Source organism: Numida meleagris, chromosome 1 (assembly GCF_002078875.1).
Source record: "Numida meleagris isolate 19003 breed g44 Domestic line chromosome 1, NumMel1.0, whole genome shotgun sequence".
Taxonomy (NCBI): Eukaryota; Metazoa; Chordata; class Aves; order Galliformes; family Numididae; genus Numida; species Numida meleagris.
Genome location: NC_034409.1, coordinates 106,749,854 through 106,821,942, shown reverse-complemented (window position 1 = coordinate 106,821,942; position 72,089 = coordinate 106,749,854). Strand labels below are relative to the sequence as shown.

The 72,089-nt window shown below is 40.7% G+C and overlaps 1 long non-coding RNA gene across 1 annotated transcript; it reads left to right on the top strand.

The window, feature by feature from the left end:
* Positions 38,020 to 71,048, top strand: LOC110392653. Its single transcript, XR_002434535.1, has 4 exons — positions 38,020 to 38,129; positions 59,974 to 60,057; positions 64,058 to 64,185; positions 69,165 to 71,048. It is a non-coding gene; the product is annotated as an uncharacterized LOC110392653 (long non-coding RNA).

The following is a 72,089-nucleotide window of genomic DNA, read 5'->3' as shown; positions in this document are numbered from 1 at the left end:
TTTAAAATACGATGGAGAGCGGCTCGGCAACCACATCAGCCGTCTCTCTCAGAACCCGAGGATGGATATCATCCGGCCCCGGGGACTTGCACACAGTCAGCTTCATGAGGAGGTCTCGAACTTGTTCCACTGTCACAGTGGGACAGAATCCGCTCCTCTCACCCACACCTCGAGGTTCAGGGTCCTGGCAGACACGGGGAGCCTGAGCACCAGTGAAGACCGAGGCAAAGCACTTCTTGAGCACCTCAGCTTTTTCCGTGTCTGAGGAAGCCACTTCTCCATCCTCATTTAGCAGAGGGGGCACACTCTCCTTGACCTGTCTCCTCCAGCCTATGTACCTGTAGAACCCCTTCTTGTTATTTTTCACATCCCTAGCCAAGTTTAGCTCTACCTGTGCCTTGGCTTTCCTGATCCTATCTCTACCCATGCGGACTACAGCCCTATATTCCTCCCAGGCTGCACAACCCTGCTTCCACTTCGCATACATTTCTCTCTTTTCCCTCAGTTTAAGCTGCAGGTCCTTGCTCAGCCATGCCGGTCGCCCGCCTCCTCTGCTCGACTTCTTTTGCTGGGGAACGGAGAGCTCTTGCGCTCTCAGGAGGGTGTCCTGAAAGAGCTGCCAGCTCTGCTCTGGTCCTACGCCCTTAAGGACAGTTTCCCAGGGGATCCCACCCAGCAGTCCCTTGAGCAGCCGGAAGTTCGCTCTCCTGAAGTTCAGGGTCCTGACTTCACTCTTTGCCAGGCCTGCATTCCTCCCGATCACAAACTCCATCAGGGCGTGATCACTACAGCCCAGGCTGCCTCCAATCTTAACCCCTCTAATGCTCTCCTCCACGTTGGTGAGCACCGGGTCCAGTAAGGCTTCACCTCGGCTCGGTCCATCTAATGCCTGGCCCAGGAAGTTATCCTCAACAGACTCCAGGAATCTGCTGGACTGTCTGCCGCGCGCCTTGCCGCTATCCCAGCAGATGTCCGGATGGTTGAAATCCCCCATCAGGACAAGAGCCCGCGAACGCGACACCTCCTGCAGCTGGAGCAAGAAGGCCTCGTCAACAGGCTCCCCCTGATCAGCTGGCCTGCAACAGACCCCAACCACTAGATCTCCTTTACTGGACCGATCCCTGACTTTAACCCATAAGCTCTCAACCTGGTCATGGCTGTTACTCAGACACAGCTCTTCACAAGCTATCCACTTCCCAACGTAGAGGGCAACTCCCCCTCCCTTCCTGCCCTGGCTATCCCTTCTGAAGAGGCTGTAGCCCTCAGTCACAGTGTTCCAATCGTGGGATTCGTCCCACCACGTTTCCGTGATAGCAACCAGATCATAATTTTCCGAGCACGCCACGGTTTCCAGTTCCTCCTGCTTATTTCCCATGCTGCGTGCATTAGTGTAAAGGCACTTCAGCTGGGCTTCCCGGCACACTACCTTTCTAGAGGGGCCCTCCCTCAAACTTCCAGAAGAAATCTGAAGTTCTCCCCCACTGCTTCCTAAAGCCCTAACACCCCCTTGTCCATGCTCACGTGTTACCATAGCCACCAACCTCACATCATCCCTTGTGTTCTTCCTACAAAAGGGTGCGTCGTCCTCCTCCTTCCCCCCACAAGACTGTGCGATCTTACTAGCACAAGCGCCTCCCAGAAGCACTGGCTCATTACATACAGGGTCCTTACTAGTGACCCTGGTTTCACCCCCACCCCCCTTCATACCGAGTTTAAAGCCCTTTCAATGAACCTCTTCATCTCGTATGTGCCTTAACGTGGTAACCGGGAGGATCTGCTCCGTGATCTTCCCAGGCACAGAGCGGAGGCTCACCGCCCTGTAGTTCCCCGGGTCGTCCTTTCTCCCGTCCTTAACAATGGGTGCAATGTTTCCCTTTTTCCGGTCGCTGGGGATTTCACCCGACAGCCATGATTTTTCAAATACGATGGAGAGCGGCTCGGCAACCACATCAGCCATCTCTCTCAGAAGCCTGGGATGCATATCATCCGGCCCCAGGGACTCACGTACGCTCAGTTTCATGAGGAATTCTCGGGCTTGTTCCACCGTCACAGTGGGACGGAATCCGCTCCTCTCACCCACACCTCGAGGGTCAGGGTCCTGGCAGACATGGGGAGCCTGACCACCAATGCTCCCTGGTTGTGTGGCTGTGGCGCACTCAGCCCCCTATGCTCCCCCTCCCCTACAGAGTTCAATGCAAACGCTCACAGGCAGAGTGTTTGCTCACACAAACAATTTATTGGCATCTGCGCACTGGTTGGAGTTCAGGCAGATGGCCAGGCTGTCTCTCACAAACTGCGTCTCTGCCACAGCGCAATGCCTGGGCCGCGCTGTGCCGCTGGTGAAGCTGCGTTCGGGCTACTCAAGGTTCAGGAAGGTGCCCGAGTCGTCCAGCTGCAGCCCAAGCAGCATCTCCACGGAGAGGGTTCTCTTGGAGGGGGTGGTCAGCTTGAGCTTGCAGGAGCGCTGGGAGGGCAGCAGCGTCAGGCGGCAGTGGCGAGACAGAGGCAGACGCCTCCAAGCCGCCTTCACCTGGTTCTGGAACCAGAGGGCGGTTTTCTCCACGTGCAGGTAGGAGCCCTCGCAGAAGGTGTCGAGCAGGCTGGGCTCCTGTTTCTCTCTCAGCTGGTCCTGAGCGTGGTGGACAAAGCACAGCATGTCCCCCAGCAGCCGCTCCCTCGCGCAGGTGCACTCCAGCTCCACGCGCACACAGGACGTCTTGGCCCGCGTCTCCTCCTCCTCGTCGCCCAGCTCCACGTGGAAGGCGTGCCCGGGGGGAGGCCTCAGGGGCACGAGCAGGCGGTAGAGGACGTGGTCTTCACGGGCACTGCACCCTTCGTGGACGCAGGCCACCCCGAGAGCCGGCTGCAGCTGTGGCTTGAAGCTGTGGCAAGAGCTTCCCCGGCAGGCCCGAAGAAGATTGTCCACCAGCTCCTCCACCACCTGGCACTTTTCGGCCATGTGCGCTGCCGGCCAGCGGGTGCCATGGGCCCAAACTGTGCCCAGGGGACACTCCTCGTCACACGACTCCCTCTCCTCTTCCACCTCCTTGTCCTCCTCCTTGCCTGCGGCGCTTTCCTCCTCGTTGCCACTGCCCGGCTTGCATCTCTTCTTGCGGAGCCAGAAGCCGAGCCCAACAAGCAGGACGAGCAGCACAGCAAAGGCCCAGAGCTGCCAGTGCTGCAAGGCAGCAAAGAGCGGGGCTCCTCCGCCCACTCCGCTCTGCTCCTGCCTCTTCTGGCTCCCCTGTGCCATACCGCGCAGAAGCTGAGCCACGTAGGAACTCAGCTGCTGCACTCGCGAGTGCACGTACTTGTGCATTCCCACACAAAAGCGAAGAATTCTCAGCCAGAACTGCACGATCACGCGCAGCAAAGCCAGGGCGACAAAGAGCACCCGAGCCATGGCCATTAGGATGTGCACGCTGCACTCACCAAAGGCCTATGCCGCAGTGCAGCAGTGCTGCCTCTTTCACAGCCTCCTGACACGCCCCGCACTGTGACTCGTCCTGCTGATGTCACAGACACCGCAGCGTGTCACACCGCTGCACTCCTCCCCTCTCCTCAGGCGGTGTCTAAACCTAAGTGGAGTGAAGTAGCACAGGAGTGTCCAGATTTCTGCAACGTTACTTTGTTGCGCGAATAAACGCAAAAGAAAAAAGGAATGCAGTCTCCACGGGAACAAATTATTTCACATCTCTTCTTTCCATTCCCGGGTAGCGTTGCAATATTCTCAAGTTGCCGCCATCCCTTCCAATGCATTTCCAACGAGGTCTTCCCCCAGGCCGTATAAACACCTGGGGTTGCCCCGGCCCAAGTGCAACACCTTGCCCTTGGCCTTGTTGAACCTCATTAGGTTCACGTGGGCCCACTTCTCCAGCCTGTCCAGGTCCCTCTGGATGGCTTCCCTTCCCTCCAGTGTATCGACTGCACCGCTCAGCCTGGTGTCGTCCGCAAACGTGCGGAGGGTGCACTCGATGCCATCCTCTGTGTCACTGATGAAGATGTTGAAGAGCACCGGTCCCAAGACCGACCCTTGGGGGACACCACTTGTCACCGGCCTCCACCCAGACACAGAACCGTTGATCACAACCCTTTGGCTGCGACCAGCCAAGAAGTTCTTAACCCACCAAACGGTCTGAGTAGTGGGGGAACCTCTCTCTCTCATTCATATGTGAGAGTGTACAAATCCCCCTTACCTGAGGTGCTGATGAACAAACCCATGTAATGTGGGTATGGTTTCCAGTTCCTCTCTTCTGTGCAGCTCTGGAGCTGGAGATGCAAACACAGATAGCCTTTCTGGTTGAGTCATGCAATATCAAACTGACTGTGTCTTGGCTTACCCTTTAGCTCCCAGTGCATCTACAGGAACTGGAGGAAAGGTCCAGACCCATAGCTCAGAATGGAATTTGAGTACATGACATTTTGGTTCCACTGACAGTGAGGAAGAAATGATTTATTTAGCCATGGTCTCCGGGACTTTTGCCTTTCCTTTAGGGTATGAGTAGAACTATGAGCATGTACGGATTTTTTATATTCATTATGCTTTTTCAGCATTTTGCAGGAATGGGTGGAGATAGAGAGAAAATTAACTTGCTGGATATTTATTTTGGAGAAACTGAGATTACCTTTCTGTCAGCCTGATAAAATATAATGTGAACCAAAACTGGAACTTGAAAAGGAATAAGAAAGCATACCATCCTCCCATATTACAGAGATGCACTAAAATCATAGGAAACTAAGAACTGAGGAGCACAATGTGGAATGAAGCAAATCTTGCAAAGATTGCAGCCTGGGAATTTTCTTTTTGAATGATCAGAGAGGGACAGGACAGAATGGTATGCACACGCTCTCTGAGCCTTAAATCCTCCCTTTTAATCTTTACCAGAGAAAACTATTTCCAGAGAATGAAGGCACTTCATAAAAAGAGAAGGGTTACATGACTCAGAATACCTGTAAGCAGAAGCTGTCATGTGTTTTTGTTCTTTTTTTTTCCTGCTGTAAAAAGCATCCTCATGCATCTTGTCTTTCAAGAAATAACCATAGTTGTGTCTCTCACTCTGTCTGCTTCCTTGTTAATGCTCACTGCTCCAGCTCTTTGAGCTTTCCGTCTGCTACCGATGGGGTGAGCGTTGGTGCCAGGCAGCCCTTCCATGTTCTGAGCTTTCCTATGTGGAAAGAAAGAATTCAGTGGGCCATAAATGGGAACACAGCACAGTGATTTATGGGGCACAATAGGGCAGGATTTTGAGTGTGCTGGAAAACAGATATTTCTCCTCTGAGTTTCAGAAAGTGACATTGCAGAAGCAAGCCATATTGTTGAAGTGCGCTGTTTTTCCAGTTCCTTTCTATAACTTGGTAGCTCCAGAGTCTTTGGGAAAGACAGCAGAAATTTGTGGGTTCAGAAATCCAATAAGCAAAGTTTTTACAAGCATGCCAGACTATAACCAAACTGCAAACAGCTGTGAACGCACCCAAGGAAGGAAGAGCACACCTAGGACAGAAACCACCAGTGCCATCTGTCTTCCGTTAGGAAGTGCTGTCTTCCTCTTTCTTCCCCATCCTATTCCACTCTGCTCTTCAAATGACTTCTGTATAAATCTCCCTGGTTCCTCCAGCAAATTTCAGTACAACAAAAAATGCCTTCTTATTTTTTTCTTCCTAATTATTACTTATGTGAAGTTTTTTTTCCAGCAATTTAAATTAAGTGTCCACAATTCTCATGCTGTTAATTTTCTTTTTTTTTTTTTTCTGATAGGGAAGGGAGACACACATCACAGCCAATACTGCTTAAAACACTTTTTACTCATTAAGCTGTTTTTAGTAATAAAAACAAGCTGTTACTACTAATGGCAAATGACTGTTCACACAGCACATTCACTGTAACAGTTCACTCACATGATCACTTATCACACAGCTCCCATTTGGCACTGTAGCTTTGAGGGCAACCCCAATCCTTTACTCAGGAGAAGAGGTTCATACTGATGCCCTCGTGGCTTTTGCAGTGTTTTGGGAATTCCTTCAGAAGGTCATGTCTGCACGTGAACTTGCATAAATACAGCAGACTCTTGGTCCTGGATTGATCAGTTCTTGCAAGTTCTGCAGGATCGTTAATTATAGAATCATAGAATATCCTGATTTGGAAGGGACCCATAAGGATCATCGAGTCCAACCCTGGGCTCCACACAGCACCACCAAAAGAACAAATCCTATGTCTGAGAGCATTATCCACATGCTTCTTGAACCCCAACAGATTGAGGCTATGACTATTGTCCTGGGCAGCCTGTTCCATGCCCTCAACCCTCTGGTGAAGAACCTTTTCCTAACACCCAGCCTGACCCCCCCCCGACGCAGCTCCATGCTGTTCCCTCTGGTTCTATCATTGATCACCAGTGAGAGTATCTGTAGGGTTTCCCAGATCTTGAGAAACTTTCACTCATTACATTCTCAGCATGTCTTCTTTTCAGCGTGGTGTTTTCTTGCAACATTTTTCCTGTTCAAACTTATAGGTATAGTACCCACTCACAGAGAAGAAGGCTTTATGACACTGAAGTATTACATTATAAAGTTTAGTGCATATTTTATTTCTTTGCCATTAACAGTATGAAGCAACATATTAATGACATGGAAGTAAAAAGAAATAGTGGTAGTTATTACTTTCATCCATCACTTATGCCAAACACTGCTGCAACAAGGAGCATAAGCTGACAAAACATTTCTTCAAGCTGTGCCATGTCAGTTAAGTTTCTGCAGGTTAGTACTGCAGTATCATCCCCCTGACTGCTTTCTGTGAGGGGCTGTAATTAGCCCTGGATGAAACGGTTCAGATCAAACAGATCATCCATTCTCTCAGTCCTTTTCTCCTTCCTCAAAAATGAGTAAAGCCAATACAATTTTTAAAGCTTAAAAGATAAGAATTAATGTGAAACACCAGATGTAACCAACAACATCACCCTCACCTTGATGTGAAAGTGAAAAATTTGAGACTAGATAGAAAAATGCTGTGTTTATTCTCCATGAATTACGAAGTGAGGACTGGTGTTGCATCTCTCCTGCCTCGGAGAAAACAAATGGCTCATTTCACGTGTAAGCACCATCCAACGTGAAACCACTTTTATAAGTAAGCATCTCTGACTTGGTGGGACTTCCTGAGCAAAAAGAGCATGGAATCTAGTATGGTGGTAATATTTAAAACCATGAAGAATAAGAGACCATGTAGGTGAGTTTCCATAGTAGAAACACTACGCAAAGTCACAGAGGATTTGCTGCAGGACATAGTGACCCTCTGATCTAGACAAGTCAGGAAAGGAAGGAGCAATCCCAGATGACGCTAACTGCATCCAAAGAATACCCAAGATTACTAGGGAAAGTGAGGACAGGAAAAGCACAGGGGTGTTTGTCTGGCTTACCTTAGACATATAAAGTAAGATTGTGTCTTACCTAACTTGTGTCTCACTCTCCAGCCAAATCCCACGTGAGGCTTTTGAAGTATTTTGAAGAATATGAAGTTCAGAGTATTTACCATCAGAACCCCAAGAGCACTAGCAGTCCGTATGGAACCGTACCAGCCTCTTTTGGAGTATCCTCTCACTCCTGGCCATGGCCTAGGAGCTCCATTTCAACCTAACTTGGAGCCATCAGTCTCTGCCCCACTAACGCAGAAGGATGCTGATCTCCAGCTCTGCCACAATACTATCCTGCCTGGACATGGGTTATGCTGAAACCTTCTCAGACTTCTTATACATCTAAGGTAAATAGTACTTGTTCTAGAAATTCTTACAACATATATACACAGTGCATTTTCTCTGTGAGGAGGCCTTTGAAAAATCAACTTTCTATCAGTGTTCTTTAGATTGGAGTAGTAGGGAAAGCTGTGCTTATTTACTTGCTGATGAGTTCTGCACACATCTTCATAGATGCCAGTTGTCCTGTTTCTGTAAGTCTTTGTTCGGGAAGAAAATCAGGGAAGCAAAATGAAGACACACTGTTGGAATGTTACCAGAAGAGGAGAAATGGAAGAGTGGGGTTGTCTACTATATAGGGAAGGCTGGTGGGGACTCAGCAGAAGGCTGAAGACAGAGATGGTGGTAGCACCTGGCAGCAGAGAAAAGCCACCTATTCAAGCAAAGGAAAATGTGTCCACGTGGCACAAGATTTACATTGTACATTTTCCTTGAGGTTTGAGCCTCAAGGCTCAAGTTCCTCAGGCTGAGGTACTCAGCATGGGCCACTGAAGGTATTCCTGTGCTTGGGAGTCTGGCCTGGTGATGCAGGCTCCTCTGCCTTGGGGAGTGCAGGCTTCCCAGCGTGGCAGACTGCCATGCTCAGGATGTTAGTCTTACACATGACGCATGGGCTATGGCAACAGATGGCCTTACCAACTACGTCCTCTGTCTGCATTGGCAGAGATGTTTGTACTATCAATAGCTCCTGGGAAATTAAGCTGTTAGCGAGCAAAATGTGGCTTCTCCGTTGTTCTGTGGGTAATACAGTCTATTGATCAGATTTCTTCACTAAATGGTAAAATGTCTAATGGCATGTCCGAAAGCAGTGTTTGGTGTCCGTAGTCCCTCCTACATTGGACTGAAATGCCCTCTGCAGTCAGAAAATCGAAAGTGTCTTTTGATGTCTGCGCACGTTCTGTAGTGTCTTTCAATAAAATTTTTGAGGTGTGTGAATTCTAGTGATTCTACAGAAGGATCATGAGTAGATTTTTAATTAAGACTTTGTTTTGGATACAACATATTGTATAATAAATCTGAAAATAGTATTTTTTTTCTAGGTCAGCTGTCTGTCACTTCAACTGGTTTCCATGTTATTGCTGATTTCTGTGAGAATATTAGAAGTATAGAAGAAGAGATACATGAATAAACACGTCATTCATACTGCTTTTGTTAAAGACTTAAGGGGCTCACCCCTTACCACAAGAACTGTGACTTGTCCTAGCATAGCACTCCGTGCTTTCCTGCCATTGGTCCTTCCTTTTCTTTATTTAGCCAGCCTGTGTGAATGACCCCTTCTATTCCCTTGTCTTCCTCTACTACTGGAAGTCTACTTTCCTACTTCCTCTTCTGATCAATGATCACAGCCATCTAGAAGTCTTCTTCTTGGTTTAAAACCCTCAGTCACTGTCCCAAATCCTTCCTATCCCCAAATCTCTCCCTGTATCTCCACATCCTGCTACATGCTTCTCATATAAACAATGAAATCTGTTTGTTTTTATGTTTTGTGTGTGTGCAGTAGAAGTTGTAAACACCTACAAAATTGGTAGTCTCCATACAAAACTCTGTACAAAGCTTTTATGAAAAAAGCAGAATCAGAAAATAGAAAGTTTTTTTTTCCTATGGGTCAGCCTTCAGAGTGACTAGAAATGAAAGAGTAAACACCAAAGGTAGTAAGTATGAAGCTACATTACTTAAGATACTGTCAAAAAAGTAACCAGCCATGGAGTAAAACATATTTCTCTCTTTTGTAAAAAATTATTCTACATAGAGAAAACTGAAATGCCAGGCAGGAACATCATGGTTCAGTGCAGAATGAAACAGGGATTGTTTCTCACAGTGCTGCCTCATGATCTGTTTCTGATAATGTCAAGATGTCCAAGAAGGTTGCAGAACCACATGGTGATGAACAGTCAGGCAAAACCCTGCTGGTGCTTCTTCTGAAGCAAGAATAGACACAGGTAGGTGCAAATGTTGGAAATATTGCACTCATGTAGTGGCTTTCAAGTTCCTATGCCTTCCTGTTCTAAAACCCCGTCTGAGAAATGGCCTCATGCTGCACTGGGAAGAAATGCAATCTGCTGAAAAAAAGCCATATAATGACAGGGCTTGCTCTTTAAGAACTGCTGCTGATTTTTTCACCAGTAAGAACTAAGTGATCTAGTCTATGATAAAATTGATTTATTTGATTAAGGTGGTTTCGTGAGGAATATGTAGATATCATATAAAAACTTATGCCTGCCATGATTTCTTACATCTTAGCTTTGGGGAAACAAACGCTATAAAAATGAAGATGTAGATATTTGTGAAGGGTTTCTTCAAGTGAAACACAGAATGGAATCTGTATGATTGACTTTGTCGGATATTCAAAGACAAAATACAAAATGGCATATTTTGTTCTAAAAGTGATTTGTTAGTAAAACATAACAGTCAAGTTACAAAGTCTGATTAGGATTTGCATTTTTTTTTTTGTATCTGCCCTTTGCTGTGTCAACTGATTGTTTAAACTGAAATTGCAATCAGATCAGTCTGAAAGCGCTTAAAAAAGATTAATAAGTTCGTATGGTTGTGTCTAAGAAGCAGAGTAAAATTTCTTTGAAATACTTCTGGTATTTAGATGCAGATATCAACAATCTTCTCAAGATTACCAGTTCATAGGAAAACTGATGCTTTAATTCTCTTTCCTTCAGTCAGCTGATGTTGAGAACAAAGTATTTGGGAAATAATTTTTAAAAGCCTGTATTTCGATTATTTCGATTCGCTGTATTTCGATTATAGTAAAGATGGCGTCTCCTTCGCTTTGTTGTCACATCATTACTATTTTGCTCTTCCAACTCAGTAGTACACAAGATTTTTAAAAATCCAAATTAGCACATTTGTCTTTTTTTTTAATGAGCACAAGTTTTTTTCTAATTAACTTTTTTGCACATCGTAGTTCTTAATATTTGACATTGTTTATACCTTATTTTGAAATACTCGAGTTTTCATTACTTAATTCACAGCACTTCTACTACTACATTCAACTTTAAGAATATTCAGTTGGATGCATGCATTCAATTATATAATTGCTATAGCTAATTGAAATTGGTAGTATTTTCTGGTTCACTGTGTGATCCCAAAGTCTGAAATAATAAAAACTCAGACCGTTTTCTATCTTCTGGTGAACATTTTTATCCATTACCCAGTCCCTCTGGGGGATAGGTTTGAATTCCTAACAATTTTCTTTGGGAAATAATTTAAAAAAGAACACAGAAATGAACTTAGGCTGTAGATGGTATTTTAAGTGACAGCTTTTTCTGTCTTTCTAACAATCCTCCTATTTGCAATTCAGTGATGGTACGGATCATCAGCTTTCACTTTTTGCACAGTAGACTGCAAAACAGCTACTCTGTGTATTGAACATTGAAAATTCATGCTGATAATTGGTTTTATAGAGAGCTTCATTTTAAGATGCTGTGCCTACCCACCAGAAATTTCTAGCTCCCCTAATAGTTCACAATTCCACTATTTCCCTATTATATATCCAGTGACGATGAATTGCATTTAGTATTTGCTTCTGCAAATACCAAACCTACATCATCCCCTTCCCCATTCAGGCGCTGCAGGCTTTGTTTTGGTTCTTTTCTTGACTTTCTTAGGAAACACAGCAAGGATCTCAGTGTTCTTTATGATACATTTTAAATTTTAAAATGTAAGTTTCATTCATCAAGTGAAAAAGGTGTAAAGATTTTGGGTTTTTTTGAATATATAGTGAGAGAATTAACTGCATTTCATAGTGACATAGGAATTCAGCAAGATGTGGAGCAACCAATAGTTTAAACTGTTGCAACCTTTATCCCTTCTTAACAATTACAGCTTTTTTTTTTTTTTTTTGTAGTAGTTGTTAAAAGTATAATATGAGGGTTATCCAAAAGTAATGCCTCCCATTTTGTTATGTTGGCCCACGATGTCAGAGGGAGATGCTGGTGGAATGGCAGTAGAGGTTGAACCTTTCTGCCAATATACCATTACATTCTGTTGCCATGTGACAGATGGCAGCAGAGGGACAGACTGACAAGATAGTGTCTGACATGGAAGCATGTATGAAGCAAAGGTGTGCCACTGAATTCCTCCATACAAGACAAATGGCACCCACAGACACTTGCTGAACTTGATGGAGACCAAACAGTGGATGTGAGCATAGTGAGGGGTAGGTGGTGCATTTCAGCAGTGGCAACAGAAACAGTGAGTCTCCTCTGCTGATGTAAATTGTTATGGGTGCTTCATGCAGGCTCTTGTTCATCACTGGCAAAAATGCAGAGCTAATGGTAGTGACTGTGTTGAAAATAGTGTTTTGTAGCTGAGAATTTGCTGTATCAAACAGTTATCTTGTGCTCTTTGTATTTGTGGTAGTTTCTTGGAAATAAATAGGAGGTGTTACTTTTGGAGCAACCTACATATATTTATGACTGTGCACACACACACTCATACACATAAAATTTCAGGGCAGAAGAGGGAAGGGAGTAAATTAATTTTACCTCAGTCCATTGTTACCTCATTGTTACTAAGTTTACCTCCGTTTCATTGAGAGACAGACCTGAATGTTTGCCAGTGGTGGGAACAAAGTCAAGGTCAAAGGCAGTAGCCACCAGATAGACCTGAGATAGGACTCCATCACCATTTTCCACCTGTGCTAGTTTCTAAGTTCTCACACCAGAATTCTTAGAGAAAGTAACAGCTTTATATAAGCAGGGAGTCAGTGATAATTTTATCGCTAAAATCAGAGCTGATGTTTTGTTATCTTCCCATGGCCGGGTAGAAGCTAGAGACAGGAAGTGGCTCTCAGGAGGTGCTGACAAATTAGCAAATTAGGTGATTTCTGGGAGAAGTGTGTGTCTGGCCCCACTCTGCATCCTTCCCGTCATTTCATCCTGCCAATGCTGAGAGCATGGGAAGAGAAGAATGCAAGGTGGACATCATCAGGGTCTACCCTTGCCTAGTGTCCAATATTATGAACAGTGAGGGAAGGCAACCTTTCATTTGTCCCACTCTCCTCCCCATAATCTGTCCCTTATCTCCTGGGCTGAGCTGTATCAAGGAAGCAGCGTTGCAAGCTGATTGAGCACCTCCAGGCTGAAGTGCTTCTGAGGTGCTTGTGGGGAGAGACATAAGAACTTCATGAGAGATGGAAGACAGAATATGACAGGCACAGCCCTTGGAAACATTGATAGCTGCTCCTTGACACCTCCCTTTGACCTTGCTTCTTCCCCACCACCCAAGACCCCTCTTTACCCTTGGATATTTCCCTGCAACTGTTACAAAAATGGAATCCTATCAACATGAGTGAAATGGACAAAATCAGTTGTTTTCTGCCTTATACTCACATCGGTGAGTAACAAATATCAATGTTGCATGTACCACCTACAGGGAAGACTTGAGTTGGGTCTGTCAGCATGATATGGCCTCCATAAATGTTACATGGATGAAAAGCTCAAGGAGCCATTTTGAATGAGCTTTGTCTATAGAGTAGGTTTTTTTTTCAAATGTATATCAACACTTACTACTGTACTAAAATGCTCACGTTATTTCATTCTTGTAACTAAAACTTGTTCTTCAGTACTAACCAAATACATCCTACTAAGCACTCCACACTTTCAAATGGAACAAATGTCTCAAACCTTTATGTCCTTTTTGAAGAAACAAGCAAATTTCAAAGGCCTCAGTTTCCTCTGCTTGCATATTTACAAAATTAAAACAACAGATCCAATCAAATCCTTTGTTTGGTTGTGTAGTATTTTCTTAATCTTCCCTTACACTTGCATTTACTTTTAAATTAAAGAGAAGCACACAGGACAAATACAGGAAGCCTGCCATGTCTTTTCTTTCCCTCAAAATTATAGATAAAGTAGCTTTCTCAACAGTTCTTCTCACTGCAAAAATTGAAATCAGATATCCCTACAACGTGTTTCACTTGATAATGAGTGCGTCCCATCTGAAGGACATTGAGCATTTACAGTTTTCCAGTTTATACTGCTTTATACCTTTTTTTCTTATGCCAGAAATAACACAGAGAACTGGTTTAAAAACCTTTATGTTACAAGAAGACATCTGAGAAGGTGGGGCATAAACATTCAGTGCGTATCAGCTTCTCGTGCTGTATAAATTGATTCCTTCTGTCAAGGGTAGACATCAGGGCCCTGAGGGCACTAATGGGGCTGAATGGTCTCACCTGGGATCCCTATCACCTGCCCACAGGCATGGAAATCAAAACGCAGCCCTACATGGAGGAGAGGTAAAAAAATCTTTCATAGTAAAGAGCAAAGATCTTGTAATTTGATTATAGAGACATACACTAATTTTATAACAGTCATGAATTACAAATTACATTACAGTAATGCAAACTGCTCTAGTTAAAATATTGCCTGTTCTCATTGCTGTAACACACAGAGGTAGGACAGACAGATGTGTGAAATCCTTTCTCAGTCCCAAATGTCTTGCAGCTGGGGAACTTGTCTGCTGGGAGCACAGGAGTGATCTTAGGTCCTAGAGCTTAAAGAAAGTCATTGAGAGAGCACGGGAGATTTGTTGTATTAATTTTTTTTTTCCTACTCTAAGTAGATTAGGGTTAAGACAGCACTTGCTCCTGATTTGCCAGGAAAGCTAGGATGACTCTCAGCTTTTTCATGAACCTGTAAGGCCTGTCTGTGACAGTTTATCAAAACAGAAACTGCAGTAACCTGTGATGGTGGGAGGTATGAAACATTTGCTTTTGTTATATGTTTTTGACTGTAAGGTTTTGGGTAACAATACGCTGCCTTGATTCTACTGTCAGACATATTCCACACAGAAAAATATGTCACTCAGTCTTTACACTTAAAAACCTTCCACAAAACACTCACTGCTGTATGTGTAAATATCTCTAAATGATGCATAACTACCACATTTTAATAAGTTTCACTGACTTACCCATTACTCAAATATTAAATTAGTCTAGGATTTCTTTTAGAGGTTCACTGTTCATTAAGTTTCCACTGAAAAAGTTCCCTTGTTTTTAGATCCCTTCCCTGTATGGCCTGGGAAGGTACAATGGCTGCTTTGAAAGTAGTGCCTCTTGCTTTATTGTGCTGACCCATGATGTCAGAGGTGAATATTGGTGCTATGGCAGTAGAGGTTGAACCTTCCCACCAATATCCCATTACATGTTGTTGCCATGTGACAGATGGCAGCAGAGGGGCAGTCTGACACAATGGTGTCTGACACGGAGGTGTGTATGAAGCAAAATGCTGAATTTCTCCATGCAGAAAAAGTGGCACCCACTGACATTCATTGACACTTGCTGGACTTGATGGAGACCAATCAGTAGATGTGAGTGCAATGAGGCAGTGGGTGGTGCATTTCAGCAGTGCTGACAGCGATGTGAAAGACAACTCATGTTCTGGATGGCCATGCACAGCTGTCACCATGAAATGAAGAGCATCTCCATCAGCTCATCTTTGTGAATCGGCAGATTACAACCGGAGAACTGTGTACCGAGCTGAATGTGAGCTTCAGTGCATTGGAAATGATAGTAGAAATGTTGGAATAGCTCAAAGTTTGCACCAAGTGGGTCTCACAAATGCTCACGCAGGAACAAAAGAACATGATACCTAAGTTTGTCAGGACCTATAGAACCAATACGAGGCTGAAGGTGACAGTTTCCAGGATTACATCATTACTGGTGATGAAATATGGTGTCACCACTACGAGCTGGAGTCAAAATGGCAGTCTATGGAGTGGTGACATGTGAATTCCCTTTCAAAGAAAAAGTTGAAGACACAGACCTCAGCAGGTAAAGTGATATGCACTGTCTCTGGGATAGGAAAGGGGTGATCTTTCTGGATTTCCTGCAACTTGGAAAAAACGTCAACTCTGACTGCTACATCATGACTCTGACTAAGCTGAAAACTTCCAGTCAGGCCAGAGAAGAAGACAACCTTTCCCTTGCAATATGATAATGCCAGGCCCCATACCAGTTTGAAGACCATGGAGAACATTGCCAGTCTTGGCTGAACTGTCCTGCCACACCCAGTGTGTAGTCTGGATCTGGTACCTTCTGACTTCCATCTGTTCACACTGATCAAAGATTGACTACATGGGTGACATTTTTCTAGCAACAATGGTGTCATAGCAGCTGTGAACTAGTGGGTCACCTCTGCTAGTGTGTACTTTTACGAGCATGCCATGCACGCTCTCGTTCATCGCTGGCAAAAATGAATAGCTAATGGCAGTGACTATGTTGACAAACAGTATATTGTAGCTGAGAATTTGCTCTAGCAAATAGTGTTCTGTTCTTTGTATCTGTTGGAGTTTCCATGGGAATAAAGAGGAGGCATTACTTTAAGAGCAACCTACATGCATCCATTACTCCTGTCCTGGCTCAAATCAGGAGACCCCTGCTCACACAAGTCAGTCAATAATTTGCCTTTCCAGGTAGGAGTGGTTGTTAGTGCCAGAGGAGAGGGAATTGGTATTGATAGACATGAGCCTAAAAATTTTCCTGCTACTGCATCAGGATAAAATTTGAGTCAGCTCTGGTGCTTTAATGGTGGTGAACTTAAAATGTTTATGCTGCACATAAAAAGCATGCACTTAAAACATGAAGAAAAGTAGTGCCGAGTGTTGTGATGCTTTCTCATGTTCAGAACATATTTTGACAAAAAGGGGTAGTTCTTGCAGCAGGAAAATAAACAAATAACTTAAGTTGTAACACCCTTCTGGAGATAAAGTTTCTCACCTCAGCAGGATGAGTCAAGCTGAGCCTCACAGGAGGGACAGAGGGATTGGGGCAGACCCAAGGTGACCTTCTGGAGCCTATTACAGTCATGCTGATCCTGTTGGGACTCTGCAAAGCACACCTGATGCCTACTTGGCTGCAAATCCTCCTGCTGCCCCACCTGCTTTCTTGGCATTGAAGGTAACTTCAGTGTCCCAGCTGATGGAGGTAAGGTGAGTCAATAGGCACTGCACAGGAGCTGCTTCCCCTGGCACTGGGGCTGGAGCTTCTGGGGAGGGAAGCGAGATGTGATTCTCTGCTGTTGCTGGTCCTGTGTGGTGGAGTGAAAAGGGAGGAAGGAGTTTGTGTGCTGAGAGCCAGGAAGTGATGGTTTGAAATCGTTGCAGAGGCTGCATTCAGCTTCTGTTCGGCCTCTGGGCAGTGCCCTTGGCTGCCTGCAATCACTCACTGTAGCTTTGGTGTCTGTGTTCAGTAATGTGTCTCCTCCCCTTAAGTCTCTCCTTACCCCACAACCAGTTCACTGCTCCGTCTGTGACCCTCAGGCTTTATGTCTTATTTAAGCATCCTGTGTTTTCTAATGAGAGCAGAAAGCTCTGTTAGCCTGGTAGATTGGTAGCCTCAGTTGCTACCATCACATTGGCTCATGCTTTCTATAAGCACTACATTCACTTTATGAAGAGCCAACAAATGTTATGAGAAAAGCCAATCTTTTCGAAGGTACACTGATATACAGGAATGGTTATTTCACATCTGGGATCTCTCTGCATGGAAAGTACACAAAATTTTATAGCTCATCAACTCTAGGAGATGCCCAAGCATGCTGAAAGTAGGACCATAAATTTCTGGGAGATAAAATGTTTTCGTAGAAAAAGAAAATACCAAGAAAATAAGCAAGGTCTGTGGCATTCTGGAATGCATTAGAAAAAGATATTAAAACAAACAAACAAATAATCCTGCCTTTTAATTTATGACTATGTATAAGAAAACTAAAAGATTCCCAACTTCCAGTAAAAGATAAGAGATTAAAAATATTTCTCCTCATTTCATAGAAAACTGCCCTGTTAAATCTGAAATTTAAATCATAGTGTTTGATTATCAGTGCTCACCAAGAGGATTACAGAACAGTCATTAAATCTTATTACAAAGCAAAGTGCAGAAAGTAATTGCACGTATTTGTAAGTAGCTTAGAATTGATTAAAAATGCATAAAGAAAAACGGCAAAGTTTTCTGCTGGCTCAAGCCTAGTAGCCCCACTGGATAAACTCACACCAGCTCCTTCCTCCAGTAACCTTCTCTGCTTCCTCCCCATGTGGCAGGAGGAGGATTTCTCCCTGCTCTGGGGACAATGACATTACATGTGATGCTTGGACTGCTGTGAGCAGTAGGAGATAGGGAAGGCCCGCATTCATGCTGAGGTTAGGCAGCTTTAGGAGAAGCTCACCAAGTTTAATTTAAGCCATTCCTCGGGCTAAGCCTTTCTTCCCCCACCCCCTTCCTCCACTGAAGGCTGTTCTAAAGCTGCATTTTCAAAGCAATGTATGGGGAATTAAGTGCTCTGGTTCCACAGCTGTTAATGTGATTTTATGAGCAAATACCCTCTACTCTAGCACTGTGCTGAAGCCATAGCCTGCTATGAGGTTTTATACATCCCCTGCACACAAAGCTGTGCCAAATCAAGGTAACTTTGGAAGTGAGTTAGCTCTGAGCAAATTACTGGCACATGGAGATTCTTGCTGTCTGTTTGGGCTGGGCAATGAGGCAGGCCTTCTCTGCAGAGGCTGAGCAAGTTGTGCCCCCCACAACTCAGCTTTGGCTAAGCAGAGACAAATTTGGTGCATAACACATTGCAAGGACTAGTTTGGTCCCAAGCAGTCTAGGGCTCAGCATTTTCAGGCTGGCTATTAGGAAAAACTTCTTCTCAGAGAGAGCAGTGAGGCAGTGGCACAGGCTGCCCAGGGAGGTGGTGGAGTCACGGTCCCTGGAGGTGTTCAAGAGGCGTGTGGATGTGGCACTGAGGGACATGGGCAGTGGGCATGGTGGGGATGGGCTGATGGTTGGGCCACATGATCTTAGCGGTCTTTTCCAATCTCAATGATTCTATGATTTTAAGCCATTTTTAATTTTAACTTTGTGTTCAAGCTGCTCCTGTGTCTCTTCTGGCACTGTTCAGAATATTCCTGTGACGCTGTGTTGCGTCTTGCTTTCCCTTTCCTCTTGGATTCACCTTTTTCTCAGAGCCAGGGCAGTTTGGTTATACTCTACTGTGCCCATTTGTAGGGACTGTGGTAAGGAGGGCATGTGAAGTTTCTAATTAAAAGTTTCACATTGACAAATTTATGACATTTCATTTTATTTTCCTGTCTGAACCAAAGGGATTACAAAAGATTTTGCTCTTCTGTATTCATTTAGAACATCTATAAGAGCTTTTGAATAATCTTTGTTTGTAACTAGGAGAAAAATGCACATTTTGTCAACTTATCTTCAACTCACTTCATGGGGCTAGACCTCAATGGCTGTCCTTCAAATTAATACGAATTTAAGAACCGAAGTGCTATGTAATGAGTTGAGAATATCTGTCTCAGAGTTTACTATTGATTCACTGTCCTAACATTTCTGAGAATTACCCGTTGCATAATCTATAGAACCAAATGATTTCTTTGCAAGGTTGCTGCTATCTCTTAAGGTTTTATCTAAAGCCTTGAGAACTGGAATTTTTTCTCAAAGTCACATAAGAACCTTAGTTTTCTTTCAGTTGTAAAGAAAGTTTCTTGCTGCAAGGATTGTGCAGAAAAGCTTACACATGTGAATGTCAGAGAAAAGTGAGGGGCTGAGGGCCAGGAAGCCAGGCACAGAGGTGACAGGGTCCATCAGCAGCACCTGACAAGGGCAAGCATGTGAGCCAGGACCAGTGTCCATTCAGAGATTCCATCAGGAGCTGAAGGAGATAGGGGCAGGGCTGGAGAGAAGGTCATGGTGTGGGCCCAAGGAATTCATCCAAGGGACAGGGCTAGAGGCAGAGAGAAGGACATGCTATGGTGTCTGAAGGGATCTCCCAGGAGATAAGCTGTTGCAGTGAAGGGCTGAGGTCCATACAGGGGGCAGATCCAGAGGCAGGAATGGGGATCTGCTATAGTACAGCTCAGGCAGCCACTCGCAACCTTTGAATCATAGAATCATTAAGGTCAGAAAGATCAATAAGATCATCTAGTCCAACCATCAACCCATGCCTGTGACCACTCTAGACCATGTCACTCTGTGCAACATTTATCCTTTTGTTGCAGACCTCTGGAGATGGTTCCTCCACTTTGGGCTCAGCTGAACCTGTGTCCGTGGGCAGGGGTGAGGGTTCTCATTCAGCCTGGTCAGGGACATTAAGAACTATTAGTGCTTCTATGTCTCTGACATTGAACCCACCAAAGGCAAAAGAAACCAGACTATAAAATGAATACAAAGGTAATTTTCTGAACTCATGATTTTTAAGCAGATTTCATTTGATAGAGAAAAGATGGGTACTTCCCGAAGCATGTTTCATTGAAGAACTGAGTCTGTGCCAGAAAAGGCTCACTGTATGCTTTGGTTGCCTTTGCTGCTGATCCCTTAGGTACACCGTCTTGCTCATACGAAGCAACCATGTTACAGGTTCCCTTACTCAAACCTGAGAAGCAGATAGGAAAAATAAGTGTTTTCTTGTAGCTCCCACAAGTTTTTGCCACACTGCCTTTCAGTAATCAGAGATGGTATCTTCTGTAGCAGGTGAGTGTGCTTTTAAGTGAATTAGAAAACACCTGCCTATTGGATTCTAAGCTCTTGATCCATTTTTCCATATTCACATATCTATGACTTGACTTAACTCTTCTCATTTTGTAGCAGATCAGAAGTTTCTGTGGTCCTTTGATACTTTCAGATTGTCATATGGCAACATTTCAGAACTGTTTACTCTTTTTCCACTCATATTTCAAAGCCATGAAAGGACTTCCAAGAAACCTCACAACTGTTTGCTTTGACATATAGCTGTAAAAGCCTGAAGCCAGCTGATTACCATTGAAAGGGATATTTTGAAAATGCTTTTGGTCCTGATTTAGGAAACTGTCTCTATCCAGGAATCGCAGCTCAGCATGTGCTTTAAATGTGGTGTCAGGTCATGGAAGTCAAATAGGTTACTATGCATCTGCTTCTGTGTGATCCTGAATCTAGACCTTTGTTGGTAAGAGGTAATCTTTGTTCTTGTTTGCATTCCATTTATACTATCATGTGTTTATCAACAGCCAAGGAGAACGGAGGAGAACTGCAGTTTGTTAATCACTGCCTGGAGAAATCTGTAAGCTGATCCTGGTATAAATAAGCAGGCATGAGAATTTGCTTTAATAGTTTTCAGTTCCTTTGATAATGCAGAAATTTTGTTTGACTTTTGCCAAGTGTTTTTTTTTTTTTAAATTTTTTAATTCAGTGTTTTTAAGTAAACATTATTTAAATGGCTTATGTTATTGGATTTTTTCCTTTTTTTTCCCCTTTTTTCCCAGGAGATAAAACCATTGAAATCCTCCTCTATTGAAGCCAGTGGCAAACCTCTCACTGAATTTCAGGATTTTACTCAACCAAAGAATTTTTTGCAAATAAGGTATTTAGATACTGCACTCAGGGGTGATATTCAGAAATTTAATGCTGTTTCCTCAAAATAAAAATTCTTATATATCAGTGTGAGGAGGCCCTAACTGGAACTGAGAGAACTGATTCCCAGCACTGTAACTTAATGTTGTCACCAAAACCCATAAGATGGCAGTGAAGTCAGCTATCCTAGCTGCTTTACATAGTGCAAATAACACAGTCAGTTGCTTGAAAAGGAAAACAAATAAACAGAAAACAAACAAGACTGAAAGGGTTTGCTCTCCCTGCTTGTACAATCAGACAGATGTCCTTCAGGCGCAAATTCAGGTCCAAGATGCTTTTGCATGTATCAGCCAGACAGCGGTATCAGAGGTGGACTTGTGAATCTGGGAGCCTTTCAGATCCCAGGTAGCCTTTGTCAGAGGTGGATCCCAAAGCCATGCCTCCATGGACCATACCTTGTTATTAACTCAGAGGCTTGTCCAATACTGGGCTCACCATGCTAGTTGAGGCCATTCAGCTTTCCTTCTGGCCACAAATTGGAGATCCTCTGGGTGACCCAAAGCAACCACTGCCTAGTGTCACCTAACTGAACACAGCTTGTCCCCTGGCAGTGGAGAGTTCAGGTGACAGGGTGTTGCAGGGACCATCCTTTATGGCAAGGGCTCATTTTGGGGGTAAGTCCTCATACGTTTGCCCAGGGGCACAGCCACCTTCAAGTTCTACAGTGCCATGTCTGCATCTATTTGAGATGGTAGAGAAGGAATAGGAAGACTGTAGGAGGACTCTGCACAGCACCGTCAGAGCTGCTGGTCTGAGCTCTGAGAATGGGATAAGGAGAGAGAAAAGCCAGCCGTATGGGTGAGCCTGCAACAGAGAGAGGCTTAGCAGGCAGATCACTGCATTGGCAAGCCTAAAAGTTGGCTCCTTGGAAACCAGGAATGCATGACAGTGGTTCTTTGACATAGTGAACAGGTGGGTTAAAGCATTTAGGGGAAGTAGAATATGCAACATACCGACACAGAAATGGGATTTGTTTCTGAAAGGCTTTTTCTCAGAAAGATTTTCTTCTCTGTGTAACACTTCAGAATAGAATAGAACAGGAACAGAACAGTTGTGTTGGAAGGGTCCCTCAGATATCATGTAGTCCATCTAGCCTCGACCTCTTCAGGGCTAACAAAGAGTTACATGCTAAAAAAAACATGTTATTGAGGGTATTGTCCAAACATCTCTTGAACACTGACAGGCATGGTGCATCAACCACCTCTCCAGGAAGCTGTTCCAGTGTCTGCCCACCCTTATGGTAAAAAAAATTATCCTAATGCACATTTTTGCACGGTCACAATATTCTGCCTTTCCTACACATCCTGTCATCTGTTACCAGGGAACAGTGCCCAACATCCCCCTCTGCACTTCTCCTGCTTGGGAAGCTGCAGAGAGCAATGAGGTGACATCTCAGCCTCCTTTTCTCCAAATTGGATGACCCAAGTGCCTTCACCCTCTCCTCACAGGACATGCCTGCTAGCCCTGTTGTCAGCTCCGTTGCCTTCCTCTGGATGCTTTCAAGGATCTTTTATATATTGTGGAGCCCAGAACTGCACACAGTCCTTCAAGATGAGGCCACATCAATGCTAAATGCAGTGGGAGTATCTCCTCTTTTGATCAGCTGGCTATGCTGTGTTTAATGCACCCCAAATATGGTTTGCCCTCTTGGCTGCCAGGGTGCACTGCTGGCTCATGTCAAGTCTGTTGTCACCAGCACCCCCACATCCCTTTCTGCAAAATTCTTTAGCCAGTGTACCTTGACTGGAATAAGTGATTTATTTGAGAAAGGAGGAGAGCTATTTTGTGCTTAAGAGGACCCCCCAAATAACATGGCCATTTCTATTTTTATGACATCTGGGTGGCAAAACAGATAGGGCTACATGGATTATGGCGATGCTGATGAAAATGAGCTTATTTAAATCTGAGAAGATAAAGCACATTTCAGCTTTGTATGTCTGTCTTCTGTGCGAACTAATTAGTGTACATAGGGAGATGAACAATGATAGAGAAAGATACCAAGAGAGATCTGTGATATGACTTAACCTTTAAAAAATAACCACTGAGTTTCAGCATCTCTGTCTGCATTCCTCCATGGGTAACACTCCGTGCATCCTGAAAATTAGGTCTCTTTAAAGTGTTCCTGGATGTGCAACCAGTAGGAAGAGGCACACAAAATCACAGGTCATATATTTGAGGTATCAGGAATGGCAATTACAGAGATGTGCATTCTCACGAATGTCCACATACACATATATAAATCTGACTGCAGATCTAATTGATGCAAACAGGTAAATTCTAGCTATTGTTAGACTGTATGCCAAACCTACATAAAATGTAGCTAATTGTGCTACATGAGTTCTAGCAATAAAATATTAAGGGAAAAGAATACTGTATTCTTTATACAAGTACTTCAAATGGAATATATAATACAAAATATTGATTCAAGAGGGTTGCCGTATGGAAAATCAAATGAGCTTTTGCCAATGCTGAGAGCAGACAAGCCTTGTGCAATCAGCCTGCTCAACTAGTCATTACAGCGGTACTGTTTGTGGCACTCTACTTAACAGTCTGTCAGCAATTCCATTAAAAAACTTATTTTTCAGGGAACTATATTTTGGCCATTAAAAGTTGCTCTGATATGAAATTAAAATTGTATTTAGAGATGTGGTGGAAGGGAACACCCCCGCCCCTCCATACAAGTTGCTTTTAAAGGTCTGATCCCAGGTCACTAAAGTCATCAAGAATTTTGCCTTTTTTTTTTTTTTTTTTGGCAGGAGGAGTAGAATTGAGATAAAAGGGTCTTTCAGTGATTAATTGCTGTTAACAGTAGCTTTGATTTTGACCTTAGCCAAGCTTACGTTCTTAGATAAGATTTAATCATCAGTATGTGAGGAACTTTGAGGTGCCCCAAAATTATTTTTCTCCAAATAATTTCCTGTGCTACAGTCCTCAGAAAAAGCTTTTCTGATATGATACCTTGGTAAATGATGGCCAGTACTGTGGCCCAGATTTCAAGCCAGTTCAAGCAGTTGCCTTCTGTGCCAAAATGGGGCCCTCCTGCTGTAGTTCCTGTGCTGAAAGCTGGCACTGGAGGCAGTAGACCTAATGGCAGGAGAGTAATGTATTATCTTGAACAGTGCAGTGTAACGTTTATAGGATTTGACATTCAGCTAGACCAGATCCTGTGCAACCCAATCTGACGTTGATTTGGGCCTGCCTTGGGAGGGTGATGGTTGACCACACACTTCCCGAGGGTCTTCCCCACTTCCATTACTCTGTGGCTCTGGAGAGTTGTTATGAGGAACTCTAGTATATGCTGTTGCCAAGAGCTGCTCGGATTCCTGTTAAGAGTAACCTATAAATATAAAACTTTCTGATGCTTTAGGACACTAAGTGTCAGGGTTTGCTTTGATCCATTATAGCTATTGTGATTATATGTTGCTGGAGAAATAGTTTGGCTTGCTCTTCCATATCCTAAGTGAATGATTTATCTGGCATGCTGTGAATCCAAATTCATTTTTTTTCCTCTCTTTGGGGACCACTTAAAACTTTATTTACACAAAAATTAACTTGGATTGCCATGTAGAAGTGCTTCTGAAAATTTTGCCCTGTAGAGTTGCATTAGCAGCAGTGCTATAATTGTGTTTCCTTTCATTTGTTCTGTAATGCTAAAGCTGCACTGGTGTATTTGAGAGGTGTATTAAGGTTATTAAAAGGTACTTTTTAGACTTCTAAGATGGTTGCTAAGAACTGAGAGTGCACCAAAATGCCACAAACAATGCTAGATCTTAATATGCTGCTCCTTTACTATTGGCAGTCATGCGGTGTAGACCAAACCAGACCCTGTGTTCAAAAGAAAGTAAAACTATCAATGTGATGAGAGGTATTGGCTTCCAGGTAAAAGTAATGAGTTGGTGTGGATGTTGGCAAGCTCTGTGAGACAAAGATGAGTGAATCTGACCATGTAGTATAGGGTATATACTATAGAGTATAGAATCTGTAGTATAATTAGAATCATAGAATTAGCTAGGTTGGAAAAGACCTACAAGACCATCCAGTCCAACCATCCACCTACCACCAACAACCCCACTAAACCATGTCTCTTAACGCTATATCTAAATGTTTCTTAAACACCTCCAGGGATGGTGACTCAACCACCTCCCTGGGCAGCCCATCCAAGCACCTGACCACTCTTTCAGAAAAGCAGAATTTCCTAATGTCCAGCCTAAATCTCCCTGGTGCAACTTGAGGCCATTCCCCCTCATCCTGTCACTAGTTACAAGAGAGAAGAGGCTGACCCCCAGCTCACTACAACTTCCCTTCAGGTAGTTAGAGAGCGATAAGGTCTCCCCTGAGCCTCCTCTTCTCCAGACTGAACAATCCCAGATCCCTCAGCCGCTCCTCATAAGGCCTGTGCTCCAGACCCCTCACCAGCTTTGTCGCCCTCCTCTGAACATGCTCCAGGGCCTCAATATCTTTCCTGCAATGAGGGGCCCAAAACTGGACACAGTACTCAAGGTGGGGCCTCACTAGGGCTGAGTACAGAAGGAGAATGACTTCCCCACTCCTACTGGCAACGATATTTCTCATATAAGCCAGGATGCCATTGGCCTTCTTGGCCACCTGGGCACACTGCTGGCTCATGCTCAGCTGAGCATCGACCAATACCCCCAGGTCTGTTTCCTCCACACAACCTTCGAGCCACTCTGCCCCAAGCCTGTAGTGTTGCCTGGGGTTGTTGTGGCCAAAGTGCAGGACCCGGCACTTGGTCTTGTTGAACCTCATCCCATTGGCTTCAGCCCAGAGATCCAGTCTGTCCAGATCTCTCTGTAGGGCCTCGCTACCCCCAGGCAGATCGACACTTCCTGCCAGCTTGGTGTCATCTGCAAACTTAAGGAGGGTGCTCTCAGTGCCCTCATCCAGGTCATCAATAAAGATATTGAAAAGGACAGGCCCCAGCACCGACCCCTGGGGAACACCACTCGTGACCGGTCGCCAGCTGGATTTAACTCCATTCACCACCACTCTCTGGGCCCGGCCCTCCAGCCAGCTCCTTACCCAGCAAAGGGTGTATCTGTCCAAACCAGGGGCTGCCAGTTTCTCCAGCAGAATACTGTGGGAGACAGTGTCAAAGGCTTTGCTGAAGTCTAGGTAGACCACATCAACAGCCTTTCCCTCATCCACCAGACGGGTCACTCGATCATAGAAGGAGATCAGGTTGGTCAAGCAGGACCTGCCCTTCACAAACCCATGCTGGCTGGGCCTGATCCCCTGGTTGTCCTGCAAATGCTGTATGATCTCTCTCAGGACAATCTGCTCCATAACCTTCCCTGGCATCGAGGTCAGGCTGACAGGTCTGTAGTTCCCCGGATGCTCCTTATGACCCTTCTTGTAGATGGGAGTCACACTGGCAACTTGATGAAATGGGGACAGTAAGCTTGTATTCCAGTTGTGGTAGATAGACATTGAAGTAAGAAGATAAAAATGATCCCTATATAGAGCTATGTATCATGTTGTAATATGCAAAGATGCTATATTTATCCAACCATTGTGATAGTTTACATCTTTTGCTTTTAGATTCATTTACTTGTCTTGGTTAAGTTTCCTGCATACACACAAATATGTAGAATATGCCTTTCTCAGATTCCATATAAGCTTTTCCTTCTTGCCTATTTAGAGTCAAGCATGCCTGATCCTTCAATTACTGCTAGCTCCTAGCCATGTCATCTACCTTTGAAATATTTATTTGCTGCTATCTTTGCTGCCGTCATTTCAGTGACCACTGTGCACCTTTGTTGGATTTGATGCTATTCTTTGGTCAGTGCTGAAGTCCTTTCTAATCTTCTAATCTAATACAGAAAATGTTCTGTTGCGTAGCTTTAAATATATATATATATATAAATAAACAGTAGTTTCTGTGCTCAGCTTCTTTGCAGCCTTACACCTTCTTCCTGAGTCAGCTATGTGCTTGTTTGCTCCATCATTATCCCGGCTGAAAAATGTCAGAGTGATGGAGTACCTACGAGCAGTTTCCCAGTGAAAAAATAAAGGATTTGCTGAGTGAGCATGAGATGTGTTCCACAGAGAATCCTAATATCTGGTGGCAAAACCAGGACAGAAGCAGGTCCCCTTGCAAAGAGGCTAACCACTGATGGAAATGGAATTGTCACAGAGCCTAAGGAGCAGAATTGTTTCTTACTATTTTTATTTTTATGATGGCTGTGGCAGGCCCCTCCTTTCCCATATGTATGTATACACACATACATACATGCATAAAGATACCTACATACATGCTCTCTCTCTCTAGGTGTGTATACATACATACACATTATCTTCATTATGTGCATATATATTACATGAAAAACATGTGCACAAGCATATTTATAAGAAAACCATATCACTGAAATGCTAGAAAAATGGTAAGATCAACTGGTATCTATTTTAAATAAGATTCCTCTCTGTAGGTGAGTTGATACAATCTTTAATTACATGACTGTGTACTAATTTTTCCAGGCAGACCATACCCTTCTGTACATGTAAGAGGCAGAGTCCTTGGAAAGAGGTTAAATTCTTTTCTATTTGGCTGGTTTTAGTGAGGTTTCCAAGTTATATTTCTGAACATTACTTAACCTTTGATAGATAAAATAACCGTATGAATTTATATTTATGCCCTCTTCTGTCCCTATCCCTGACTTGCTCTGCCCTTCCCATGCAAAGGTGGTTTTGACTGTAGGATTGGACCACACCAATGGTTTTCTTTCAGTGGAGGGTTACAAGCCACTGGTGGAAGGAGGGTTGAAGACACATGCTTTTGCCTTTGATATTGAATGGAAAGCAAAAAGAAGGAGTGATATATAGGTCTCTGTCAGCAAATGTGCTGTGCTGGCCATCACCTTCCAGACTTGTCCTAAACAACATCTCACAGTATCTCTACTCCCTTCTTCCCTTCTCTAGTCCTGCCTGCCTCACTCCTCCTTGCCATTCCTATTTCTGCCTATATATTTTTTTTAATTTCTGTGTATTTCTTTATTCCCACTCTCCTCCTGAAAGCTTTATCCCTGACATTGAATTTGGCATGTTTCCCTTTCCTCTAGCCTTTGAGGCCCTATCCAAGTAGCATTTTGAGAACAGACTAGAGAGAGTCTCCCTGTATTCTTTTCCCATTGGTGGTATCTCAGTAGTAAGGCTAGCAATTATAGGAGTAAATCCTGTTCAAATCCTCCATCCCTACACTACAGTGACATTTATTTGATGGCATTGAAGCATTTATTTTGATTGGCACTGGGAACCTGCACAGAGATGGATCAGGCTCTGAGCAACCTGATCTGTCTGTGGATGTCCCTGTTCATTGCAGGGGAGTTAGACTAGACAGCCTTTAAGGGTCCCTTCCAACTCACATGATTCAGTGGAGCAGACTCAGCTCATGTGTTAGTTGCCCAAATGTAGCACAGAACAGGTCACTCTGCATTAGTGAACTGAAATTTTCCTTTTTCAGTTGAAGTTAACCCTTAGCCACACTCAGCCCAGCAACACACCTTTGGGCCTAGAGCAAGTCCACTTCCTTCAACCTCACTTCTTTTCCATACAAGAATATTTAGAATCTCTAAAGTAAATGGTTATGTTTTTTTTTTTCTAGTTGGCCTCTATTTTGTTGAGAAATGCCTGAAATACCTTACATGAAATCTCTCAATAGGATAATCCTCAGATAAATAATCTCTCTGAAGACTGTACGCTGTTCGTCACAGCTCAGTAGCATCAAAAGTGCTACCACTAATAGTGAAGGGTTTAGAATGGAAAGCGTTGGGAGATGGTCGGACTAGATGATCTTAGTGGTCTTTTCCAACCTAAATGATCCTATGATTCTATGAAATCTTCATTACCTCTGTTACTGCACTAGCAGCCTTCACCCTGATTGTGTTGCCAGCTCTCCAAATCACAGCAGCATTGCAGGGATGGGATAGCAGGAGCTTTAGCCATCTCCCCGGCCTCTTGATAGATGTGGGGCCTGAGTTATTTATATGTTGTCAAACATGCTTTTGGCAGGTGGCCTGAAGCATTGCAGCCGTGGAGGAGCATTCCTTGTCACTTCTTATATGTTAAAAAAAATGCCTGAACTAGGGAGCCCTGAAGCTTGCTAACCCAGATGTAGAACAAGAACTGGCCTGAAATTCATACCAGATATAAAAGGAGTGCATTCGTGCCCTCAGACACCCCTTTCCACAATGAAGAGGAGAGGACTTGTGCCCAGCATTACTTTAAAAAGTAAAGCAAAAGAGTTTCCTGTCCTCAAGTGGATCTAAAATGAAAAAGAGGAGATGTCCTCATAAGTGCTGCTTGGCTTCTTGCATATTAGTTCCTCTGTGGAAGTTGGCTGTCTTTTTACTGGCAATTATTGTGTTCTGCTGTTGAAAAAAAAATGCTAAATTCCTTTGTGGGGGTGGAGAAATTAATTATTTTTGCTCAGGTCTGAAAGCATCAAAAAGGGAAACTTGAAACCTTTGTACTGTACAGTTTTATTCCACTCAGCTCTAAAGAATACAGAATGATGCCATTCACTGGAGAGAAATGTACTGTATTATTTCAGAGGTTTATTGTTACCAATATAATTTGGGAATGTGCTTTGCTCCCTATGGAAAAAGAACCGTTTCACAATGTTCTGTACTTTCTCTTCTGATGTTCCTGGTCCTGCTGGATGAATGTGCAAGCAGTTAGGTTAGGACATTTATTCTCCTAGAAAAGTAGAAAAAAATTGTTCAGTAGATGTCCCCTGGTCAGGCACTGATCTTATTTCTCACACAGCGGAGCCAACAAATAGCTGTAGCAAATTTCTGAGGAAATTTTACTTTAACCAGCTCTAAATAAAGGTATCCCACCATCCTCTGGATACACAGCAGCACTCCCACTAGTTCCTCCCCATCAGCTGTCCTTTACTCCCTCTCACATTATGCTCCAGGCCTTGCTGTTCACAAGTTCAACTTCAGCTGACGACAGCAATATGGATGTACTGCAGCTGCCCAGCTGCAAAGAAAGATCCAGTTAACAGTTGGCAGGCAGCTGATTTTTGTGCCTTGTAGTCACATCACAGTGCTGTTGCACACTGTAATGACCAGGATGCCTTAATGAGGAATACCTCTCACCACTGGTAATGCAAAGTTGACAAGTAGGAGATCGATACCCAGCAAGGTCAGATGTTCTACCCAAGAATTTCCTTTCTGATGTACTTTACAGACTCATAGGATGGAAAACTACACTGTTTTTTTGCTCACGGTTGCTTATGCTTTCTTATTAAATCTGATAACAACACACTTTACCCAGCAGCTCTTCCCTTAGGACAGCAGCCCTGCAATGTAGTTTGTTTGGGATGGGGTTGTCTGTCGGGAGAAGCTGCCCTCTGCTAGTGTTTCTTACACCTCTTTAGCTATGAGGGACAAATGCCCATAGTCTCAATGTACAAATATATTTTGTATGTGATTGAAGTAAAGTTTCAGTACAATTTTCCTAAGGCTGAGGCTCACTGGTATTCCTGTGTACTCCTCTGTCAAGCTCTAGTATAACGACACATTTATATTTAAGTTCATTTTTGCCTCTGATTTAGAATGCAGCAATGAAACATTGCACGCTGCTCTAAGAGGGGAAAAGTCATGTTCTTCTAAAACCTGAATTTTAATGAATTTGGAGTGAAAATCAATGTTAAATTAAAAAGAGATTTCAGTGCAATAAATGCCCAGACCAAGAGGGGAAAGTAATTTGCTTGATTTTTTAGGTTCAGTTTGAAAATTTCTCACAAAGGAAAAATGTCACCCTTCCCCATCCATAAAGGACTTTGTCAGGAAATTTTGAAGGAGCAAAATTTTATGCCTTGCTCATCTCACAAATGGATGTCAATCTCCTGTAACCTTAATAGCAAAGGTTACATAAGGATTCTTCAAAATTCAGTTTTCATAAGGAAAAGCCCTGGAGAACAAATGATATTAGTCCCGAGGAAATTACTTTTACTGCCTGTATGTGACTGTAACAGATTGAGAACAAAAATCAATGGCTTACCCACACAGCAAGAGCCCTTGAGATTATGGAAAAGCAGGGCTTGAATAACTTATTTTACTTTCAGAAAGAGCACTGGGACAAACATAAAACTAACCGAAAAACCACCCCATTCTCTGTGTAATGCTCTGTGCTTGCTGCAGCCTTATTCTCCCAGTGTATATTACAATGCTGCAGAGTACATGTGTCTAAGGGAACACTAACCTTTTCCTTAGGTTCAGAACAGGAACGTGAGAAGTGTAAGCTTTTTCTCCAGTGGAGATTTCCTGAGCGATCTTCAATAATTCATTGAATTTCAGCATGTATCAATTCCATGCTATAAAAGGAGGCAGTTACTTTCCTTTTTCTACAATGTTGTGAAAATATATTGTAAAATTTCAAAAGATAAACAGCCATGGGAGCTACACATAATTGTATCGATATATAACTCTCTCTTCTTTTTCTGCTTTCTTTTAGATATCTGTATCTGTGACTTTAGGAAAAGAAATGATACAAGAGCTTGTACTACTCTAGAGCACCTCAAAAAATAATTGCATTGGAGGTTTTTTCTAGGAAAGGAAATTGGGTTTTCTGGCTAGAAGCAGTATATAGACAGTGAAAACTCCCCTAGAAGGGAGTATGTAGGCTGAGTGGCTTTCAGTACCTTCATATGACCATTTGACAGGGGAGTATCAGTCTGCAAATTGGTGTAATTTAGGTCAGTTTCTATTGTATATTCTTTTTTTATCAGCTGCCCTAGACAACAGATTAATGCTAGTTTTGAGTTTCTGCACAGATGACTCAGCCTTGCCAAGGCAATTTGCAGTGGCCTGCAAATCTTCTGTGTTTCTACTAAGTCAAGTGGGTGATTTTAAGGGAGTTCTTCTGCCTTGCTCCATTCACAAAGCAGACTCTGGCAATTTTTGGAGTTGTTAAGTCAGGTTTATTCAATCTGAATTTGCTTTTGCCATAAGCACATAAGAAACAATGTGTATTAGTAACTGACTGTTCTGTTCAGATGTGACTCATATAGGTGTGATGGATATGCAGACTTCTTAATCTACCTATTTTTACTAGATGTTAGTTTGGTACTGGGGGCCTATGAACGGCCTCTGAGACCAACTTGAGACTACTAAAACATTTAAAGTGTTTTGAGACACGTTGGCCCTCTTCCTTGGGGTACAAGACACTGCCACAAAAAGATTTGAAGACTTTATTCCAGCACCCCAACTTGATTTCCAGTGGCTGCTTAGGAATGCTCAGCATCTGACCAGACAGCCAAGCAAAATCATCCCTTGGCAGAGTGACTGACAGGTTCACTCATTTGACGTGATGAGTGCGTGTCAGTCTGTCGCAGCATGCAGTGTTGCAGAGCTGGCGTAGCGTTGGTAGCTCCATTTTCCTCCCTATTTCAGCCGTTCCCATTTAATCACCGCTTTCCTCTTTTGTCTTTCCCAGGCAGTGTTGCCATAGTAACGGTGTCTCTTGACCATGCTGCCTTCCTCCCATCAGGGCTACCCCTGTCAGCCTCCCATCAGCAAGGTTTCACCCATCTCGGAAGCTCTCCCTGAAAGCTGCTTTCCCAGCATACATGCGAGTGTTGGCATACTCGCTGGTCAAGGTGTCTCTGGACATTGCAACTGGAGCCACCAGACCAGCACCCAGTTTTACGTTGCATACTGGCACGTTGTTAACTACCTGTGAGAAATTAGATCAAATGGGAACAAACCTTCCTCCCCCCACCAAAAATCTCATCTTCTATTTAGTCTTGTTCTGATCCTGATGTTCTCCAACCTCACTTTGCCGAAGCTAAGCCTGCAACTTCAAAACTACTTGCTGCTCCCAGGACAGAGGTTTGCCAGACAAATCATACAAAAATTTGTAGTGGGATATACTTTTTTTATTGCTTGTTGCCCTTCAATCATTTTCCTAAACTGTTTTTGTTCAACCAAACTTTTGAAACAGATTCATTCAACAGTTTAAAATTTCTCTTCTCAACAAGACCCAGAGGTTAGAAGAACGTATTATAGGGTTTGATGAATGTATTGAAAGGATTAATTAAAAAAAGTTTACATAAATATCTAAAAGCAAAAATGAGTTTATTTTTAATGAATTATGCAACAGTCTGTCACAACAGGCTATTTATACAAGAGATTTCCATTTGACATAAAGTAATGCATCTGTTTATTAAAATAAGGATTAATCTCATGTGTGTTGCATGTGCATACTGTTTTATATCTTCTCATGAAGAACAGCAAGTGCAAACCTAGATGCTAAACTGCCATATGAGTTGCAGCTGATGGACATGTGAGTGGATATTAAGTAGAGAAAAATACAGAGAGAAAATACAGAGCAAGTATCTAGGAAAATATAGAATCATAGAATCATTAGGGTTGGAAAATCCACTAAGAACATCTAGTCCAACCATCAGCCCATGCCTGTGAACACTCTAGACCATGTCTCTCAGTGCCACATCCACACGGCTCTTGAACACCTCCAGGGATGGTGACTCCACCCCCTCCCTGGGCAACCTGTGCCACTGCCTCACTGCTCCTTCTGAGAATAAATGTTTCCTAATAACCAACCAGAACCTCTCCTGGTGCAACTGAAGGCCATTACCTCTCATCCTATCAATCTGACATAATCTATGCTGGGAATACTGTTACTGAACAATAATTTACCTAAAACTAAGCTGAAACTCATAGCAGGGACAAAATTAAGACTCTTTGAGAAAACAGTATACACAAAAAGATGTGTTAGTAAACTGTTAGATTCCCTGCTTATGTAATGCAGATATATGTGCAATGGGTGCTGCATGACATCACTAAAAATATGGTAAAAACTAGTGAAAATGGTAGCCTACTGCTCCCATCATTAGAGTGGGTAAAGTTGTACTTAATATATCTAATAATTTTAAGTATAGAAACATAATGATAGACTCTAGATTAGCTGATAAAAAAAAAGTCCCTAGGGAAGCCATTGTGAATAATACTCTGAAAGTGTCATCACACTGTCTGTAGTAGTCAGAAAAAAGAAGTTGGATTAGAAAAAAAAGGTAAAAACTGGAATGGGAAAGCTCATGTCTGTACTAAACTCCCAGCAGTACGTATATTCTGAACACTTTACAATTCTGGTCGTACAATCTCAGAAAATGACTTCATTGAACAAAAAAGGTATGGAGAGAAGAAAGAAAAATGGTGGGAACATAGAATAGCTTTTCTGCTGATTGGGAAAAGTTGAAGTACGCTACACTTTATCTCAGAAAATATATGAGAACTAACAAGAGATAAAAACTACCCCAAATATTGTGAACAACATGAACAGGGAATATGTTTTGCTGTTTCTTATAACACCAAAATAAGATGATAGGTAGCACACTGAAGACAGAAAAAAGAGAAATAGAATTTCACTCACCATTTTGTTGAAGCTGTAGAGCTTGGCACAAGATGTGGAGGTTGAGAAAGCTTCACTGAATTAAAAACAGGATCCAGTGAATTTGCAGAGACACCTTCATCAAGGGCTAAGAAGTTCAGATTCATCTCCTTGTTTGCTGGGGGATTATACAAAGGCAGGAGTGCTGTGTGTTCCCTTCCCTTAGCATCACTGAAAGATGAGCTTCATTCACTGCTCTGAGTGAACCTTTCATGCCATGTGTATTTTGATCTGGTCTGATATAGTTGTTCTAATATGCCTCTGACATGATGAGATGGAGATAGAGTGTTACCCTGAGCACATTAGATTGACTTCCTCAACAAGGCAGAGTATACTAAAGTAAGTACTTCACTAACACAGCTCCAGTGCTCCATTGCTACAGAACTATCTCAGTTTCTCGATTGAAATGTGGCTGTTTCTCAACAGCCTCAATTTCTTTGCAGGTGGCTTTGTGCAAGAATAGTCAGTGCTCAAAATTTATATCTAATTGTTCTTTGATTCTAGGATTCTCACTAAAGAAAAGAATATATAATGCATGTTGCTATTTTATTTTGCATTTTTTTTAATTCAATAATTTCATTTAAGTGAGAACATGTAAGATTTCTAGTCATTATAACTTAGAAATGTCCCTGATCTATGGAGAAGTGGTTATAAAATTAAATATAATAGGTCAAATTCCTGTAGAACTATATAGAGGCTGAATTTGATTTTAAATAATACTTTACATCTTTTCCATCAAAGCTCTGAAAGTACTTTAGACTTACATGACTTAAATCTCAGTTGGGTTTTGTAAGCTTTTTTCCTAAAATGTATCACCATAAAATGGTATTTTTTCAGGTTTGCTTTTATAGACTTTTTTTCCCTGTTGCTTTGGACAAAAATTACTTTTCCATTCCTGGTAACTAAAGTCCTGGGTGGCATTCACTGTCTAGAAGTAGCTACAGGAAATACAAAAATTACAGTTTATTCTGGTACAGTGGGGTACCTGTGAAAATGTTCCAGTGCTCTGCAGTCCCATTGAGACTTTCAGTGAACTCTCTTGCACTTTTAGTTAATTACAGAAGAAAATCAGGTCAAGAAATGGATTTCAGCCCTAGAGATTATCATTATACTCCTGTTACAGCCATGTTATGCTCAGAAATAGCATACCCCATCTTTTCACTTCAGATAAATTTCAGTTTACTCTGTCAGAGAACAGTATGTGGTGTGGAAACCTCTAACCTAACCCTGTGGACAAAATTTCTCCACACAAACATAAAATTGTACCAGGAATGAGTCCCCTTAATGTATTTTCTTTTCCAAAGATAGGAAGAATTTTGCTGTTGTTTTCAATAATAGTAAGAGAATTTCAGCGTTGATATCTACTTGAAAACGTGAATGTTCTATCTTTTCATATTATCCTCTGAATGAAAATGTGAATGAGTTAATTCTTGATTTTGTTTTCAGTTTTGGGGGAGCAAGGGAGCAAGGCAGATGGGAGCTCTTACTATGTTTAAACTGTTTATGCTGGGGAACAGCAAGTGGGATGTCACATCCTACTTCATCAGTCATAATGAGTCAACGTATGTGAAGAGTTCAAGATGTTCCCTTCAGCAAAGCGAGGCAGCACACAACGGAGAGAACAACTCTGTGGTTTTATCTTCACAAATAACTGCAGCTACTCAAGGAAATGACAGAGGTACAAATCTGAGCAACATAGTGCTCTGCCAAGGTCAGATAGCAGACTTAGGTCCATAAGGATGAATAGCACAATGTGCTAACTTGGAGTCCTGCTCAGTTTTACTTGCCTCAACTCAGCAAAGGTGAAGTAGGAAAGACCCAGAAGTGACAATGAGAATGATTAGCAATGTGCAGTGTTTCTTGAAAGAGGAGATTAAGCAAGGTAAGAGTAACTGATTCCTAGCCTGTGTAGCAGGAAACATGGCAGGTCTGTAAGAGATGGATCTGTAAGAGAAAGTCTGAAAGAGGAAATGGATTGGACTCTTCTATTTACTCTCTTATTATACACTATTGCACTGAGTAGCTATAGAATACCAAGTAAATAGCAGCTTACAACACTTCTGTCAGGCTTTTTTTTTTTCCCCATATATTACTCGGGGAAAAGAAAGGAAAAAGATGAGACAGAACTTCAGACCTTCTACAGGGTGATAGTAAAAAAACTTGCTGTTAGCAGTGAAAAGAAGGGCAGTAGAGTATGAAAAATGGAAACACTTATTTTCCAAACGACACAGTTTTATGAGAGCTCAACCCTTGCACTTCAGGATATAAATTAAGAACTAATTAAGTGGGAACACAAATTAACTTTCATCTTGGTCATAACAGTATTTATTGCTTGTGCTTCATAGCTCTCTCCAAAGCCCCGTCAGACAATGGCCAACACTTGGTGACGTGTCTGACAGGATATGACACTGGTTTGATCTGGTACATCAATTTTTACAAAAGAAGAAAGCAGCCAGGTTGTTTTGTTCCTTTCATATTTTATCTAACGTGCCTGTCAACCACAAAAATGATGAAGTATTAAGAGGTTATGTTTTTAAGAAGTTTCACATTCCAAGATGAGACTGAAATATAGAGAAGGGTTTAGATGGTGGACTCCTAGGATCTGAAGCATAAACGGGTAGAATGAGAAAAGGTGGGAAAGTCAGGATCAAATCCCAGCTGTCTGATCTATTCTGCATTATATGGAGTTTTCTCAATAAGATATTATCTGAGTGTTATCTAAAGCTACTGTCTCTGGCCAGAAGGATCCTTATTTACTCAACGTAAACATAACAGGTCTGCTGTCCACAGCATGAGTTTGCACTTTGAGGAAAAATCTGTGTAAACAAGCGAGCTTGGGTCTGGCATTGCACAGCTGACCTCACAGCTCCATCTTTTCGCAGCTTAAAAATCTGAGCATTTACCTGGTTTGTGGGCAGCTCTGCAGCCTGCAATGCGCAGCATGTTACTGCTGTTACACTGCCACGATCTATGCAAAATAAAACAAGCTTGGAGCCACCTCAAGGCTTTTCAGTGGCGTTGGCAACTCTGAAGAGTGGAGGAAGGCTGAGATGAACCGCTGAGGAGAACTGGATGAGGAAGGATGGAAAAGGTCCACAGCTTTAGTGCTTGGCAGCTCTGCCCACAGCAGGGGGCTGGAGCTCGATCTTTAAGGTCCCTTCCAACCCAAGCCATTCTGTAATTCTTTGGGAGCTGCAGATAAAAATAGGAAAACTAGAGGAGTTCCTGGGGTTTCTTTGGTCCTGAGAGAGACCCATAGGGTTTGTAGAGATCTGTGCAGATCTTGGAGGGCCGTGGGTGCTTGCAAAATTGCTTCTCTCTCTCCTGTCCCTCAGTCTGTCAGTTCCTGGAAGGAAACCTACTGCTTCTTTACCTATGACTGCTTCCTTTCTGGTGCTGGAGCCCCTCCCTACTGCTCTAGGTGACTCTGCACCTGTGTGCCCTTGCAAGTAGAGGAAGGGCAAACATAAGTGGGTGGTGAAGGGTCAGACCAGAGTGTAGAAGCAGAGGACTTGGCTGGTTGAACCTGGAGAGCTACTACCACTTATTGCTCAAAGGTCAGTCCCTTCTTTCTCCTTCTCTCCAAAGCAGGGACTCCAGGATGCCCAGCAATCAGCTGCCTTGGGCAAATGTTGATTTTGGCTATACACAGATGCAATCTTGTACTTGGGTACGTTTGTGTGAGCTATAGTCTTTGACTTACAGAAGGAGTCTGAGCTCACCTTGAGGGTGTGGGAGCTAGGGGTGGGTGGGAATTAAGGGGAAGGATTACTGCTGCACCCACAGAAAGCTCCTGTGCATTGCCAAAGTTGTTTGTCTGAGGCTTAGACAAACATCTTGGAAAAATCCAGCCAACATACTTGTGTGCATCCCACAGTCAAAGCACAGGCACGTATTTATCAGAAACCTATCATGTACCAGATGGTGGAATAAAGTGGTTGTTTAAACACACTGTGACTTAGGGTAACCTGGTATAGCGCGTTCTCAAAATATGCTGCATGTGTTTCTTCACAGATCTCAACTAAAGTATGGCAATGAATAACTTCTTAAAAATCCTGGTACAGCAACATGTTTTTTGTTTCTTAAATGTTATTTAAGAGTTGCTTTAGCAAATACAAGGAAAGAATTAGATCTGTAATTGAGCTCTGCTGAATACAGGCAATGCTGTGAAAGAGAAATTTAATTCTAAAGCACGGGCCTTCACCTGTGCAGTTGGTGAAGTCCTGGGGGACATGCTAGAACCTACCCAAAGCACTAAGCTGCCATGGGATTGACTGGCTGCTCTCTGATGCAGCCCAAGTCTGTGCTCTTCCCCGTATCCTGTCCCAGAAGGAAAAGAAAGAAAAGAAAACATAAGCACTACCTAAGCGCAGAAACTTACTTAGATGTGGAGAGAGCGTGCTTCTGGCAGAAGATCTGCAGTGAGTTCACATTCACCCATTTTGAGGCTCTGTGAGGAAGATACGCCAATCTGTATGGTCAATATGCTCTTTGTTATCCTCTGTGTGAGAAGGACAGCCCTCACTCCCCAACTTTCACAGCTGCGCTGGATCCACTTCCAATACTGGGTTACAGGATGAGCTCAGGTGTTTCACAAGACAATGATTGTAAGCAATTATTTTTAATAAGAAAAGCAGTATCTATTGGGAAACCATAACTTTCTTTCTGTATGAGGCATGCCACTGCCTCATCATGATGGGTCAATATCCTGTGATTCAGAGCCCCAGATGAACTCCACAAAGCTTCAGTCACGGAGAATTTGCAACCAGCTTCCTTAGGGGTGAGTGTCTTTGAGATGTTCATCAAACCAAGTATATGATAAGAAAATTTTTCTTATCGAATTTTGACAAGTTCACTTTCAGAGCTTAATTACTTTTCTCAGCTCCCAAATCTTCAAGTAAAATGAAAAATAGAAAACATTATACATGAATATTTAGCAGAGATTTTATTGTTTGTTTTTTTTTCTCTGTTATATAACTACTTTTCCCTTCACTTGCAAAAAGTGTTATTACTCACATGTGATTCATAATTCTCTCTCTTGGCTCCTATATCTGCTTTTCTCCCCTCCTGAATACAGTCTACAAAATTTTATGATAATATTTTCTGAGTTACTTTCCATTTCTGCTAATGCTGTGGAGGGAATACAGGCAACAGACAGCAAGCAGGTTTCTAGTCTCACTTACCTATTACCTGAAGAATTATGGACTAAATTCTGCTCATGGAATCTCCACCTCAAATAATGTCCAAAGAGAATTTTACATCTCAGGTGGTCTTCCTTACAAGAGGTTCAAGTTGGGCAGTAGCAAATATCTTTCCAGAAAGAGTGATGAGGCAGTGTGACAGGCTGCCCAGGGAGGTAGTGGAGTCACTGCCCCTGGAGGCCTTCAAGAACTGTAGAGATGTGTCACTGAGGGACATAGCTTTGTGGGCAATATTGGTGGTAGGTGGATGGTTGGACTTAGATCATCTTACAGGTCTTTTCCAACCTTGGTGATTCTATGATTCTGTACCAAATTTGGTTGCCAGATGTATTGCTGTGATGCCTGTGCTAGAATCCACAGACTTGGCTCTTGGAATTTGCTAGGCGATAGTCAGAACAAATCTCTCTGTAAACCAAGTGGGCTGGATCTGAAACACATTGCAAGTCAATAAATGTGCAACTCTCTGTGCAGTGACTTGTACAGAATCACTCTCCAGAGAAAGAAACAAACTCAAACCCAACAAAACTTCTAAATCTTTACACAATAGTTTTATCAGTAGGCAATTTTTTTTGAAAGTACTACCCCACTCTGTCAAGCATATGGTCAACAACTTGTGTCAAAGGAGCAATAACGTGTCTCTGTGAAATGCAAAACAGTGCAGGATCAATTAAAGCAGAAAAAAATATTATACAACTAAAAATGCATTGGAATGTTATTTTCTGCCTATGCAAGACCTAGCATAAGATCTGAATTTTCTTGATCCCATTTAGTCATCTTCATGAAATCTACTTGATCTTAGCCTTGGTATTTTAGTTGCTTTGATTTCTTTTAAATTTTCTTTTTAAGTCTGTGTGTCACTGCTGCTCTTTCCCCATGAGCAAAGCATGTGTAATGTAAAATGTTTTGCCATTATCTGAAGGGTTTCTTTCCCTTGGCCCTGAGAACTAGAAATAATGCCACCTTCAGGAGGTTTTTCAGGAGTGTTGTAAATGTGCTGGTGTGGGAGCAGAAGACAAATGGCATTTTGATACTCTGTTAAGCTTTGCATTCTGTATCCTCCTTGATTTCACCATTCTTCATCTGTAACTGCAGAGTGTGTCCTTTGCTGGAGAAAACACGCACCAGTACTGCAGTTTTGCATTTCAACTTTGAAGTGATGATGCCTGGGCTCTGCAGACTCTTCTCAGGTTTGCGTTCTGTAGGACAGGATTTTGTATGGGACGTATGGTGAGGGAAGGGCTACCAGCCATAAACCGATGATTTGATGCTTTCTCCATCAACTGGAAATTTCTGGGAGGAGAGTATTCTATTGGAGTTCTATTCAGGAGTTAATTTTTGCGTTAATTTTATCAGAAAGGAAAACCAGTCATATTATCAAGATTAATAGTAGGATAGGATTAACCAATTGTTTATCACAAACCTAATTCATAAACAAATGTAACGTACAGAATTCTTTTTAAATGATGTTCAGGAGATGAGTACTTAATTTCTGTCCCATGACAGGCATTAAGTGAGGTTGCCGAAATAGAAAGAAACAACACTTCTAAATAAATCAATCTTTATTAAACATGATGAAAAATAAAAACAATAAAACCCAACAACTTCTGAAATACAGAATCATAGATTCTATGCAAATGAATAGCGCTTCATAAAATGAAAGCATACATATTATGAAGTATGGCTGTCACTAGTAATTCCATTTCTACTTGAAAGAATAAACTAATGTTTGTTCAGTATTCATACAGTGCAGAGCATTCTGGTCTTTAACTGGGTGTCTTAGATTCTGCAATAACTGGGAATGAATTAGTAGAAGAAATAATGTGTTACATGGAAGCCAACATCTTCAACAAGAAGTAAGGTGCCATCAGAGCATTATGCAACCTATTATTACAAACATGGGAAACTTCAAAAGATATTTTTATTCTATAGATGTAAGATAACAGTAGATCATTATTAACATAATTTAGTAATCAGACTTAAAAGGATAATTCAATACTGCATGCTTTTTTAGCGAAGAAATCTTTTCTCAAAATTATTGTCCAACAAATATCTTTTAAAATAAAAAAAATATAGGATTAAATAAATTGGACAGGACAGTGTGGTTAAATTAATAAATAGTTTCACTCAAGAAATGTTGTTACTAAATCGAAGTATAGGATTCAGAAAGAATGTTCAAAGTCATTTGCCTGTTACTACTTAAGGTCATGCAGGATCCTTATGTGCTTATGTCAGAAAAGATAAAAAAAAAAAAATTCAAAAAGTTGAGTTACAGTATCTCTTGTTTTGGATGACTGTCAAAATGGCTAGAGAAGCTCCAATTAAAGTTAGTGTTAAAAATACTGGAAGTTGAAAAAATCTGTCAAGTACCATTTAAGAAGAACGTTGAAACTAATGAATGTAAAGATTAATTGCCTGCAGTAAATGCACTGAGGTATTTGCATTACTTATTTTGTTTTGAAAAGATGCTGTCCCAAAACATTGTCAAATGCAAAGCACATATGGTGAAAAGAATAAATACTGACCAATTTAAGGTACAAAAAAAGAAAAAAGTTTATATACATAACTCAGAGCTTTTGGTATTTAGTTATAGTAATCGCTATCTGTTCTAATTACTGAGCCAGAATGGAAATACAGCAGAATTCAAAAGAACGTGCTATTTGCACACGTTGAATGGCTTCCCTAAATAGAAGTACAGAACACATTGAAAATGAATGTAGAAATAGATTCTTCTTTTTTTTTTTAATGCAGCACGAGTATGAGGGTTTAAGAAATTCTAGGACCCATAAGAAAATTCTCTTTCTTTTGCCCCTCAAGCAAACAAGTGATGATTGCTATTGTAGAAAGGAGAGAGCTACTTTTCTCTTTTGCACATGTTACTTGATGTGTATATACAGGCCAAGAGGGGTTGTGAATGAGCTAAATTGGAACTGCAGTAAAATAATGGTTCTGATAGCACCAGTGAATTCTCTGCTATGTTTAAATGGGCAGCTAGTTTTAGCATGCCTCATGAAACGGAAGTATGATGGTAGTATGGGCTTTAGCATGACTAACTGTTAGGATGCCTCCAGTGTCCTGGCAGTTCTTTGACCTTTAGAAAGAAATCTAGCAACCCTAAGACAACAAACTCAGAATGATCCGGCATAGCACATATTGCTGTTAGGTTCATATACAGCATATTAACATCAGGTGAATACACTGCAAAAATTATTGATCCTTATTGAACTTCAGCAATAATAGGACCTGTTAATAACATAACTTTGTCAATTGGGTTCTGATTAAACTGAAAAGACAAAATACAAACTGTATCTTCTTATAGCTGCAGTATTCTCCATGCAAACAAAGGCAATTAGTTACCAAAGCAAATTTGTCCCAGATATCCGATTAAAATCCCATAATTGTCCGATTATTGTTTTCAAGAGAAAGATTTGAAAATCTGAAAACTGTTAAGAAGTAATCATTTTTCTTTTTTGCTTCTGGCATAACCCTCTCAGATACTATAAGGAATAAGGATTTTGTGCAGAAATTTGTGGAGGTATGCTAAGGATATTGATTTTGGATATCCCTGAAGTCGGAGCCTGGCAGGAGTCTGAACCTATGGAAAAATGATTTGGATTCCAGTCAGGTTGCTATTCTAGAAAAGCAATTTTTTCATTCGTCAAGGATAGGTTTTGACTTCCTTTGAACTACAGAAATTCCCAGTGGAGTCTTTTAGAAATAAATATTGATTTCTCCTTTTCTCTGTCCTTTAGAGTAAATGCAATAGTCCCTCCCTTATCTGTCTGTGCATTCTTTCATGTGGTTGTCAATTTATGTTGGTATCTCTGATTATTAGGAAAGACCCAAAGTCCAAAATCTGCTAGTCAGAGTCCTAAATGGTTTCCGTCTTAAAGGTTTTAAAAAAGTATCTCTTCCTTAGAGGGGAAAGCATCAAGAGAATGAACACTTTTTATTTATATTTGGTAAAATTTCAAGAACATCACCAGTTCAAGATGATTCTGACCTCACTATCTTTTGGTCATTATATGATGAAATTGAGTATATCCATCTGTTTCTGGACAACTTTTTAAAACTGATCTGAACTCCACACAGATGTATCAATAAATAGCTCTTCCTTGGGCCTATTTATAATGGTACTGTTTAATTTTCTTTAAGCTTAGTAATGAACACATTTTTGATTCTGAGTAATGACTCCACCATTTAGCTTAATTAGGTGACTGTGTGTATTACCTACCCAACCATTAGGTAGCATTTAACTTTCAGAAAAGTTAAGCTTTCTATGCATTCTTTTTCTTTTCCTGGCAATACGTTTTAGTTTGATTTAATACTGCTAACTAAATTATATCAAGGTAGAGATAGTATTTGGAAAATATTTTTGCTCTGAGAAAACTTGGCGTCAAGAGTATACCATTGCAATTGCTTGAAATTCTAGCATATTTTAAGTTTATACGTAGCGTTCAATTAGGACTGATCACCCCACTTTGACTTAAAAGTAGTAAGGCTTCTTTCCAGAACCTAATATTAGTTTCAAAGAAAAACTTTAAAATTCACCATAAAAATTAGTATTCTACTTACTCTTGGCATAACCCTAAGTAACTTTGAAAATATCCACAACAATGTCTTGTTTATGTTGCTAATATTATCTCCTAATTTAAATTCTCAGTTTTTGCTCCTCATCTCTATGAACATTTGTATATTTAGTAGCTGAAATCTTTATTCATCACCTCACCTAGAAGATCAGTGTTTGCTAGAGTGTAAAGAGCCCATCATGCTAAGGCAGGAGAAACATGCAGATTTTTATGGCCAAAGAAGCACCAGGGAGTGATACAACTCTTCTTACAACTAGTGGTCTTAACTCCTTTTCACAGAATCACAGCATTGTAGGGGCTGGAAGGGACCTCTAGAGATCATTGAGTCCAACTCCCCTGCGAAACCAGGCTCCCTAGACCAGGTTGTACAGGTGGGCGTCCAGGCAGGTCTTGAATGTCTCCAGAGAAGGAGACTCCACAACCTCTCTGGGCAGCCTGTTCCAGTGCTCCATCACCCTCACAGTGAAGAAGTTCTTAGGCACATTTGTGCGGATCTTCCTATGCTTCAGTTTGTGGCCATTTCCCCTTGCCCTATTGCCACACACTGCTAAAAAGAGTCTGGCCTTGCCCCTTTGCCAACTGCACGTTAGGTATTTATACACACTGATCAGATACTCTCTCAGTCTTCTTTTCTCAAAGCTGAACAGACCCAGATCACTCAGCCTTTCCTCATAAAGAGAGGTGCTCCAGGCCCTTGATCATCTTCATGGCCCTCTGCTGGACTCTTTCCAGGAGATCCCTGTCTTTTTTTGTACCGGGGAGCCCAGAACTGGACTCAATGCTCTAGGTGAGGCCTGACCAGGGCAGAGTAGAGGAGGAGGATCTCCTCCCTCGACCTGCTGGCCACACTCTTTTTAATGAACCCCAGGGTGCCACTGGCCGCCTTGGTCACTAGGGCACACTGCTGGCTCGTGGCCAGCCTGTTGTCCACCAAGACCCCCAGGTCCCTCTCTGCAGAGAGGGACTAAGTCTTCCCAATTGATGGCTGGCTTTCACATTCATCTTTTCTCTCTTCTCAGCCAGGCTGTGCCTCAGTGAGGAGTCAAACTGAAGCCAAATTGAAGTAGCACATTAAAATCTCAACCTTGCTACTAAAGAGAATGCCTGAAGTACCAGGTCTTTGACATCAAAAAATAAGATGTTGCAATGGAAAACTTTTAAACTAGCAGGATGATGAATATCACCTCTGTGAGCTGTATATAAAAATCTCTACATATCTAAATGTAAGATGTCCACAAGAACTAATGAAGGAGGGGGGAGGGGGACTTAGGGACTTAGAAAGGCTTAGGTTGGAGCTCTCTGCAGAGCTCCTCTCCAGAAGGTCATCCCCCAGCCTGTACTGGTGCGTGCGGTTATTCCTTCCTAAGTGCAAGACTCTACACTTGCTTTTGTTAAAACTCATCTGGTTCCTCTCTACCCAAGGTTCCTCTTTGCCCAAATTCTCTTCTTGAATGGCAGGTATCTACTTATGGCAAGACTGACAGGGAATAGACCTCTATATAAAAATGAGGCTCTATTTGTTGTAGGAAGATGTCTTCATGCTCAAAGTTTATATCCTCTGCTTAATCATGTGTTATTGTAAAACTGGTAAGCATGCTTTGTCAATTTTTTCCTTTTTTCCCTTTCCTGGGGCGTGGGTCCGTGGGTCACCCGCCCCATTCATCACGGAACCGGGCCAAACACCTGAAAACCATTGACAATGCCTGTATACATCTTGCAGGACTTCTAGCAATAATACAGCATGGACCTTTGGATGAATATATAATTCTTATAGGATGAGAACTGAAATTGTCAGCTAGTCTCTTAATACAAAAACCATTTGTGCTTCAGAGCTTGTGTGACTGTAGAACAAAAACTACTTGAGTATATGCAGTACTAAACTCAAAATCTGTGACCTTCCATGGAAATAGCACTTCCTTGCACGTGTTTTGAATGACAGGGAAAATGGCAGACTGGTTTATTTGTTCATAAATGGAAAAACTTTTCCCCAAATAAAGTAGAATGACTGTTTGTTTTAGTAATTCTTAGCAGCCTGGAGGCATGCCTGTGGCCAGTCACATCATTTGTAGCTTCCCGGGTGCATCTGTAAGTATTCATTATAAAAGATCCCATTGATACAGAGGAGCTTGAATTAAAGAATTCTTTATGCAAGTCTTGAAAAGATGCTGTTGTTGCAGTGCTTTAAGAATAATTATGGTTGAATCTTTGGTCTGTTGTTTCTTATTAGAATGTTAATGCAGCAACACAGCCACCTGAACAGTCAAAGCTGAAATTTAGTAATGGGAAGAAAAGTGGAAAAGGCTGTCCTTCCCTTTCTATCTTTTGGAACATTTTTAAGAGACTATTGCTACAAACAGAAATACATTTTTCTCCCAAAGAAGAAGATTCACTGACATCTAAGGGATTTATCTTAGAGTGAAAGAAAAACAAAATAATAAAAAAAAAATGTAGCAAATTAATGTGAAAAGGACAGTGGTGTATGCAGTTCAATCTGATAGAGGCATCCATGGCACAGGTCTAGCTATTTACTTATACAGCTTGTTAAAATTTTTGAACACAGAGAATTGCAAAATTTCATATTCCTCAAAAGATTTTGTACCAGTGACATCACTGGAATCTCTTTCAGAGGAGCATCACAGCTCTTGAGATGTGTTGTTCCAGTGTCCTCATTGGCCACATCCATTCTGCATCCCGGAAATTTAGGTAGGCTGAATTCTTGTGCGCTCTGAGGAAATATCAGAAGAATAAGAAATGATGAAGGAAGCGTGATGCAGGCAGAATTGTCTTAATTCACGAGCTTTTGGCAAAGCTGCCTCCAGGAGTGATTCCATCCTGTACTTGCAATACAATACCAACATACCCTAGGGAACTTTTGGTTGAAATAAGCCTGGTGACATAGTTATTAAAGTGTATGCCTACTACAGGCCATAGCTTCTTACTAGCTCAAGAAACCAGAGACCTTTACAGTCTTTGAACCTGTACTCATCTCAGAAGAAGTTCCATCAATAATTGTGGCTGCAATAGAAGAAGCGAGTTCTTTGGCCTTCCTCGGGAGCATATTAGTTTATCTTGTGCTGTGATTTGAGCAGTCGATTAATTTTCACGTATTGCATCTGAAGTGATTGCAAGGAAACTGGGAGATTTCACTGACATCTGGTTTCTGAGTTGTTAACAAGGACTTTAGCTTCCATTTCTCACATGCATTTCTCTTTCTTCTTGAGATCCTTATATTGTTCAATAACATGAGGACCAACAAAAATTTACAGGAACTGAAAGGGCTGGTCACTTTGAGCTGCTTCTACTCCATTACATTGTAAAATATTTTCTTATTCTCCTATTTTTGTGCAAATACTGGTAGAAAAAGAGCTTTCTATTTGATTCCTTGAAGTGTTTGTGCTGGGAGAGATCTTGTTGCATATGTTCACAGAGAATGAACATAAAAGGGGCCCAAAGATAGACAAAAAATCTGTTTGATTATCTGACAAATAGATACAGAAACATTTTGCATATTTACCCGTCTTCTAAAAGAAACATATTGCTATGCAACAAAAATGTGTTTACTGTAAAATGACATAGACAGTAGTGCTTGCAACATACTTGAAAGAGTTGGATTTTGGAAGCAGTTCATTTGCATAGAAGCACAAGAACATTTGAATGCTATGAGACAGTGCCGAGGGATAAAAGACATCCTCTGGGACCAGTCTACGTTAACCTTGGTTTAGTTTGGTTTTCTTTTCCTCTCAGGAGTGAATGTTTGTTTAACTGCTAAATCAGTTCATTAGAAGTATAGTAAGTAACTGCCTTTCTACCAGATTAGTCTAAATACCTCTTGAATTGATGTTGCTAACTTTTATTACATTTCTAGCACTTCAGGCAAAATAAATTCATTCTCACTCATGGGGTAATGCTCTTTCTCAGTTGCAGCCTGAGTCCTGCTGATTCCTCACTAAGTCATCCCAGTGATGGCTGGCTTTCACATTCATCTTTTCTCTCTTCTCAGCCAGGCTGTGCCTCAGTGAGGAGTCAAACTGAAGCCAAATTGAAGTAGCACATTAAAATCTCAACCTTGCTACTAAAGAGAATGCCTGAAGTACCAGGTCTTTGACATCAAAAAATAAGATGTTGCAATGGAAAACTTTTAAACTAGCAGGATGATGAATATCACCTCTGTGAGCTGTATATAAAAATCTCTACATATCTAAATGTAAGATGTCCACAAGAACTAATGGTAATGGTATAGTAAGTGTAGATGTTACAACGCATACAAAAACCTGAAAATATTTTTAATTAGGAATTAAACAACTAAAATCCTTCATTCCAATTCAATACTTTAAACTTCTACAGAGAAGAGGCTTTGAAAACATAACCAGCAGAACAAGTTTCAGTTAATTTTAGCTAATGGGAGCTTTAAATGATTTGATTGCAGGAAAGAGACCCACCTCACACAAACAAAATGGCTACAAAAACTGCAGTGGAGATCTGCAAGAACAAGTTGGACTACCAAGTGTCAGTAGTATTAAGATATTAACAGTGATCTTGTTTGGGGGTAGGGATGATCAACTGAATTACCTCTCATGTTCTTTTAAAATAATTTTCTTATGATTCAGACAGCATAGCTGTGGACAGAGGTGTCTTTCCTAACCCATAACAGTCACACTACACTTTATAAAGATGTCTGGTATCTCTTATAAGAAACTATTTCTCTCTGGATGAGATTATTGTGAAAGTTTAAAGTATAAAATAAGAATATATGTTAACAGTAACAAAGACAAGACATTACTAACGTAAAATTAGCCAAGGAAGAGCAATTTCCACCTATTCTGCTAGTGGCACCAGTGTCCCAATGGAGTTTTTTGGTTTATGGGACACATCCTGTCTGCACTAGCAACACTATGTGAAACGGAGTTCTACCTGAAAGATATTCCATTCAGAACAAATATTGAAACTTTGCAGATACTTGTCTGCAGCTGTACAGAAAAGACAAAGAGCCTCCAGACATGCCAGCCCCACAGAGATTTTTACTTGCTGAGTTTTAGCAAGATAAATTAATAGCTAAGCAGATGGAGAACTGGAGCTGGGATGAGAAAGCAATGGGAGCTGCTGGGGGTGGGAGCGCTGATGTTGTTCGAAGTGGAGCCTCTTCTACTCCCCATGCAGCAAAGGGGCAGCAAGAATATTTGTAATGCTATCTTCAAAACTGAGGGAGTTGGATCAGCAGAGTCTAGCTCTGCTGCGGAAGGAGGGCAAAAGCCTTTGAGGAATATGTCTGACTTGCTTGCTAAGCCTATCCACTTTCAGCCAGAAAGTACTCTAACTTATCTCCTGTAGTATCTGTGTGAAAGAAATAATGTGATCAAGTATTCCTCTGTATTCCACTTTTCTATCCTTTTTTTCCCTTCAGACTTAAACACTGTGCTCAATAGGGAAAATGCTTTGTTGTGTAGGTGGAAAATACCAATTACAGTTTGGATGGCCTACTAAGCAAACTAGTTTGTTCAGACAGAAGTATCTTCCTTTTCCTTGAGATGTAGAACACCAAATGCACGGTAAGACTGAAGGCAGAAAGGAAAGGTTTTAACTTGGGTTTGGTTTATTAGAGTGAAATTCGCTGCTGTGCCATAAATGAACATCGATGTCACACAGGTCCCAGGTAAATGCAAAGTATTCCTGAATTTCATGCCATGTTTACTGTGGAATCGAGCTATTATTTTTGGAAAGGCACCAAATGAGTTCTTCAACAGAGCGAATTTCCCTCTCTTGCAAGGGTGATACATCTTGATATGTCAAAAGTTGAAGAAGAGTTGTGTATTATGAATATATAACTTCATTATGTAGAGATTTTCTTGACATAAGAACATTGCTATGTACCCCAAGAACATAGTGTTTACCTTTAGGGCTGCAACAAGAGAGACGTTTCAACTTCCTCAACTGAGTTGCATAATGTAAGATTTTTCCACTGAAGCTGCAGTAAAACAAAGGTTGTTTGGTTTTAGAGACAGTGCAATAAGCCAAGGTAGAACTCGGAAACATGTTAGTTTCCTGCAGTGCTCCATAGTGTTATGCAGTAACCATGTACGAGGCTTTGGGCTCCCTTTGCTCTGGCCAAAAGTCCAGCATTTTTTACAGTCCCGTATCCATCACTTCCTCTGTGGTCTGAGTTTCTTAGAGCTTATGTGGTCCTAGTAACACAGGTTGGTGGCCTAAGTGCTGAGAGTAATTTCTCTCTTCCAAGCAATTTAAAAATGGGCCATTATGAAACAAAATCAAATTGTGAGACAATTGAAAATACTTACTATTTGTTCAACATCTTAAACATGTTGTTTGCCCTTTCCTGTGGTGCTGTCGTTTCATCCAGCAACAGGCTCAGTGTTCCCACCTAAGCAATACCGTGGTGACCTGTTTTTCAGCATGCTGCATGTGTGTGTAAGCGTGTGTGTACACTCACCTGGAAATATCACCATGTTTGGTCTGTGAGCGTCAGCAGGAACATAATTCATTCTGTCACCTACGTGAGAAGCTGCTGTAAAGTACTTGTAAAAACCTATTGGATAAATACACTTTGTGCCATAAAATTCTATCACCTGCAAAGGCAGGTGTTAATGCTTCAGGAAAGCATTGCATATCATAGACAATGCTGCAGATTGCAGAAAATTAGTGTGTGTTTGTGTTCTTGTAGCTCTTCCTTTAGCGTCTGATTATTCTTTCAGGGCCCATGTATTGCTGCTGCTTATCTATATATTGAAATGATTGGTTCCACGTAGAGCATTTGCTTGTGTCTAACTTTGTTTGCAAAGACTATTTCAAGATGATGCCAGTGGGGGTGGAGGCATGAGAGGAGGAGAGAGAGAAAAATTTTAATTAGTTTTGTGTAGGCGGGAGGAAGAGGACAGATGTACATTATAAATGTATCCTTTTTTTAAAAAAAAAAAAAAGCATTTTTCTTGTGATATCATGCAGTAAATAGACCAATCACAACAGTCTGGTAGTTTCGTTTGTTCTGTTTTTGGAAGACTTGGCACTGCTGAGCGTTCTTATGATGCCTTATTGTTGTTCCTGCTTGACATTCTCTGTCCTTGACATCTCCCTCTCCTTGAATCAATGATGACTGCCATCTTAGCCCTCAGGCTTCTGCGCGGCTGCTTTCAACTGAGCTCTCCCTGTCCACTATTTCTTGCTGCCCTACTTCTGCCCCTCACCACCCCCCTGTTTAAAGTCTGCAGCAACTTTAATTTGGCTTATTAGCGTGGCTGCTGAGGAGAGCTTTTTTCAGAAGCAGGTTTGTACACCCGGCAGTGTTTCTGGTGGGCTCAGGCAAGTAGCATTTGCAGAGCATCGAGGGAGCTGGCTGCAACCAGCCTGCATCCTGCTTCTGACACAAAATGGCAGTTTGAGGCAAGCACGGTCACTTGCCTCGGTAATGTAGTAGAATATAAAAGGGAACAATTCATAGTAGCAATGTAGTTTCTCAGTGGATATGGCCATCATGAGGTAATCGCGCCCATGGGGGATTAGAAGCACTCGTCTGTTCTTGATTCTTGATCACACCCCAAGGACCTGATTATCCCATGCCAGTAGTCATATTTCTTGTTATATCTTATTGCTTAATTGCAACATCTTACCAAAAAAGGTTAAAAAAAAAAAAAAAAAGAGAGAGAGATGAGGTGAGATATTGCTGAAATCATTGCAAGAGAGTCTGATAGTTTCTGAGCTGCGAGCTATGTATATTAATTAACCCTTCTCAGAGAAAATCCACAGAGGCATATTTTCAAGAGAGACTCCCCCTGCTTCTCACACAAACAGATATGTGGTATAGTCTCTTTCCTGGTATCTCATGTGCTGCTCCAGGCTCTTGATGTCAAAATATACTAGCTGAGAATGTAGGATAAGAACAGCCGTAGGCTTTCCTCTGGTCCTCAAGACATTTCAAATCTATACTTTCCTGATTAGTATAATACCCTCTTTCATCAGGAGCACAAATATTCCTTCTCCCCATCTCCAAGTGGCAACATTTACAGGAGTGCATGGAAAGACTTAACGTAACAGAAAACTGCAAAAATGTAGAAAATTCACCTGGGAGTGTAAAACTGCAACCTATATTTACTTTTTCCATGGAGAGAAACATTTAAACAATTCCTTAACATTTATAACTGCACATCTATTTGAAATAATTGAAACGGAAACGTTCAAAGAAATTACATTTTGCTAATCCATTTACAATGGTATAAATTGCTTCTCATAGCCAACTGCCAAGGCGGCTGTTTTATTTAATAACTTTAATGCTGAGGTTCCCTGAGGCAAGGATACAGTTATCCTACCAACTGCAGAAGGTTTTACTGAAGTGTCCCCTGGCTGTTGTCCAGGGACTGTGCGTGAACTCAGCTAGCAGGTTCTCTTGCATTCCCCATCTCTGACAAATACAGCTGTTAGATGTTTTAACGCAAAGTAATTCAAAATGAAAGAGGAAAAAAAAAAAAAGATGAACAAGACATCTTACCAAATCAGACTTTTATTATTGTACATTTGTGTCTGAGTGACTAATAATTCATCATTTTAAAATATGTTGTTATTACATTTTGAGAGTTTGGGACTGAGTAATTGTGACCTTACCAGAAGAATCGCAGATATGTCTTAAATTTAAAGGACTCTCCAGAAGAAATAATGTCTGGAAGGATAACTCACAAGCACAGTCATTTGATAGTCATTGCTCTATACAATACAGCTGCATCTATGGCATTTATTCCAATATTCAGTAGAGTTACAGAAGATAATTCTTTCTCCTGTCTCAGTGATTGGGTTGACTTTCTTTTCAGGCTGTGAGTAAACATGGCTTCACAGGCTATGATCCTAGTCTTTATTTTATGTTGGTTTAAGTGGAGTCACCTAATGCAGGGAAGATGAGAATCCAATCCGTTTTCCCAACTGTGAGCTCTGCAGTACTCAGTGTTTTGCTCATCCTATGATGCAGTGTTAGGTTCAGGTGTGGCTCCTATCACAGTAGTTCAGCATTCTGTTAATTGCTTCCACCTGAGATATGTTAGAGGAGACCTGGTTTTCTCTAAGAACTGAAAAATTGCTGAGTAACAGACATGAGAGTGCTTTTCAATAGTAAGACTCTACTTCTCAACATGTTCATAAGCTGCAAACCATTAATTGTTTCTGAAGCTTAAAATAACACACCTTTTCTTATTAAGGGGTAGGCTGCATGACAACCTGTCAACTGATTTTTTCATAATTCTCAGAAATAGAACACAAAGAAACTAGCAAAGTGTATTAAAATGTCTGTGTAGTCCATGTTTTTGATTAAAAATAATTAACCGTTATTGAACATAAAAGAGACATTTTCTGCTATATTTGCATTTTCAAATTCTATCAGTTGTAACTGTTAATCATCTATAAAGTATGTAGAATCATGACTGCTTTTTTTTTTTTTAGCTATTTCTCTCAAAGAATTGCATTTTTATTTTCAGGAAAGTTGCCCTGAGGGCAAGATTTGAAATTGTTCTCAAGCAGATAGTATAATTAAGGATTGATTTGCACTGTGGGGAGAAGTTGGATGAATCAGACGCTGACATTTCTTTCTTTTCGCTTTCTCTTAATGACTGAAAGTCTGGATTCCTCCCAACTAACATAAGACACTTAACTATGTAGAAGATGTAGAGTTAGGAGTTTAGATATCCTTGATTGTCAAAGACAGATAGGTACTTCCAGATGGCAATTTATCCTATATCTCATCATTGACTTTAGCAGAAGCCTAAGGCAAATATTCTGGTTTAGACACCTCGAGTAGATGCCTGAGGTTGAGGTGGGATGAAAGGAGGCTGAAAATTTTGGTTTGGTTTAGCAGAGACTACTTGTTATCAGTTACTTGTCTTGGACACAGTGATAAATATTCACAGAGCAAATCTGCAGTCATAGAAGGAAGTCTTTAGCTTGTTTTCAATACCTTGATTCCCTCCCTCAGACATATTTTCAGATTAGATTTCAGAAAAGCTCAGCTGTATGCCAGGAGCCAGGCTTGGGTTCCCCACCAAATCATGAAGCCTTTCATTTAAATGTCCCCAGTTTGATCCTAGCTCTAAATCAAATCTCATGAAGAAATGTGTGCTCTGGGCAGTTAATATTTTTATACAGCAAATTCCAAGCCCTTAGGTCATAGTATTTCTACATATAGATATATACCTATCTCATGCCTTATTTCTTCATGCTGCAGTAGAAAATAGTACTGACGAAATTAATCTGCTTTGCCATGTGTGATATTTCTTTTGTTGAAAAATTATTTCCATAAAAAATCAATTAAAGCATATACTTAGAGAGACATGCATTGAGAAAAATATAATGGATCTTTCAAAACAGTACCTGATTGAAATGGCTTAAAATATATACCCTGAAAAATATAAATGGTTGGGGATATGTGTTGCCTATCACGTTCTTTGTGCGCAATATGAAACTAACTATCAATTATATATAATCATGCTGTCACATACAACAATAAAATGCAAAAGGCCATAAAATAACGGCAGTGAATATCATAAATAACACTTACGCAGCTTATCTGACCCAAGACTGAGATGATCAAGAGAGTGATACAGGCCATTATCTACAAATGCTTATGAAATTTATTTTGGTTACAAAGAAGAGGAAACAGTAAGATAAGTCTGAAAATAAACTGCAATTTAATCCAGGGGTATTTTGTAGATTAACTTGACTCTAGACTGTAAATGTCTTGTGTTCAGTGAAGCCTCAATCAACATTAATCAACTCGATATAACTGTGGATATTCTTGAATTAATATATCTAATTATTGAACTTTAAAAAATATTTTGTCCTTTTCATCAGTGTAGCTAAACGAGCATTTCTCTGTAATACTTTTTTTTTTTTTTTGGGTGCTATGAGAATTATCATGTCACAATATACAAAATCTGCCAAAACAAATATTCATGAAGAACAGCGTTTTTCTGGATGAAAGGACATTATCTCTAATGGGCTCCTCACAGGAAATTGAGAGAGGAACTTTGTTTATAACTCTTTGTTTAGAAATCAAGGTATCCTGAATTTCTCAGTAAACAGAAACCCAAATATTTGGTATTACTTATTTGACTTCAGGAAACTCCCTGCCATTTTGTGAAACTGGTTTAACATTAATTCTTTAATTCCTAACTTTTGAATTTAAGTTCTGACCCCTTCTGGCTTTGAAACATGCCAAGTTCATTTTATCTATCAAAACAGAGAATTTACTTTAGAGATTGAGGTTTTGATCTGAAAAATTGAAAATCAAAGTCACCTCGGTGACTAGCTTATTCTCTTCACTGCGTGACCAAGCCCTCACTAGTATCTTGATTCTGGTTTCCATTTGGTAATGCCTCTCTTCTGGCAAGCAAAGTTCTTTGCACTTCCCAATTACAGTTTAGGCCAGCCAAACAACCCAGACTGCCATCTAGGTACTCCTCTAGAGTATTCGTCAGTGCCATGGCAGTTTTTCAATTTTCACTCACCTTACTTCACTTGTTCATCTTCTAAAGTGCTTAGTTAGACAAAAGCTAAAATCATTCTGACCTCAGAACCAAAAAGAAAATCCCTTTTGTTATAATCATTGATACAGGCAGAGAACAAGCCTAAATTCTGTGCAGGAAAGAGGTGTTTGTGGGGGAGCTGCATTGGAAAGTTAAGCAGCAGACCTAGGAAATTATTGCTTGTGAGTCCACAACACTCACTAGCTGGTAAAGTACTCACTGGCTTACTAAGCTGTTAGAACTTAAGAAAATAGAGATAGACCTGAAAAACCTTAGGAGAGCACATTTCTAAGTCTTTTTTTGGCTATATTGCAGAAGTGATATTTGGTAACTTTCTTTTTCCCTACAAAAGACAGAGGACTTACAGGCTAATTTGAGTAATTTTGTTACTTTACGCCTCCTTTATGCTCTTCACTGGAGCCTTGACCTTCTGAGTACAGTGAATAAACTTCATAACTGTATCTGCATGAATGTTTAAAATGCAGTGGTATATCACTTTTTTAAATCTTGTGAAAGGAACAAAGACTGGGAGAGACCTGTACCATTTTGAATGGAGATGTACTAAGCCATTGAACCAGTATACAAGAGAAAACCTGAGACTAGTGCAGAATTAAAAGCTTGTCACAATTTTTTTTTGTAATTAATTGGTTAAGTAGGATACCTTCCTAAAATTATTTGAGAGGAGTTGCAAGTAATATGACTTAGAATTGTCCTTCATCCAGTCAAGGACAGTTGTTTACAGTTGGGGTGCGTTACTCCTTCTAGATGTGGCCCCTCACTGAAGAAGTACAACATGGAGGTGGCAGTGAGAGCAGTCTGAGATGTGTTTCTGGAGCAAAGATTTCACAAATCTCACATGTCAACGGTTTACGGGCATTCAGCCCGGTTCCGTGACGAAAGGGACGGGGGATCCACGGGCCCATGCCCCGGGGAAAGGGGAAAAGGGTAAGGAGATGGCCCTGAGAGCAAAGAACAGCGGCAACAATCTGAGGAGAAACAAACTAATTTACTAAATAAAATATCGGAATGCCAAACACTACACTATAATACAATATAATTACAATTTAAGCTGATAAATCCAATACAGAGAGAGAGAATGTCCCAAAATCAAGGTAGGCCTTACTCTACGACCGACGATAAGACGGCTGGAGAGCGAGGTGCTGCCAAGACGAGAGACGGCGGAAAAAGGGACGAGGTCTTGTGATCTGCAAGTTTTTATACTGCGAGTTTTTGTCTTTTCCCTCCGGCTGGAAAATGGTAACAGAGGAGAAAAGTACTGTGGGGACTGTAGTAGTCCTTCTCTTCTGAAAATCAGGATCATCCACTACATGATGTTATGATGTGGAATCCCAATAACCGAAAATCACAAAACCATGACAAGGTGGCAGTGAGAGCAGTCTGAGATGTGTTTCTGGAGCAAAGATTTCACAAATCTCACATGAGACAATTTCTTTCGTAATGTATTTCTAACTACTTGATTGATAAGCTGGAGCTGGTGCTCAGAAAACTTTTTCATTTAACAGAGTGTTTACTGAACTACCATTTCGTAGTGCAACAGCAGGGTCCAGGTGAATGCCCCAGTGTGGGGAGCCTTTCAGCTACAAATTATCAGGAGTAGAGTGTGATGTGGAGGGAGTCCTGGCCTGATGAATCCACATCTGCTGCTAGGAAGGTGGCTACTTCCCTAGATAGGACTCTGTGGGATAAAAAAAGACTTTTGGTTCAGTTCAGGGAGCCGTTCTGGTCATGTAGTTGTTCCTGTAATCTGAAGAATAAAGAGTAACATAGACTGTGTTGTGACTTTTCTGAGATCTGTCGGAGAGGGCAAAAGAAAGCCCTTCTGTGTTTTATTACTAGCATACACCATCTTTCATAATGATATATTTTTTTAAATATCAAACAAACTCCATCTGAGCTGATGTATTCTATTCATATCTAGAATCTGTAGTAGTCACAAAACTTTTAAGTGCCTGTAGATAATGCCAGCTGCAAGAAACTTTGTATGATTCTCTGTTCTGAAAGATGCTCTTTTAATCCTTATCTTTGCTAAGAGCAGAAAGAACTAATGGGAAGGTCCGTACTACAACAATCTGTAAATCACTTTGAATGTTTTTGTGTCACTTGTTAGGTTACCAGTAGGGGTCGGATGTCACATGTTTTGATGTGAAAGCTTGAGACTCTAGAATATCACAACAGCCGAAAAGTGATAACAAGCTTATAACTAGTGATGGTGAGAGGTGTTGTAATGAGTTGCCTTTTTCTTGTTCATTGAAAACCAAAGCTCTAAAACCAAGATAGAAATTATTACAATAATTTTCATTTTTTGAGCAAGAGCTCCTTGAGTAGACTCCTTTTTCTAACACCATCACCATTTGTTCAAAGAATGCCTTATTAGTGCTTCCAGGAGAGACCAGGAGAAAAAAAAGCTTTCATCTCAATGCTGTTTAGCATCCTAGTCTTATCTTTATTATATGTGGATGAATCTCAACTGATGTATTTCCTAATCTTGCTCTATAGGACAGTTTCTATTTTTTTTTTCCCATTCCTTTTCGGTAGGGGGAAAAAAAGATATCAAAGTTACAAAATTCCACATGAAAAAAAACATGTATTCCTTCCCTTGATGAAGTTCATTCCACTCCCATGTATCTAGTCCATACTGAGAAGGGGAAAATCCAACTTATTCTGGCTGTATGTCAGATTTCCACTGCAAAATGCTTACAGTGAGCAAGGGTATGGTGGTGTTGGATTGACAGCTTGAACCAAGGCCTTTTTTTGGAGCCGCTCTATCACCAGGGAACAGATGTCCTGGTTTCAGCCAAGAGAGTCAGTTGCTGGGCAGCTGTGTTGTTGCTGGACATTGGTCAGCAGATGGCAAGTAACTGCCATATATATATACATAGATAGATAGATATAATTGCATATTTGTTTACATTTTCCTCTTCTGTCCAAGTAAATAGTTTTTATCTCAACCCATGAGTTCTTTTTGTTTCTAATTTTCCTTCATCCCATTGGGGGAGCAATGAGTGAATGGCTGTGTGGTGCTGAGCTGCTGCCGGTTTAAACCACAATAGAGTAATTTCTAAGGATGCTCTTATTTGGAAATCCCCTTGAAGCAACTTGCTGTTGAGGTTTCTTACTCAGTCAACAGGGAGAACATGAATGCTCCGAATCATGACATCCTGAGGAAGAGGCAGAAATTTGCTGTACACCTCAGACCCAAAGCAGGCAAATTTTAAATCTCTACTCAATCAAATCAGAACATTTAGCTTCCTCCAACCCATAGGAGAAATTATGATCATCTTGGCTAACATATTCTGACACGGTTAATAACTCCAATAAAGGCAGAGCCAAGGTGACTTACTTGCTGTGTATTGTTACACATAATATACTAATCAGAAAAGCTCTGCTTGTGAAGCAGCTTGCAGTTCATCATTACACTGGACACAGAAACCTCAATTTCCTGGGAAAAAAAAAAAGGGAGGGGAAGGAGTGACTTTTAGGTGAACGATCTTGTTTGAATTTTGATAATGCAGATTAATTTTGTTCATTGTGATTTCCTACTTCCTCTAGTATGAATGCTGTGGTAGCAGTTGTAGCCAAATCCCAGAGATGGAAAGAGGAGAAGAAGAGTGGGACAAGTATTGTTTGGGTGACATTGGGTGGTGTGAGGTGACAGAGAGATCATGTGCAAAACTAGACAAAAGCCACGAGGAAAATGTGAGAAAGTGCATGTACGGTTTTCTCTTACTTTTGAAGGATATAGAAGCTATTGATGTCAGCTGTCTTCTCTGCTCTGTGGTTGCAAGTACGATCCTTCATTCCTGGGTCCTTTTTATTGTAAAACTATTTTATGAACATGAAATCGGTTTTTTTGGGCTGCTTTTTTTCCTGAGTAGGAGGACGGATTTATGTGCATATTTGTAATTTTTTTTCTCTATGTATTTCCTAGAGATATTTTACAATTTTTGGTCATTAAACAGAAAGAAGTGTAGAATTAAATGTTTCTGGCCACTTGTTGCCTAAAACAATGTATTTTCAAGGTCAGTACTTCCTTCTCTTTCCTGAACCTCAGTCTTCTTGCTATTTTTCACCATGTTTCCTCAGCTGCTTGAAGGATTGAGTTTGAATTTAATGAAGTTATCACCTCTGAGGAGAAAGACGAAACCTGCTTAAATTAGGTGAGAACAGGTATGTGCAAAATATATATATATTTTTTTTTTCAAACACTTTAATGTAAAATGTATTCAGTCCAATAGAAAGTCTGAGATGCTCAGGGCATTTACAAAATTCAGGGTGCAGTTTTCAGTCACTGGCCAAGCTTTGTTGTCCTCAAAGTGAATGGGACATTTCCCAGAATCCTCTTTGGAAGCAGGATTTATTACACTACTTAGTCCTAGTTTGTCAGCTATATACTTTTTGTATATTGACATTCTTCACCAAAATACAAACCTCACAGGGTTTGCTTATGGCTCTCCGCAGGATGCTGGTGTACAGATGTGAACGGGTTCACACTGTCTGTTTTATTATCTAGCTAGGGAGATTCTATCTCCTGATAAGTAAGGCTAGAAGATTTCAAAAGCACTTAAAACGTATTAATGCAAAGTTTTGAGGCAACTCATACAGCCTCCTTGTGGCCTTGACCTCTCAAGAGTGCTTGTTTGTCAGAGCTTTGCAGTTGACCTTCAGGAATCTCTTGAGTATATAAATGGAGCTGTGATGTGCAAGAGCTTCTTTCTTTCCTTAGATGTTGTTTTGACATAACTCGACCCTGAGTGGCTTTTTGAGCATGTTTCAGGATTATCAAAATAACCAAGATGGTAAATTCAATGATTTGGATGTTGCTAATGTTAGAGTTGCCTTGGCAATGACAAATAAGCTAATTGAGATACAAAGCATGCTACTCAAGGAAGTCATTTTCCATCGTTAAAGGTAAAACGCTTATGACAGAGTCTTATAATACATATCTAAGTTGAATAAAATTTCTGGCCTTCTTCTAATATATGTTCTGAGATCTATAAGAGATCACTTCCTAGAACATATAGTAAAATTATTACTTTGTAATATTAATGAGATTTCAAATCCCTAAGGACAGTCATTTCATACAATGTAGTGAAATTTCAGGTTTGCTAGCATAGTAAAATTTGATTTAAGAAAATTAAGGACATAAATGAATGCTCTGAATAATAAATATAGAATGCAGGTTCCAAGGATAGAAACAAATTATTCTTTAATAAGGCACACAATGTCTCATGACAGAATAGAGTTACCCATCTGTGCTGGTTTGCTACCAGATTTATCCATACTTTGCTGGTATGTCTCATACTGTGCAGTAGCCAGGTGGAAAGATTTCTGTTTCATCCAGAGCAAAGAACATCAACATTTTATTGTAATGCTGCTATCAAAATTTTTTTGTAAGTGTAGGGTCATAAAATCATTGTGAAAATGTGGCATTTAACTCTCAACTATTTTTCTTTTACTTCTTCCATCATTTACTTACCTTGTTTTCATTATTTCTTTGTTGCTTAATAAAGCCTGTAATTGCTGGACTTTGCTAAGCACTGTGCTTAGCAAAGCACATACTGTTATAAACGTACTGTTATTTCAGAAATCAGACTCGCATATAAATGAATTATTTGGATGTTAAATATATGCTTCTCAGTGACAGCAAAAAAAGATTATCTCAACTGTAGATCGGTGAGCTTCAATGCAAACTCTTTACAGCGTATTTTTTTTTCTGTTTTCTTTATATTGCCATATGAATACTGCTGCTTATTACCTAGTGTTTTTTACATGTAACCTTCCATCTCTCGGGTCTGATCCTGCTCTGAACTACTGCAGGTTTATGGCAGTGTGATTCCATTTACTTAGTTCCTCATGAAGCAATGTGGATTTTAGAAAGTTTAAAGTAAAATCAGTAGAGTGGGGGATTCTGTTGAAAATGTAGCTTGCCACAGTGAAGAGTATAGATAATTTCACCTGTGACAATTTTGGTTTGTGTGATTACTGAACTTCTAAACACCACTCAATGTTCACATGTCTTGAATCTTAGAAAAAATCTTTTGCAAAAAGTGTGATTAAAATTAAATACCCAATTATTTGTTCTGAGTTTCTTGTCAGCTCCTTTGTCATGCCTGGTTGTCATAATGGGTTGCCCTTCTAGCAATTTCTATAATCCTTCTCTCTGGTATGCATAGTTCTGCGTGTTTGTATTAGAGGTACCAAGAAAGGGTTTGCATATCAGGCAGCAAAGGAGAGACTGTATAGTCTTCCTGCTGCTAAGAGAATGAGTATTTCTACCTGTTATTAAATATTCTTCTTCGGTATACTCAGTATAAATAGATGACACTGTCTCTAGGCGTTTATCCTTGCCATTCTTTGAAGAAGCATTAAACTTTTCCCTTTCAGGAAAACATATTTTTGCTTTTATTTTGTAAAGATGCACATCTTTCTGATCTTGTGCTAGTACTTTATTTTGGATGCTGTACTTTTTCCACTGAAAAACATAGCCAGTGAAATCTAAATTGTTAATGAAAATGCTTTGGACAATTTTTTATCTATAAAACTCTCAAAATAAGGAACAAATAAAATTCTAAAAAGTTGCAAAGCAGCTGCCAGACTATTGCACTAAACAGTATTGATTTTAACTTGTCCTTGCCATCACTTGATAGATTTCTAATCAAGATCGACTCTTCAACTCCAGTGGGAGCTTCATGAAAATAAGAAAAAATTCAATTATTTTCATGTCTCAGCTACCAAAATTGAGTTTCTCAGATGTTAGTATATACTTCCATCTTGATAACAGGTAGCTGTGAACTAATTTCCACATTCACTGGGAATTTCAATTTTCATTGCATAAACACTCAACAAATCACTGCATTTTTTTCCCTCTTAAATTAAAAAAAAAAAATTCTCTGTCTGGTTCAGAAGATGTAATTAAATAATCTTAAAGAATCTCAGTGCAATATTTTAGTTTGCGCAAACCTGTTGTTTAAAAGTGGACAAAAAAACCCCACAACAACCAAGGAGGTAAGCTATATCTAAAAAGACAATTTTAGAAGGAGGAGTAAATGATGAAACAGGTTTCTGGTCAGTTAACCTGTCCTGGCTCAATAAAAATATGTTCAAGATGTTAAAACTTACAAAAGCTTCCATTATAAAATGTACTAAAGCAGGAGTAGTTATTCTTTCTTGAGGATATTTTTATTAAGTAAAAGAAAATTAGAGAACTTTTGATTAGAACAGCTACATCACCATTTTAGAGTTACAGGTTACAGCTGGCCCAGATTTGAATCCCAGATCCGAACAGGACTGGAGACAGGGGCAAGACTCAGGTTTTTTAACTTGCGTTTGTTTCTGCTGTTTCTTTTACTTCAATAATAAGTCTGTGTGCCTTTGCAACAGATGGCTATTTTTATTATGCATTGCGTTTTAAGTAATGTGATGCCAGTACTCATGTACAGTCTTCCTAAGTTTAAGTCCTAATCTTGAAATGTTTCCACTCGAGAAGTTTTACTAGAGTCTTCAAGAAGACCTTCTGATCAGCCACTTGTACTTATGCATAGCTGACCAAAATGAAAATATCCAGGCTCTCACTTTCACTATGAGGAATTCAGGTTAGAGTGAATCAATGCACCTGTAATAACCATGTTTTCCTATTCAGCACGAGAAATATTCATGAGACTTTTTGCTCTTTCCATAGGAGACTCAAATTTGGGCTCCACTGATTCCTTTGGACACACTTTGGACACCCTAAAAGGAATTACGTACCAATAATGGCAAGGAGTGATTGTAAGATAGCTAACACATCTGTCACGTGTAGAAATAGGTTTCTGTTGTTCACAGGTCAGTCTGTGCTACAGTCCCTCCTTTGTGCCTGACCACAGAACCTGTGAATACAATCTCACATCCAGCTGGAGTTTTTAGTTCAGATTTCAGCAGAGTGCCCCTCAGCCAGCCTCCACAGCTGCAGAAATATTGGGTTTGTTTGGACTCCTTGCAGGAACAAAAAGCGACGCATGGCAGGGCAAACACGTTTTGGCTTTTATTCACAGGCTTCTCAGGTATGGCACTGTCTTAGGAAGGAGATGTAATGTACGTTGTGGAGGTGAAAAGCACCATGTTTGTCAATACCTGCTTGACAGGTAGGATCAACTTTAATCTTCAACTCTAATCTCACATTCTACCTCAGATCTGATGAAGAAAGGGCAGCTCATTTTACTGGAGCTGGCTGAGGGTGGCTGCAAGATTAACTCCGATGTGGTTCTACTTTGAATGTCTACTCTGACAGAGACACGTGTACCGATTTTCCACCTGCAGGTGAGTCTAAATAGGAACTGTAATGCATATGGTGAGTCTTCTGGGGTTTGAACTGCAGTTTATCTCAGACCTCAGAGGAAACTTTTTGTGCAGTTGACATGAAAACATAAGTCAGCATATGCAATTTGTTGTGAAGTCAGAATGCATGGAGCTGTCATAGAACTCAGTTTAAGGGCCTGGTTCATCAGCTGGAACTGCAAATACTTCTGCTTTTACTGTTGGATTTTTCTGTATTAGTCCCTTGAACCTGATCGAGGTGGTGGTCTTTGACCTGTGACCACACACTCCACTTAGTAGCTGTTTGCATGAGACTTTCACTTTTGGATAGAAATAAAAAAAAAAAAAAGAAAAAGAAAAAGCCAAGCACTTTTGGTTTTGGTTTGTACTGTCCAAGAAAGTCATGTTAGCTTGAACTTCTTAGACTAGCTGTAAAAGTATCTTGCTGCTTACTCTTCTCTGCTGTAAAACCATGAAGTTTGAAGAAAAACCATGGTTTGATCCTTCTAGACTGAAGCTCATCAGAGTTTGTTACCAAGCTGTAATTCCTGTATCTTGTCTGAGAACACATGAAATCTGAAGCCCCAGGCTTTACATCTCTATGTATATGTGTAATTCTTACTCATTCGAGTTAAGCACACAGATAAAGAGGAAAACATAAGGGAGGAGGAGAAAAGCATTGGAAGAGAAAAGACAGAGCTTGTGCTCTGTAGCCTGGTTGTTCAGCAGTTATCGGTGTACTGATTTTAATGTTTAAAAAAAAGAAAAAGAATGGGAGTGTGTTAATGCACAAAGATATAAAAACAATATTTTCCTTTGTCTGTTTGCTATAGCATGGTTTTACTTTGTTCCGCTTTGCCTTCATAGACATCATATCAGGAAAAAAAAAAAAAAACAGTAACAAAACAACCAGCCAGACATTTTGGAGACTACATGTTTGTGTGTAGGTCAGTTGTGGATGGCTGCTTTCTTACTGAGTGATTACCAATAAATATTCCTGTCACAAATACAGACTTGAATTTTCTGGAAAGTAATTAATTGCACAAGCAGTCAACTAATTATTGCAGCTGCAAGGCATAACTTAGCTTTTTCTCACTAATATCAGTGTTATGCTTAAGTTTTGAACATCACCAGCATATTTTTAATGTCTGAGAATAATATTCTCCATCTGCCCCAATTTCATGTTGACAATTCCTACAAGCATCTTATTATGTTATGAGGAAGATGGGAGAGATGGTGGGAGAAGGAACCTTGTGGAAGAGAGGAAGTGTAAGGATATATTGCCATTCTTCTTTCCATAGCAGTCTGCAGTTATTTTGCAATTATTCTGTACAATGTTATGAACAGAAGTATGGCTTTCAGCCATCAGCTTTTGTCTTGGCGTGCTTTAGTATGTAGGACTGATGATGTGACATGAGAGATGGAAAGAGAAGTTTACCTGAGAAATAATAAAGAAATACATAACTGTGCCAGCTTCTAAACAACAGAATGTTCATTTTTGGCAGCTCCCATGAATATATTCATACTCTATTCACATCCCCTCTTGTACAAACAACTTCTTTAAACAGTATTACCAAAACTAGTAATTCATAATATCTGCCTCTTACACATCTATAGCTCTCCAAAGTACTTTGTGAATGAAGTACAGATTCTCAATTTGTTGAGTAAAATGTAGGTGGGATGTTGGTTTTTGAGATGTGAATATTATAGCATATCTTTCCAGAATGTGGATACACTGAATAGTTCAATAATATTATATTAAAATCACTTTTGTAAATTTTGTTTTCCAAAACCGGAGAGGGCATAAAGGCCCGAGAGATTAGGTATCTGTGGACCCTAAAACACTAACATCTATTCCTATAAAAATTTAAAGGAGCTATTACTAAAAAGCAAGCAAAAAAGTCAATTCAGGTCGCTTATTGGCAAATGTTCTGTTTCCATCAATCACTACTTCTTTGAGCACAATCATTTATTCGCTCCATCCTTACTCAAAGAAATTGTAGTATTTAATCAAATGCTCACTTAAGCCTTAATCTAAATAGCTAAGGAGAGCTATGAGAACTAGCAGTACTTCCCTGATACCATCTCAGTATAGCTGTTGAGACAAAGGTTAAATTTCTTAGGGAAAGAAACAGAAAAAATTCACTGGGAAAAAAAATCATCTTCTTAAATATTCATCAATAAACCACCTCCTTATATGATTGTCAATACATTTGAACATTCCTACCTATTCACTAAATATGCCCTACAATTTTGTGTTTGTTCTGCTTGCTTTATTGGCCTGATAAATAATCTTATAAATAGTTGGTAATACACGGTTCAAATTGGCAATCTGCATGGCACATGTAAGGGGAGAGTAATCAACTGAAATACTTTATAAAAAAAAAAGAGTTGATTTTCATTTGGTTTATGTCTAAAAATATATCCAGGAAAATAAACAGCTAACGTTTGGTCTTGTTTCATTATTCTGGGAAATAAAAATTTTAAAAATGGAAAAATTTTAGAAGGAAAATGCTTTCAAAATCAAATGAAACACAGTTGAGAGCGAGTGGATGAGCAGCCTGGGCAGAGCATTGCCAGACATCTGCAAGAAACAGTTTGAGAACCCATAGGAGGTGCAGCCATGACAAGGTGCTGGAAGCATATGCAGGATTTGCAACAGCAGTTAGAAGAACAGTCAGTCCTGGATTCTGCCTAACTCTCCATTCCTGAAGGCCCCAGTACATGCAGTCTTACCAAAGTGAGAAACAGTCCTTTCTCATTTCAGTAGCTCAGTTCCAGAAAGGTGAAGGCTGTTTCTTTGACTGAGTAGAGGTGCTTTGTGAGAGAAGAGCCAGGTTGCCTTTCATAATCTCTGAAAGCAGCAAGATCTGCTTGCTCAGGAGGCTCGTGTAACAGATGGACACAGGCATTGCTGGAGTGGTGAGGAGAAACTGAAATGATTGCGTCACCAGGGAGGCTGAGGTGATAGGTAATTCAGAAACCGTAATTAGGGCTCAAGCCTTTTAAATTAATATTTATATTTTATAGTAAAGGAATAAGTCATAAAGCACTGTTATTCAGGCAGTAGTTCTACTTTCTTTAAAGTCACTGGGTAAAAATCTCTTTAATTTTGGTAGAACTGAACTAAACTGCATGATTCGTTCTCAGTTCACTTTTAATTCTTCAGCACTCCTAATGCACAGCTGTATGCTTCGTGTAAGGTTGGCAGCAGTGGGGAATGAACTGATGTTACTGTCTTCTATCAAGATCTCAGAGGATTGAGGGAACTGAAGGGGAAGGTGTCTGCACTTTCATGATTGCTACATTTCAGTCTCTGGGTTTCAGAATTGGCATCTCCTTCATTGTGTAGCAAATCCCCAAGGGAGAGCCACAGGCCTCTGTTTCCAGGCCTAGTTCTGTCCTGCTCTGTGTTATAAATGCACTCCAAAGCAGACTCTCCTTTATACGCTGTCCTTTGAATCTTGTGACTCTCCTTCATAAAAGCTGTGAAAATGCTCCTCAGCTCTCACTTCTGTACTGCTGAGCAGCCGAGAGGAAGGGAAAGACGCGCAGCTCTGTAATGCTGCTCTACCGTATGCTGTCAAAACCTGCCAACGGTTCCTCACGCAAATGAGTTTCCAGCTGACAATGTATGTTTTTAATTTAGCTCACATGGTTATACATGGGCAGGTGAGAAGGGCCCATTTCCCTTTTTCATTTCTTTTTTTTTTTCCCCTGTGCTGGTAAATGTATTTCATCTTGTAACTCTTGCTTTGGATTAAAAAGCTGTTGCCTTTGGCACTAAAGCTGCACAGCAGGCTGAAGAAAGTAAAGCTTCCTTTCATTGCCATGTTTGAAACTAGAGGAAGTCATCATATTACTTTAACAAGCAGAAATGAATGAAAATGTTTAATATGATTATGCAAGCATGAGTAGCTGTATAGCTGTGTTCTAACTGCCACGGATTTTGCTCTGTGTGATTCCTCATGCTGGTGGGTAACGTGATTGTCTGTTTTCCACTAGCAGCCAAATAAGTATATTGTTGTTGTTCTGAGATGTGAGATCTCCAGTGATCTGTTTCCCTCCTTTTCAGAAATACAGCTCCTTAAAAACAGGTTTGCGCTGTAGACTTGACATTGTGCTTTGCTGCCAATGAGCATTTCATACTACACACCTTGCAGCTATATATTATTAAGCACACAGGAATGAGTAACAGTCTTCTGATTTTTGCTTCTGTTGTGGCACTGTGTAGAATGGAAATTAATTCCTGGCTTGTGTCAGAGTTGAGCAAAGCACCCAGAGTGTAGCCACTCGACAAAAACCCTGCCACAGAGAGAGAATGGAGTTAGCTTAGGTGCCAGAAGCAATTTTAACTCATGAGCACGGTGATCCGCCAATTAGTTAGCTCTGCATATATGACATTACACTGTGCAACAAAACGCATTTAATTGCTGTGTGTTTCACCTTGTCACCTGTTTCTGTGCTGATTATGATTGGTAAAGAAGGCTGGGATTCATCTCTTTTAATTTTGAATGGTGAATTGGGAGCTGGCTGAGCTTTCCTTGCATTGGAGAGAGAAGGAGCATCTAATGATATTGACCTCATGTCTATCTGAGTTTTCACCCAGTGTTGCCTGTTTCTTTCCAGACTAAATATTTTCTTTACATTTTTATTTCAGTAAAAGAGTTTTTGTTTAGACGAATTTATAGAATACAGAATCAGAGAGTAATTAAAGTTGAAAGGGACCGTCCTACTTAAAACATGGTCAGCTACCGCAGGTTGATCAGGACCATGTCCAACTGTGTTCTGAAATATATCCAAGGTTGAAGAGTCTACGGACTGTCTGGGAAACCTATTCCTGTTTTTTGATTACCCCAACAGTAAAAGAATATAATTATGTTTTATAGGAATTTCATGTATTTCAGCCTGTGCCCATTTCTTCTTGCTCCTTCACTGGTCTGCATTAAGAAGAGTGACTCTTTTTTTTCATACTCCTCCAGGCATTTGATGAGATGCACCATCTTCTTCAGGAAAGCAGGCCCAGCTCTCTCAGTCTTTCCACATACGTCAGATGCTCCAGTCCATTAATCATCTTTTTAGTCCTTTACTGGACTTGTTCCAGTGTGTCCCTGTCTGGATTCCAGCCCAGAACTGGTACCAGTGCTCCAAATATGTTTCAAACAGGCAGATGGCAAAGATCACTTCCCTTGACCTGCTAGTAATGCTCCTCCTACAGCCCAAAACTCTTCTGAATTTTGTCATGTGACTGATCTCTGTGAATTTTTCTTTTTAATCTTATGTCATTTTTCTACAAAGAACCAGTTCCACCAACAACAAAAAGACAACCTAAAACTTGATTAGTCCAAGCAGTATTTTCTCTCATGCTTCTCCTCTGACTCAGACAGACCCAACTTCATGCAGACTCAAAGCTTGCCAGATGTGAATCAGATCATGTCCTTGTTAGTGCAGTAATTAATCCACGGTGATAAGACCTCTCTCTCAGCGCCTCATTAATGTGGCTTTATGACTTTTGGATGGGAGCTGCCTCATAGCTGGCCAACTCAGAGGACGGACAGAATTAGCACAGAGCAGTCTGCATTGGGCCATGTAGATGGGCCTCTCTCTTTAGGTTAATAAATTAAGGAAAAGATCGTGATATTGAGCCATTGATTGTAATTGAGTCTTGTAGGTTAGTAGAGCCTGGACAGTAAATAAAAGCAGTGTGTTGATGCTAAAATCTCATTGTCTGAGAATTCGCAGTAATTTTGTTAATTTTTTTTAATTATAATTTATCTTAGGAGTATAAGTGCACGTGATTTAGTGTTCTTATTTTGTCAACTAGTAGTGACTCTCTGAATGAGAAATAAATATGCTGTGATTTACCCTTACAAATATTCCTGATGCTCCACCTTGCTTTTTACTCCTTTCATTTTAATTACTCAGAGATACTGTTACTGAACTGCAATGTATGAGAACTTCTCTTCCACCTTCAGCCTCTTTGCAGAGAGAAGTAAAATAACCCGTACAAGATATAAAGTAATAAAGAATTGTCCCCATATGATCAGACTGGTGTTATTTAGCTTACTATACACGTGTAATGCACTGGAGTCAATGTAAAGGTCTCACAAAGAAGTCCATATTCTGGTAATTATTCTTCCAACATCTACTGAGGTCTGAAATTGCCATTTAAAAAAAAAAAAAAAGTTGCGGAAAAGGGTATAGGTTTTTATCTGTCAAATGCCCTTTTGTTGTGCGAGAGGAGCTAGTAGTATCAGTTCTTCCAATTAATGGCTCATTCCCATTTTCTACTATCATTACCAGAATAATTGAAAGCCACATCTGTATAGGTAGGTTCCTTCAGTCTCATAATCATTTATTGTATCATTGAGCCCTAAGAATCAGGTACATGTTAATACTGGGTTAATTAGAGAAAACTAAGAAAAAGATATTCCATGTGCAGGGAGCACACAACAGACTGGGGCTGGTAGGCAGAAGATACAAAGTGGGTTGGTGTGTTTGGAAGAGCAAGAGAATGCTTAGAAAACAATCCAGTGAAAGTTAGAGATCATCTCTTTCCTAACGAATAAAATGTCATGGTGATATCATCAGGATATTGTGGCAGATAGAAGGCCCAAGAACAGAAGATTGTTTTCATAAATCCTGCAGGATTTTTGTCTTTCTATAGAAAAGAGAACATGTAAATAAGCATACAAGCATATGGCACAAAAATGGATATATAGATATATATGGAGAAGACCGGGAGAGCACAAAAACAAGATGTTGATGGTTTGCTGACTGGAAGTGAAAAGATGCCTTCATATTCAGGCTTTGTGCTGGAAACAGAGAGGAACTCTTTTTCTTGTACTAGAGAGTAATGAATAGATGTTTCTGTGAACTGTCTTTGGTGGATCATCACACTGAAATGTTCATTTTAAGAGTTCTTTTACGTTGTAAATCTTGACATCTCTTCCTTCCTTCAATGTGGGTCATCATTTCACATAGTCAAATGCCAAAAAGAGGTAATTTGTTTTATTTCCCTAATATTTTGGATGGTAAACCTCATCTTTGTTAAAAGCGGTCTTAAGCTCATGTGTTCAGAATATTTTAGCCTTTAGATTCAGGACAGCTTAGTTTGTTATTCACAGAATCTGTGGGTCTTGCCAGACTAGAAGTTGCTTTTAACGATGAAGGATGAAGATTCCAGATTTAGAGGATTCACTTGGATCTACAAGTCTGTGATTTTTATTGCCAAGTACACATTGGCTTATGTAAGAGTAGTTGTATGTAAGTTTACCAGTTAAATACACCATACTTTCACTTCCTTATTGTAGATGACTTCTTGCTTTACAAAGGTACAAGGCATTTTGAGATCAACCAGTTATTTCGTTAATCAGCAGTTTCTAATAAAAAAGGAGTGTGGCTCTTACTTTAGATGCAATAATAAATCAGGCTCAAAACAGGCTTTCCATGAATCAGTATTCAGTTATTGGAACTTTGGTGGGGAAAGGTGCTTAAGGGATAGCATGGAAGTTCTTTTTTAATATACAACGTTTCACAGATGATTTCTCAGAAACAGGAACTCATGAAGCTCTATCATCAGATATCATTCACAATCTTGATGTTTCTCTGTTTTTCCCTAAGAGGCATAAATTAAGATTTTATCACTGGAACACTCTCAGATGAAGCTCTATATCATTGCCTTGCAGAGATTACATAAATCCCGGCCATTTGGAGAAAAAATCACATTCATAAATAATACCAGTTTATCCGTATATAACAATACAGGATCTAATTTGAACTGTTTAGTACCAGGTTGCAAATCTTTAGCAGTCTCTAAGTCGGTTTTATTTTTTGCCGCAACATAAATTACAGTGGTTTGATTTGTTTGGGTTCACATAAGCTGATGGTGAATAAAATCTGCCTAT